The sequence below is a fragment of the Rattus norvegicus genome, chromosome 6 (genome assembly GCF_036323735.1).
Source record: "Rattus norvegicus strain BN/NHsdMcwi chromosome 6, GRCr8, whole genome shotgun sequence".
In the NCBI taxonomy this organism is placed as follows: Eukaryota; Metazoa; Chordata; class Mammalia; order Rodentia; family Muridae; genus Rattus; species Rattus norvegicus.
Window position 1 is genome coordinate 136,272,935 of NC_086024.1, and position 69,562 is coordinate 136,342,496.

Sequence of the window (69,562 nt, forward strand, 5' to 3'; positions counted from 1 at the left end):
GGAGGAGGAGGAGGAAGAAGAGGAGGAAGAGGAAGAAGAGGAGGAGGAGGAAGAAGAGGAAGAGGAAGAAGAAGAGGAGGAGGAGGAGGAAGAAGAGGAGGAGGAGGAAGAAAAAGAAGAGGAGGAGGAAGAGGAGGAGGAAGGTAGGCTCAGAAGAATCAAGACCTTAACCCTCAGGTTCCCCAAACCGAGAGAGTATGCCCTGTGTGGTGCTGTGCTCTCACAGCCCAGTACAGAGTACTGTAACTGGAGCATCCAATCCATATCCACCCAGAGCGCAGGGCGGGGACAGTGCTGAATGTGTCCTTGGATTTCCCCTGAGTTTACTTCCTAAGACGCTCTCTGTGGAATCCCCCTGAAACCAGGGAAGGTGACTCTTCTGAAGTCTCCACGGCCCTCCCCATGAAAATCCTCCCTGTGAAGGCAGAAGGCCTGAGCTCCGGACGGACGCCAACCCAACAGCCCCTCCTCCACGCTGTTCATGCTGCCTGGAAGGCTGCCTGTCATTCCTAAGTGTGAGCCCCTGGGTCCCTCGGGCCCTCTCCTTCCAGCCTTCAGGAATAGTGTGTGGCTCATACCTGGTCCTCCGGGCATTACAGAAAACTTCCTCAACAGGTCTTGGTATCTGTTCTCTGTTCCTCAGCTCTGGCAGGCACAGGGGGCACTGGAGTGAACGTCCTAGACTGACCTGGAGCTGCAGCCCTACCCTGGAGAGCAGGGTGTTCTGGGCTTGGGCACTAGTGGGGGTGAGTGCTTTAGTTTACCTTTGGTAGTAGTGAGGGTCAGCTATCCTCAGTGGTCCCCAACGGCTCCTGCCCCCACGGCTGCATCCTCCTCCCCTGACCCCACCCCCAACCTCTCCTCCACCAATCTCCACCTCCTCAGCTTCCCTTAAGGCCCTCCCTAGCCTTCCCTCCTCAGTCTCTCCCTGTCAGCTCCGGCAAGCTCCGATCGGACTCAGGCAAGGTCCTGGGCCGTGACTGATCAAAGGTTGGAGCATTGTCTCTGGAATGAAAGGGGTGGAACTTCCCTGAAAGCGAAAGTATGGGGTCCAAGTAGAGAGTGGGCCTGGGCGGTTCTGTGACTGGGAAGTCCCAGCTGTTGGTCAACCAATTAATTGGGCTGTGCTGGCAGCCTCTCTACTGGACCTGGTCTCAGGATCCTGCTTGGCTCGCTTCCCTACGACCTCTGCTACCTGGGTACAGTTGTCTGTGCTGATATCAGGTATGACCCTGCCAGGTGGGGGAAGAGGATAGGAGGGTGTTTGGGGGCAGTGGGTGGGGACCCAAGAGGCTGGGACTAGTCTGGCTCTGTTAGATGCTTTTGTGGTCAAGGGTCTGGGCTCTAAGCCCAGGCTGGCTGAGATAGAGTACGAGCTCAGCCCCAGGAGATACGCGCACATCGGAATATATAGACGGCCATACACACTTGCAGAAAGCAGAGACATCCAGGAGGCATACAGAAACAGACATAGAAGCAGAAGACGCCAAAGACGCACTCACAGGCAAGTGTGTGTGCGCACGCACACACACACGTACACACACACACACACACACACACACACGCAGAGGCAATCACATATTACATGACAATCACACACATGGAGAGGCACTAGGACCAGCATGAAGATCTGCAAAGCTGAAACACGCCCAAGTGGAGATGTACCAATGGTTCACAATCATGGCAGGGCCATACCATTTTCCTTGGGTACCTGACATTTATGGGCCCTTCACGGGTCTGAACCCGGCTCCTTTGCTGTTCCCTGGGGGCTCCTGGCCAAATGGCAGAGACATCTCGGATCATATAACTACTCTCTAGGGTTGGAGTTAGACCCAGGAAAGAAAGGGTCTGCTGTGTGCTAGGTCTTGGCCGGTCAGGGAAGGTTTCTCAGAAGAAGAGCTCCCGAGGAAGCTCGGGGCAGCTGGAAGAGCAGGGGCAACTCACGCAAAGACTTGAGGTGGGAGGATGAGCACGGGGCGGCAGAGGGGCGAGAGAGTAAAGCAAGACAAACTAAGGAAGAGCCTTGCATGCCACGTTAAGAAACCTGTACTTCCGTGAGCGATGGCTACCGAGGGGTTTATGTTTATGTTTTGGCAACTGTCAAGGGAGACTGTGTCTCTTTTAAAAATAGGCCTGACCGGCACATACAACAGCTACCGACTGTGTTTGCGAAATCAACATATGAAATTTCCTAAACTCTCGTTATGCCCATAATAACCAAGCGTGAACTGTTCGGCAGATTAAAACGTCCATCTGAACTGCTTCTCTCTGACATCTGCAGCTCTTGCTGAGGCAAGCTTTTCCTTGCCTTGTTGACTTAACTAGATCTCGGAGGCGAACACTGAGGAAGATTGAAACCATATTTTCTTGCCCCCGTTCCATATTTTCAGGAAAGGACTCAGCTTGCAGGGAAAGTTTCAAGGCACGAGCGAACGCCGTAGCGGGCTTTGAAGGACAGAGGATAGCCCAGTCCTGGAGTAGGTGGGGAGGAAGAATGTGGTTTGTCCCAGAGAGAAACAGAGAGTGGGAGTTGGTGCAAGAGGAAAGATCTAGAAGAAGGCAGAAACAAGGCCGGAGATAGGGAGGCCTGAGATGGAAGGGCCATGCTAACTTCCCTGTACCTGGCCTTGCAATTGGTAATGACCGGGAAAGAGTTGAGTCCAGACTGTCACGGATCTGCAGGATCTTGGCGCTTAATACCAAGTCAGTCAGGGAGTGATTTCCAGTAGTGGAAATAGGAGATAGGGAGCGGCTTTGTGGCCACAGAGGGAAGGCATGGAGTGGGGTCCACAGATCATCTCGGTGGGCACCAGAATGACACCTGACCAGGCCATCCTTGGGTGGGGCACCCACCCACACTGGAGAATCCATACTTCTGAACTGTACTCTCGGTGAAAGAGAGAGGAGACGGACAGACTCTCAAGCCTGGAGGAGGCTCTGTCACAGTAGAAACAGCCTGGAGGAGCCACTGAGCAGAGACGACACAGAGCTGAGGAGTCCTTGGACGAAGGGAATTCACTGGGTCCTAAAAGCCAGGCCCAACTTGGAGATTAAAGAGAGAGAGGATCGGGAGGGGACACAGCTTGAGAGGGGACCAAAGACTGCACAATCAGCAGGATGGAGGGGGTCCCATGAGCTAAAGTAACATGCATACTCGGGAACGAAGCAAAGAATTGTCAGTCTAGAAAGAGAGGAATTTGAAAACCAAGCTATAGGGCTTGGGGTGGCTTGAGGGCAATGGGGAGTCACAGAAGTCCCGGGAGGTCAAGAATGGTTGGAATAGCTGCTGAGAGCTGCAGAACCCCAAGTGGTACCGCTGCAGCCAGAGGGGCTGTTTGGTAACCATGATGGCTGCCCTTTAGTACAGGCCTGGTTTGGTAGGAAGGCAGGTGAGCACCGTGTGCCCAAAGACTCCTGTGTAGCCTGCCATGGCATTTCGTGTGTCCAGCTACCCCTCCTTATCCAGATTCTGGCCCCAGGCTCCCCTGCAAGGATTTCCTAGTCTGACTGTCTTGCAGTCCTCAAAGGGAAAAGAACTCTTTTGGGGTAGCATCTGATCCTCTAGTTAGGAGCACCCACCGACCACCCATTGTCCATAGCTTCTGAAGAGACATGTGAGCCAGGCTGAGTGGCTTGAGGCTGGATCCTGCCCCTTTCTGAGCAGATAACACTCCTCAGGGTTCCTTGTGGGGATCAGATCTGCGTCAGCACTGGGCTGGACACGTAGTCAGTGCTTAGTAAAATCAAGATGAACTCTTACCAACCAAGGCAGGGCCTGTCTTATACTTTCCCAACACCCCTGTGGTCAGAGAGTGCAGAGGATGCAACAGGGGCAGCTGCCCTCTCCCACCCTAGACACAGAAGGTCACCACAGAAGAAGGAGGCCAGCCAGAGAGTGCCATTTAAGTAAGATCAGACTGTGTGGGGCATGGTCCCTGAACCTGGGTGCCAGGCAGCATGATGACCTGTGGTCAGGGTGGGGCTGATAAGCCCTAACCAATCATCTGAGCTTCCCTCCCTCTCCTGGGCTTCCTTGAAGCAGCTGGTGGCCTCTGAAACTCCAGAAATGCAGGCCTCAGCTGACTCCATCAGATACCTTGCTGGAGGGCTAGACCCTAGGGGACGGCCTCTGTCCAGCATGCCTTAAGTCCCAGGAAGGGCAGTTTCTGACTCACCCAAGGGTCTGGTCTACTTGGATTTGTCCTGGTATGGTAGGAAACTCTGAAGAGGGCTGGGAACTATGCCTCTATTGGATCAAATCTTTTTTCCTCCTCTTCCTCTTCCTCCTCTTCCTCTTCTTCCTCTTCCTTCTCTTCTTTTTTTTTTTTAAAGATTAATTTGCTTTATGTTATGTGTGTGTCTCTGTGTGTGTGCGCATGTGTGTGTGTGTGTGGGCTTGGATGTATGTCTGTGTACCGTGTGTGTGTGTGTGTGTGTGTGTTGCTTGGATACATATCTATGTACCATGTGTGTGTGCACGAGTGTATGTGTGTGTGCTGCTTGGATGTATGTCTGTGTACTGTGTGCGTGCCTCGGAGATCAGAAGAGCATATTGGTTGCTATGGAACTAGAGTTACAGATGGCTATGAGCCACTGTGTGGGCGCTGGAAATTGAGCACGGGTCCTCTGTAAGAACAAGTAGCGCTCCTAACCACTGGACCATCTTTTCAGCCCCATCCAGCCCTTCTTTTGACTCGGTTTCTGGAAGGGCATACAGGGAGCTTGCTGGCCCAGCACCATCCCCCACTCATGTCTGGCTTGCACAACATGGTGGGCAGGAGGTTCCAGTGGCCAGGAAGTCTGTCTCTTCTCTTCCACCCATAGTTAAACATACGGTCAGAAGAGCAAACAGCCAGGCTCTGCTAGCTAAACGGAATGTGGTGGTGGTGGTGCCTGTCAGGGGCCTGAACAGTGGGTGTCTCCCATGCTCTTGAGACCCTCAAGGTTGGGGTTTGGCAAGGGGGGGAAGTACAGAAGGTAGGAAATACTTTGGGATCCTCGGCTCCAGGTTAAATATAGACCCGAAGCTCCTCCCACGGCCTTCCCTTCAGGCTGTGTGGTGAAGATAAGTAACTGGGTGCCTGAGGCTAGGGCCCTAGGGCACCATTGTACCCTCCTCCAGATCAGTCAGGAAGGGAATGCTTCTTAAGAGACTTCCTGTTTGAGCAGAAGGGATCCTGCCTTTTGTGCTGAAGGGGTGAGCCCACGTCTCTGGAGGGATTGAAGAGGGTCTGTGGGAGGAAAGGACGGGTGAGGTTTAGGCCTTAGAATCTAAAATCCTAGAAGTTTGGGTTGTGGGTACTGGGTCCTGCCCTTGTGGGTTGTGGGTTGGGCTGGTTCCCAGAGTAAGCAAGCTCAGCACTCCTTCAAATTCAAATGGGAATTACTAGGGCTCAGTGAAGGCGGACACCTGGGAGAGAGCCTTCTGGGAAGGCACTCTGCTAGCAAAAGTTGTCTGCATCCTAACACGGATTGCACTGGGCACTGGGCACACAGAAGGTTCTGGCTAGCCCCGGGGCTGGCATACATTTCTTTTCCCATAGAAAAGACAAATCCTTCCTGCACCATGTTCCAGGGTCCCACCGAACCCCAGAGAGTTTAGCCAGGGGTGTGTGTCTGCTTCCTGGACTGGGCTGGGCACCCTCTAGGCTTCCTTCAGCTGCTTTCTCACTGCCAGCTCTCTTGCTGCCAGGATGCTATCGCCACGGACAGGGGACCCTGGACCAGAGCTTAAAAGCCCCAGAGAGCCTAGGAAGTCACAGACCCTACCTGTAAGCACCTGGAAGTCCAACAGTATGAAGGAGCAAAGCACGCATCCCGGGGACGGCATGAAACCCAGCCTGGGCTCACTGAAGAGGACCCTTTTCCGGACCAGCCTGCGAGCTTCAACACACAAGCCCAAGGAGGACGAGGGCCTGCTCAGGCGGAGCTCCCGTTTTCTGTTCAGGTCCTTGAGACGGGCCCTAGATGAAGGCCTAACTGCTGGGCATCCCCAAGGCACTGCTGTACCAGAGAAGCCCTCCAGGGTCACAGATGGTGTCAGCCAGCAGGCAGCCACTGGGGTGGAGGCTGAGGATCTGGAACGCCAGGCAGGTAAGGCCGCACGTAACACTGTAAGAGAAAACGGAGGGCAGAGGGGGCAGGAGCTGAGCTGGGTATCTTGACTCTCCTTGAGGCCTAACTCACCCAGATCCTGCCTTCTGCACAGATTCTTTTAGTTTTTAGTAAGGGAAGCCCTTTATCCTCAACACAGCCACTGGACAAATGGGAAACATCAGGTTTAGCTAAGTGACTTGCTAACCAGTAGAGAGGTGGGATTTGAACCCAGAACCTCACGGCTGTAGAACTACAAACCATGCACCACCTTTCACAGCCTGGCTCCTTGAACGAACTCATCCTAGGCATTGGGCACTGAGCCCCTCTGCTCACAGGGTCACAGAGGTTCATGGAAGCCATGTTTACTTGGGGGAGCAGCTAAGGGATTGTTGGGGAGAACAAATGGAACTTGGACTCCAAAGAAGGGACCCAGCAGAAGCAGAGAACTTGAACACGGGGTGGGAAGAGAACGAATGGTACAGCAGAGAGGCTGGCTCTGGACTTAAAGGCAGGGCACACCCTGCCCGAGCTCTGACCCTATTAGACCTGTAATTACAGTCACATATGAGGTCACTAGGACCAGCTCAGCAGAGATGGTAGAGAGGATTGGGGGTGGTGGGTGCAAGGTGGAAGGTACTGGTTACTATATGGCCTGCCACGCAGTCAGGAAGAACCCAAATTGCTGTTTTCAGCCAGGTTCGGGGCCTCGGCACTGTTCCTTCTAACGTGACTATTAGCAGGGACTTCTGTCAGGTAGAGCAATTCAGTTGTGCACAGGACATCTGGGTAGTGGCCAGGCGGTCCAGCCCAAAGCTCCCGTGCAACCTAGATGTCTGGATTGGTACCAGGACTCTGGGTTGATCCCTCACGTTGCTCCCTTTCTAAATTGGGATTGCAGAAAGTAAATCCGTGGCTGACCTCATCACTGAGCGGCAGCTAGTGAAGGCCTTTGAGCAGTTGCGGTATCTGGAGACGCAGCTAGTAGCGGACAAAACCTCACGCACCTTTACACAGGACCCCACCGCCTATGCGCGGCGCGCTATGGACCTTTGTCTACATTACGACGGAATGGCTGCGGAGATAGGAGCCATTGTACGCGAGGCGCTGAATTCCGAGGGCGTGGATCGAGACGCTCTGGCGGAACTGGCCCAAGTGGTGCACTTGGAAGAGGAGGCCCATCAGACCGCCCAAGCCGAGGGTGATTTCTTGAGTACACCCCGCCACTGGCGTCAGCACTGGGAGGACGCGGTGCGGCTCAGCGCTCAGGAGCGCGTGCAGCAGGCAGGCGCCAAAGTCATCCCGGGGGCTGCAGAGGGCGCATCCGACCTGGCCCAGCTTCTGGCTGAGCTCGGCGGCGTGGTTCGCCGCGACCTGCAGAAGGTGCGATCAGAGATGCAGCCCGCTTACGAAGCCACCGACTTCCCAGTGTGGGAGACCTACTTGCGTGCCTTCCACAGCGCAGTGGCCCAGCGCCTGCAGGAGCTGGCGCGAGACGCCCGCGGCTGTGAGCAGCTCTACGTGCTGTTAGACTGGGCCGCTAATGTTTATGGCAGGTGAGGCCTGAGCTAGGGTATTTTAGGCACTCGACTTAAAATACCGGGTTTTTAAAATAGCAGATACCACTAAGCACCAAGAGACCCAGGAAACCCGCTGCAAGAACATAGGGCACCTTCCTTCCCCGTCGCTGGCAAAGGCGATGGGGCACGGAGAAGAAGACTTAGCTATCCTTTGTGCTAGGCTGTGTGCTCCCATCCCAGGGTTTCCTAAGAGACTACCCACCTACAGGTTCACAAAGCTAGAAAGTCTCTCTTGTGCCTTTCCCGTCTGTGCCCAGGAGCCCCATAGAGCAAGGCTAATCCATCAAGGAAAAGGGCGGCTTTCCAGGCAGAGCGCGCATTCACATGCAGAGTACAGCCTGCAGGGGGTCTTCCAGTCGTGGCACCTGCTGTGTAACAAGAGTGTTTTAAGTCCCCAGATGAATGGGCCCCAGCAAGAATACATAAGGGTATACATAAAGGCTGCCAGAGTCCTGGCGTCTTTAACATTGCCGTGTGATCTCAAGCTATTATCAGCCCCTGTCTGGGACTCCATAACTTGGGTTGAATGGTGACGGTGCCGGAGGATGTCGCTTACAACTCAGTCCTTGAACGTATGCTAATTGTGAGGGCAGAGGACATGTTTAGGCCTCTGGCAGAGGCCCATGTGAACAGCTCCTTAAGCGGTCTGAGCAGGACCAGCTGGATGCTTGAGTGTCAAGAAGTCCACCCCTTCCAGAGGTTTCTGGGAAAGGGAGTGATGGCATAGCCCTCTGGAGGGTAGGGAAATGGGAAGTGTCAACAGAAGCTGAGTTCAAGACTCTCATGATGGCTGTAGACTTTGAGCAGGTTAGGGAGAGGAGGCGACCGGTGGAACATTGGAGTCCTGCCTGGGTCCTAACAACCCTCACTCCATCCTACTTTTCAGCCCTGACTTCCTGGGCGCCCCAGACTTGGCGCTGCCCACCGAACCGCTGCCCCCACTCCTAGAGCCTGCCCTGTGGGCTCGACTGGAAAGTGACTACACTAGCTTCCTAGAGGTGAGGCTGGGGAGGCTCCGGGCTCCAGAGGCTGGGTGCTCCAAGAGACTTGATGTGGAGGATTGGGGTTGTGCTGCCAGTACCGTGACACTAGTCCCTGCAGGCGCGAAATGGAGTTCCGAAGACAGGGGGCGCCCTTACCTTCCTCCTGGAAAGCTTCTCACCACAGGCCACTCCTAACCCAACAGACCAAGATCACCAGCTGTTTTGACAGCATCTTGCAGCTGGAGCAGAGTCGCTGGGAAGCCGGCGAGGACCTGGAAGTGCTGCAGGGCCTCTACCACGCGCCCTTGTCCATCGATGTGCACATGGTGCGTGCGGGAGGGGGCTGAAGGAAGGGCTTGTGTTCGGGACTCGGGCCCCTGATAGAGATCCCTCAGAGCTAAGTTTTACTTAGAGAGGAACCTGTGGGGTGACCTAGACTCCTGGGGCACATGGCCAGACTAAGTCACAGAACCTCGCGGGGAGGGAGGTGATTCTCACATTGGGCCACTGAAAACCTGCAGTGAGGGGTGGGCTGGGTTCAGGACTCAACTGCTCTCAGCATGCGGCATCCCTGACAGCTGGTAGCTGAGCACGTGAAGGCGGCTGGCGCAATCTCCGCGGAGCTAGAGGCCACCACCCTGCAGATCTGTGCGCGTGCGCTCTGCCTCTTTGTGCCCAGGTGCGAGTAGCATTCTCTTCCCGGGACGGGTGCCCAGGAATGGGTGGGGTCCCTGGTGTGAGGCCCTCATCACTGGTGACGACCTAACGAGGGTGCCGACCTGAACTTAGAGGAATAATTGTTTCCGACCCCCAGGTTCGAAAAGGCTTTTCTGGCGTCGAAGGCCGTGAGCGAATGGTACCTGGGTGCTTACATTAACGCCTGCGTAGAGCTGAGGTAGGTCGCCCTAGCTCCAGGACATTGCCAGCCACTGCCAGCAGGAGGCGCGCGAGCCCAGGAAAAGAGATCAGAAGCAGCGGTGGCTGGGGACTGGAATAGGGAAAGAAACTTAGTGGCTTCTTGTGGGTTCCCCAAGGTTTTCCGGGATTGTCCCCTGTTCACCTTGGCCTTAACAGGCTCAGCAGAGTTAGGACCCTGGAACAAATGAGGGGCTTCAAGGCTGACCAGAGGCTGAGGAGGCCGAAGAGATAGGGTCGCCTGGCTCCTTGTTTATTCCCTCCATCCCATTCCTTTTTCCTAAGTTTACCTTCTCCTCCGAAAACCCCCCTTCCTGAGTCCCATCCTGGACCACCTTAAGCACCTCTACCCTCAGAAGACAAGGTCCCCTCTACTTGGCAGAGACTGCAACCAGCACTCCAGACCACACCAAGTGCCCTCTTCCCCACAGATATGCTAGTCTGGGGAATACAGCCATTTGGGTCACCTTGTGGGTTGGGATCCAGAGTTGCCCATTGTTGGCTGTGTGCCCTGGGACATCACCTTGGTGCCTCTTTCCTCTTCTAACAAAGCCAGAGCCTGCTTCTTCAGGCCATGGGTACTGAGTCCATATATGAGCTCTCTCTCTCTCTCTCTTTTTTTAAAAAGATTTATTTATTATGTATACAGCATTCCACCTGCATGTATGCCTGCAGGCCAGAAGAGGGCACCAGATCTCATTATAGATGGTTGTGAGCCACCATGTGGTTGCTGGGACTCGAACTCAGGACCTCTGGAAGAGCAGCCAATGCTCTTAACTTCTGAGCCATCTCTCCAGCCCCATATGAACTTTTAGTGAGCACTGTGATACACCAGGCACTATGTGCCTGCTCCATTCACTCAAGGTGACTTCCCAAGGCCAGGGTACCCACGTACAGGTAGGCAAGCAGATGCTGTACATCCAGTAACCCATGCAGTGAGGAGTTGACCCAGGCCTGCCTGTGCCCAAAGGAAGATCACAGGGACGCTCAGTTCCCCATCATGATCTTCCCTAACCGGGCCAGGCTAGTCTTCAGCTCTGGAGGGACTTAGCTCCAGGAAGCAGCCTCCCCGTCTTGATAGGCAGCACTCTCTATTGGGTATAGCCTGGTCCTCAGTTTTCTCAGCAGTGAAGTGGGACATTGTCATCCTCGGAGACAGGGATGAAGCTCGTTGGAGCGTTTGTGTCAGGCATGGCTATGCCACAATGTCCCATCACCAAGAGGCATGGAGGGCTGTCTCGAAGCTGCCAGGTGGGATCTATGTCATGGGGCTGAGGTGCCACCAGGCTGCTAGAGTTAATGATTGGCTCTCGGGGCTTTAATGTTGTCCTTTTATTCAGTTCTGCTCCCTTGGGCACTACTTGGCACAACCCCAGGGACAGTGCAGTCTAAATCAGTGATTCTCAACCTGTGGGTCGAGCTCCTTTTCACGAGGGTCATGTATCAAATATTCTGCATGTCAGATGTTTGCATCATGCCTCATTACACTATGAAGAAGCAACTAGAATCATTGTATGGCTGGGCCACCACACCCTGAGGAGCTGTATTAAAGGGTCGCAGCGTTAGGAAGGTAGAGAACCATGAATGAGGGAGCAGAGGCAGGGCAGTGCTGTGGCTGGGCTGCAGGGCTGTGTGGGTCTTGCTTCTCTGCCTATTTACCAAGCTCATTCCTTGTCTTGGCTCCTCCCCAGAACCAGTCTTCTGGCCAGGTTCCCGGGAACCATAAAGGAACTGGAGAGACCCCTGGTGGCTGCCACCAATAACTTCCAGAAGCATTTGCTCCAGATTGCACAGCAAGACATTCAGGTGAACTGGCTGAGTTCTGTGCCTGGCAGATACCCGTCTACACCCTAACGTCCCAGGCCCAGGTCACGGCATTCTTTTGCCTTACGTGGGTTCGTGAGTTCTCAGCTGAACAAGGGCAGTTGGGAAGCACCCACCATCCCACTGTAACTCCTTCTGCTCGGTGATCAACACCCAAGCTCTGGGATGGTGGGCCAAGAAATAAGGCCTTAGAGCCCCTTGACCAGACACTCAAGGTGCACCCAGCACACACCCTAAGCAGGGCCTGACAAGACTCTCAGACCCAAACCGTGCCCATTGGAGGAGACACTATGGAAAGCTGAGTGATAAAATCTGAGCCTGGCAGTGAAGGGGGTGAGGGATGGTGAACAGAGCTCACTCCTATCCCCTTCTGTCCCCAGCCACTATTCAAGGTGCTATATACCAGGAACTGGCTCACACAGGACACACTGCATCCACTCATGGACAAGGTGGTGGACTTTGCACATCACCTTGAGCATGTGACCCCACCACTGGCACAGGTACCAGGAAGCGGGTGGCTGGCTCGGGTGTGCAGGGACCATGGCTTTGATCCTGACCCTACCCTCATTCTCCCAGGACACTCTGCAGGAGGTGCACCGTTTTGTGGTCCGAGAATACCTGGGGCAGGTGCTGAGGCCCCACGAGAGGTTCAGTGGCTTGGATCGAGTGAAGGGCTCCCACAAGATGAGCCTGGATGCCCAGGCCATTAGCAACACTTTCCGGGGCTTGGTAGGAGCATCGTCTGAATGTCAAGCAGGGCAACCCCTATTCTATTGTTTTCATCCGGTAAAGAGCCCTTACAGCGGGTGCAGGAGCCGGTACTGAGAAGAGAGCTTCCACTAGTCCTTCAGACTCCACAGGGAAGATGGCAGTGGGGCTGGACTCTAGAAAGGGGGGTGGGTATCCCTTAACATTGTATACATTTGTGAATGCAGGCAAAGAAGGGGTGAAGGTTATGGTGGGCAAGGTCTGTGAGAGATCTTTCCCCTCTCAGGACGGGCGCACTTTGAGCCCAAACCCCTTATCTGGCCTTCTGGTCTCCTACTGGTGACACCTTCCTGGTCAGGGCTCGGATTTCCTGTCTGTGCAGACAGGAAGACAACTCTCCAGCATCACTGCAGATGTCCACTCTGTGGAATCTCATGGGCGAGCTACCGGCGGGCAGACACATGGGAGGAGTGTTGCAGGGCATTACAGGCAGGGACTCCTTGGGGAGGTGGGCCACACACATTCACACACACACACACACACACACACACACACACACACACACACACACACACACACACACTTCAGAGCCCTGTCTCCTTAGGGTTCTGAAGCCAAGTGGCTGGACCAAGCCATCCCGTCGGTGGCTGAGATCCTGGGCGAGACATACAAAGACGACATCCGGCGGCACCTGGAAACACTTATACGGAGCTACCCGGACATCAGGTTAGCAGACTCCTCCCCCACTAGCTTCTGACCGAGAGTCAGGGGTCAATGGAACCTGGCACTCGCACCTTCCAGCAAAGTCCTATTGACTGTGGGTGCAGGCGTGGGACGGAGGGAAGAGCGAGCTTGTCAGGGCGGAGAGAACTGTGGCTTAGCGGGGAAGCGAACCGCGACGGACCCGTGTGTGCGCATGCCCGCGAGGAAAGGGGACCCGGGAGCGAAGGCAAACGGGCCACCCCCTCTCTCGTGTTCTCCACCATCTGTGGACAACGTGGCCCCTTTCTCGGGCTCAAACCCTCTCGGGAAGTCCTCAAAGTCCTCGACAGCCGCGAACAGGCTCGGATCCCGGGTCGTGTGGGGCATTGAGTCATCGGAGCCCGTGGAAATCCCGGCTCTCCCCAGTGCTCTCGGAGATTCCAAGATGGAAAAGTCACTGAAAACCCCTGCTCTGGCCCCTTCCCTGGCTCCCTGCTGCTCGCAGCCTGTTCGTTCTAGTAGATTTGGATATGGGTGATGGCTCGTTAGCCCCCTTTAAGTTTGCAATTTCCCTACCGCTCCTGGGGATTCCCCAACTAGGGTTTGGCTCTCCCTCTCTGGTTCCGAGGGTGATCCTGGATGGTTGTGAGGAACCAGTGGGGAGGCAGTGACTCAGAGTGCCCCTTTGTACCTGCCCACCCTCCATGTCCCCTCCGCTCTCCCTACACCCACACACCTCTGCCCTGTCTTGCACACTGTGAGGACGTTCCCCAGCCGGCCACCTGGCCTGGCCACTACCTCCCTAGCAGCCTCCCTAGGAGCCTTCCCTAGATCAGATTTCTTGCGTTGCCTCTGCGAGGAGTTTCTTCCCACTGTGCATATGCCACCTCCCCTGTCTCATGCCTGTGTGTTCTAGGCCCACTTACTGTGTACCCCAGGCCCACACTCCCGCCTCCTTTTAGAGCCCCCTCCTCTCCCAGCCAGGGATAGTACCCGCCTTTCAGCCTCTCTGACACAGCTCCAGGAATGCTGGGTGAATCATACTTCCTCCCAAGCCTGGGTTCCTCCCTTCCCTGGGGCTGGGGCGAGGGCTGGAGGGTGCCAAGGGGCACGGCTCTGCAGTGAGGACCCTGTGTCTCTACAGGCGAGACCACATTCTGGCCATTCTGGCACTACGCAGACTCGGTCGCCGTCGGAACCAGAATCTCTTGCAGCACACCCAAGACCTGCTGAGGGCAGCCCACGAGAACAGGCCCTCCTCACACCACGTGCTCTTTGAGGAGATTGAAGTGCCCACCTCTGTGGATGTGCTCATCACCTGCATCTAGGGCTGAATGTCGAGCAGGAGCCTCCTAGGCAGAGGATCTGTCACCCTCCCTTTGACTGACCCCAAGTTGGGAGCCTAGTGAGTCATTCTGGCCCTTTTCCCAGCTCCGAAGCCTGGAGCCTTGGAATTTTTGGTCTTAGTTGCCTGGATGCTCAGCCAGGGGGAACCAAGAGATGAGGCATCCCAGGCATTTGTGGGGGAGTCTTTTGGGGTTGCGGCACCTCCTTACAGGACTTCAGGCCAGGGGAGGCTTCCCTTTCTGACTGCTCAGCACATCCACCCTATAGTGCGAAGCTGAGGATTCCAAAAATAAATGTGAATTAAAATAGCACCTAAGGTTGGGCACGCTGAGATGGTTGGGAGAGGTGATGCTGGACTGAATGAATGGCATGCCAGAGCCAGTCCTGAGCTGGAAAGCCCCTGCCCGAAGAGCCTTCGCTCCTCCTTCAGAGATTGTGTCCCCAACACCCACATGGCAGCAAGCAACCACGTTCAACTCCAACTCCAGAGGCTCAAACGCCCTCTCTGGCCTCTGTGAGTGTGTGCTTGTGCTGTACACAGACATGCATGCTGGCAAGGCGCCTGTGCAGGAAGTAAAAATAAATATATTTAAAAGGCAACAACAAAACAAAGCCAGAGACCCTCACCCTGGGTCCCTAGCCACAGATACCACATTGGTCTTGCCCAGAGGGGGTAGACAGAACTCAGCCTCTTGCCAGGCACCTGAGCCCTTGTGAGCACCAGTCCTGCGGCTTGTGCTAGTCTAGTTTCCTGTAGCAAAGACTTTCAAACAATAAAAGTTGTCAGGTCACTGTGTGGTGGTGTACGGGTGGGAAAGTAACCATGCTGGCTTCAGCCTTGGATACATTTCCAGGAGACTATGCACCTGCACTCTAGAGAACTGGAAATTTGTCTCTAGCCTCCTGGGAAAGGCTGGAGACCTATTTGCATTGTCTCCAATTCCCAGGGAGGATGTGAGCCAACCAGGATTAATGGAGTGGGGGTCTATGATGGTTTTCTCATTCTACTGTTTCCCAGCAGACTGCCATTGTAACTTTGGGCTTGACCCTGACAATAGCTGGCGTGGGGTTGGGTAACTGCAGGTGGTCTGGGGTTCCAAAAGTCCATGAAGCTTCCCTCCTCGAGTGTAAGACAGGGTTCTAAAAAATGCTACAGTGCGAGGGAGGCAGGCAAAGCATCTTTCCCTGCTCTCCCGGACCCCTCTGTGCTAAGACGGGGTTACAGAGCCATGTCTGAGTCTGCTGGGAGCCCAGGGGTAATTGTCCGGAATTCTTAGTTCCCTTCTAGGAGCAGGGGTCAGGGGTGGTATGACCAGACACACACACCCCACCCACCCCACCCCACCCGTGTGTGTATCAGGGCTGGGTGCCAGCGGCAGGTCCAGACTTGGGGAGGGCTGGAAGGGGAAGTGGTGAGGGCAGGGAGTGCAAGAATGAGGAAGTGAATTGCTGAAGTTCCCAGGCTCCAAAGCCAGAGGTGAAAGCCAGGAACTTTTACCTGTTGACACTTGATAAAGCAGCTCATCCTGCCAGTGGGGAAATCGAGGCCTGTAGAGAGCGAGTGGCCTGAAAAGCTCATAACCTGGAGTTCAGGGTGTGAGAGGCACTTCTATCACAGAGGGGGAGATGTAGGTCCTATAGGTGCCCTTCAGTAGGCATCAGAGTCCTGGCAGCTCAGATGGGGTCCTGAGAGGTAACAGAAAACCTGATCCTAGCCAGCCTCTCCCCAGAGAACCCTCTGCCTCCCTCCACCCTACACTTGAGTCTCACTCCTCACCAGGGCAGCAAGGCTCCATCCCGGCTGTGCTGTGCCACCTGAGCCTCGGGGCTGAGTGAGCTTCCTGGCCAAACTGAAGAGAGAAGAGAGTTTAGTCCCAGCTCTGCAACTGTCTAGATGGGTCTGTAGGTGAGTCTTTGTGCCTGTCCGTGCCTCACTATTTCCAGCTATGAAATGGTCATGCCGTCAGTGCCTCTCAGCCAGAGGAGTTGGCAGAGAGCTGGCTGAGGAGCGTGGGACAGGAGCTAGCCATAAAGTCAGACCCCTGACCTCTCTATGATCCTATGACCCAGCAAAGGGGTCTGCAAAACAATGTTGAAAGTTGATCCTGAGTGCAGTCATGAGGCCAGGGGCCAGGGGGAACGGAATGGGACCTTGAGTGTTCAGGAGAGCACAAGGTGCGTGGGTATCACTGGTTTGGAGAGATTTGGAGGACGTGCCATGAAGAGCACCATACTGAATGGAGGAGGACTTAGGCCTAGTCCCTCTCACAGCCTTGGACAAAGAGCCTTCCTTAGGATTTCTAGACCTGGAAACAGGAAATCTGGGTTTCCTGGCCGGAAGTGCACATTTAGAATACTGGTACCTTGTGTAAGGAATGGCCGCATTGCTTCTCTGTGTGTGTTCCTCTGAGCCCTGCAGGGACTGAGCACTGGGCCCACCTCCCCAAGGCTCAGTCACAGGGAGACAGAGGCCAAGGGAGCAGTCAGAAAAACTGGCTGGGGACAAGATGTCAGGCTTGAATGAAGGACTCTGGCTGGGGACAAGATGTCAGGCTTGAATGAAGGACTCTGGCTGCTCAATATCTGGTTCTGAGAGCAGTGTGGTTTGGGAGCCTCCTATCCCCCACCTATACCCACTACCCAGAGAGACTCCTTAGGGTCTCTGCTGTCTGTGCCAAGCTTGAGGGTAAGCTGTGTGTGTGCATGTGCACGTGTTCCTGTGTGTGTGTGTGTGTGTGTGTGTGTGTGTGTGTGCTAATCCTTGTCAACATTGTTAACCTGTCCCACAGGATAGAGCCTGGGTTCAGCTTCTACTCCTCCCACAAGCGAAGGGGCCTGGAACTATCTTCTTTGCCTCTCAACCTCTAAGCATAGCTGTCTCTTGGTCCCCAGCCTCTGCCTGCCCCCTCCCACAAGGCCTCTGTGATGATCTCTGTCCCCTTGTCCTCTGGGCTCTGACCCATCCCGGTTCAGTGTGCCATGCTGACACAGCCACATGACTGGGGACATGGGTCAGCTGTCCCAGCCCTATCCTCTGGAGCTTGTTACCTGAGTCCCTTTCCTCGCTGAGGTCCAGTCCCATAGAATGGAATGGCAAGTAGGGAGGGAGCTTAGGGACAAGTCAGGCTGTCACAGATCCTGATGTAAGGAGGGAGCTTAGGGACAAGTCAGGCTGTCACAGATCCTGGTGTAAGGAGGGAGCTTAGGGACAAGTCAGGCTGTCACAGATCCTGGTGTAAGGAGGGAGCTTAGGGACAAGTCAGGCTGTCACAGATCCTGGTGTAAGGAGGGAGCTTAGGGACAAGTCAGGCTGTCACAGATGCTGGTGTAAAGGTACTTTAGGTGGCAGTCATCCTGTCATCCTCGAACCTTTCCAGCCTCTCCCTCTTCCTTCCTTGGCCGCTGATCCTGGCTCCTTCCTTCCTGGCCCCAGACCTCCGCAAGCCACCCTCAGTGACTTTGAGGTGTTTCCTGCACAGCCTCTCATCATTGACCAGGCTTCAGGGGGCAGGGGCAGGAGGTAGCACCACACTCTATTCCCAATCTTCCTTCCTTTGCTATCACACACACACACACACACACACACACACACACACACACACACACACGTGTGCGCGCACACACACACAGAGAAAAGAAAAACCACAAAAGCCCCTTGGGAACTACAGCAGCTCGCCAGTTTCCCTCCATCCATCATGAGTCCCGAGGGAGGAGCAAGGCTGGCTGCCTTGAGACATTGTTTCTTTAGTCAATCTGAGCAGGAGGTTGGGTGGGATCTGCACTGGTCACTGAGATAAGGTGAGGGAGCTGCAAGTGCTGATAGTGAGTTCCACAGTAACAGGAAGCAGCAGCTACTGTGTCTGGGGCAGGAGGCAAGCACCCTGTAGTAAGAACGGCCAAGAGGCTTATCCCAGCCTTGAGTGTCCCAACTCACAAAGGGAACTGAAGGGTGGATATCGTCCCTGCCCCCCAGTCCACTCCACCTCAAGACCTGTGAAGCCAGATCACTCATGGCAAAGTGCTTTGTCCGTGTGGAGACAGACCCACTGGCTATTCACCGCACAGAGCATTCGTTAGGTCTACTTTGCTATTGTTTTTGGGTTTTTTTTTTCTTTTCTATTTTTCGGAGCTGGGGACCGAACCCAGGGCCTTGCGCTTGCTAGGCAAGCGCTCTACCACTGAGCTAAATCCCCAACCCCTTGTTTTTTTTTTTTTTTTTAAATCAGGTCTCACTATATAGCCTCAGATGACCTGGAACTCTCTGTAGGGAAGGCTGACCTTAAACTCACAGAGATCTGCCTGCCTCTAATTCCCAAGCGCTGGGAATGAAGGAGTGCATCACCAGGCCCACACGTGTTCTCATTTCTAGCTTTACCAACTTTATGGGTCGGTACTGGCCTGGGATCTGTATCCCTCTAGGTCAAAATTTAAAACTTAGGTAAAAGACACAAACTTAAAAGTTTAATACCAGGGCTCGGAGTGTAGCCCAATTGGCAGAGCACTTGGCTAGCACCCACAAAGCCTTGGATTCGATCCTCAACACCCCAAAAGCCAGGCATGATAGCATGTGCCTGTAATTTGAGCTCTTGAGAAAGAGGGTCCAGAGAATCAGGCAGGAATTCAAGGTCATCTTTGGCAGAAAGTTCCAGGCCACCCTGGGATTAGAGATCCTGCAGTAAAAGTAGTCTCTGTCCTGGGGGCTTCCCAAATGGATGCTTAGTTAAGGAATGTACACAAGGAATGAGATCACATTTCTGTTATCATCGAGGAGCTTGGTTCTGTTTGGGGAGGTTAGGATGATCCAAAAATCAAGCATTGAAGAACTCCAGGCTTTCTGAGGGATAGAAGTTGCCAGAAAATGAGCCTGGAATGTTGGGAAGAAAAAAGATTAAAGGGGAGGTCTGCTTTGGGAGTGCTCCCTTGTACCACGACACAACTTACTCGCTTCCCATGAAGTCACTGTGGTTAAATCCAACCTCTGGATGCAGACAGTGTGGGCTGGAATCCCACTTATGAGCTGCATAGCTACGTGACTCTAGGCTCTGTCTTTCTGGGTAAAACTGAGAGAGAGAGAGAGAGAGAGAGAGAGAGAGAGAGCACTGCTGAGGTGGGCTTGGCCCCTGAGGAGCAATTTCCAGGCAGCATCAGTTATTTCCCTGCAGTGTCTCCTTTAGAGACACTGACAACCCCCTGGGATCCCCAGGATGCTCACGGGTCACTAAAAGTCACAGATGCAACTGAGGAAGCTCCCTAAGGCCCAGATGGTCTCCAAGCCTGAGCCTGCAATGATGACCTCTCTTGAGGGCTTCTGGCTATCAGGCAGTGGTGGGTGGGACACCCATAGACTTGCAAGCACCCTTAGCTATCTTTGACAGGCCCGAGATTGCCAGGAGAGCTCTTGCCATGTGGCTGGCCAGCCTGTGTTATTGGGAGAAATTTGAGTGGACCAGGCTCCCCCAGCTGATTCCTGTAAGTCACGCTGTTTCAGAGAAGGTCCATGGGAGGGAGGGCTTGAAGGGATGGAAACTATGTTTGTGTCACTGCCGGCGAGTTATTGAGAAAGGCTGGCCACTCTTCAGCAGAACAGCTGGGCCCTGGGAGGACAGCCCTTGCTGGCAGGCAGGCTGGCACTCCCATGCTGCAGCCCTGCGATGTGCTCCTCCGGAGACCTCCTAACCACAGTGCCGCTTTCTCTTAAGAAGCCCCCACCACCACCCCTGACTAGGCCAGGCGAGACAGTGCAAACCTCTAATCCCAACACTCAAGAGGTGGTGGCAGGCAGAACTCTGTGAGTTCAGTGCCAGCCTGCTCTACAGGTCAAGTTCCAGGACACCTAGAGCTGCATGGTGAGACCCTCTCTTGAAAACAAAACACAAACAGACAGACAGACAGACACACAACTTAGGCAAGGGAGATGGGCCAGGCTCAATTTCCCCCTTTGGCAAGCAGAGCGTGAGTTCCTGACTTATGTCCACTGTGGGAAGGAGAGGGGTGCCTCAACCACAACCGTGAGCAGTTTCCTACAGAATGGGGGTGGGGCACTGCTTGCTGGTGAAGAGCCTCTGCTCCCAACTTCTGTAATTGGGCATGTCATTAAGGCTTGGCTAGCTCGTCCTGGTCACCCTGTGATCCCAAGGATGTCAGCAGACCCCAGTCCCTTGCAGCTGATGTCCTGAGCAAGTCACTTCCTCTCCTGGGAAGGCAGGGCAGAGATAACGGCCCTCAGTCCCCACTTCTCTGAGTCTAGGCTTCCTCATCTGTTACAAGGAATACAGTGGCTCTGTTGAGTGCCATGAATACCTGGCGTGTCCCTAGGAAGCAGGAGAGTCTGATCAAGGTCCCTAGGTCTGGTAATGGCCCGAGAAGTGAAAGGGAGAGGCGTTGTCCTGGCAACTGAGGTCAGGCCAGTGGGAAATGCAAGTCATCACAGAAAGAGAAGTGAGTCTAGTGACCAGGCAGGGGTAGCAGAAGACAGCCTGAAAGGCCTTAGTCTTCCTTCTCAGAAGGTCCACTCCATAGCCAACCATGGCCCTTGTGACCAAGGTGACCAGCCATGCCAGCTGCTACAGCCAAGTTTTCCAAACCTGCCTGATCCCCCATCTGGCATTTGGGTCTGCTGAGCTCTGCCCCACAATGCTATTTCTTCTGCTTTTAGCTTCTCCTTCTAAGAACTTCCTCTAGCTACTCTCTCAGTCAGCCAGAAAGTGAACAGAGTCAGTAATACACCACCTTGTGTTCTCTGACCAGACAAGGCAACGAAAAATATCGATTTGTGCTCCCTTATCCCCATGACATGAATGAAGGACAGCGCCTCCTGCTTCTCCAGGGAGACTCTTGTCTTTCCTGTGTCTATCTTACATATGTCAAGTTGTATTTGGAACATAAAGTAACCCTGAGGAGGAACAGTAGACAAGGGTGCAGCTCCATACTGACTGGCAGATGGTAGGGGAGGGGGCGTCTGTGACTCAGTTTCTTCATCTGTGAAAAGGGATGGTGAGGCAGTACCTAATTCACATGGCTTTAAATAAATATATTAATGAACACAGACCCCTAGCCTGGCAGCTCTAGAGGTCAGAGAAAGTCAATTGTCTACTCACACAAACTGGAAGGTGGACCCGGATGGAGCTTTGAGTTCAGCGTCCCCAGCATCGCTATTCAGAGCAGCCAGTGTGCCCATCGAGGACAACAAAATACAGTCATCTATAAGACACAGTATAATTGGGGTTGGGGATTTAGCTCAGTGGTTACAGCTCTTGCCTAGGAAGCGCAAGGCCCTGGGTTCGGTCCCCAGCTCCAGGGGGGTAAAAAAAAAGACACAGTATAATTAGAACCCACCTATAACCACCTTAGTGCTGTGCTTTGAGATCGTTTATAACAATGTATCCTTCTGCAGTCAACCTGTTCAGAATTAGCCGACCTCTAAGAAAAATATTACAATCTTACTATACTTTGGACCACAAACATAATAAATTCTTGGTAGCTCAGTTGAATGCCGGCTTTGATTAGACTATCTTTCCTACTTCTCCTTTGTAACTATCAAGAGTCACTATCTAGGGGCAATGGGATCGCTTGTCCATTCACCCTAATGGGGAGCACACCAAAGTACAGATACGAAGTTCAGCTTGGTGACCCAATGAGTTTTATTGGGGTTATGTCCAGGTGTGTGAGTGAGGGGGTCACTCTCCAGAGCAGAAACCACTCAAGACAGCTGTTATCACCAGAAGCTATCACCAGCATGGTGTCAGTTCATAGCTGAAGCTCATAGGGAACAACCTGTAGGAAGCTCAATAGGCTGGAGTGTGGATAGGTCAGGTGGTCTGAGGCTCTTCCAGGAAGTCTGACTGACTTGTTATTCCCAGGCAAATTTGGTTGATCTGTTTTTCCCAGGAAGTTCAGCTGTTGAAGGGTTTTCTAGGCAGCCTAGCTTATCTGAGAATATTTCTTAGCCGTTCATACAGCTTACATGCATGCTTGAAGGAGAAGCATAGTGAGTCTTGTCAGTTTCAGGAACTTCCTGAAGCACTTCTGAGTTGTTTTAAGTGTTTCTCTTAACCAGCTTCCCTGCCAGTTGGAACGTTCCACCTCCATAGAACATCCTGCACATGTACTGCATCCTTGGGAGCCTCCCTCCCAAACAAAGCTTTTAATCTTGAGTAAACCGCTGCACAGCAAACCCCTTCAAAACAGTGTTTGCGCGTGCACTCGTGCAACAACAGGTCTTGGAGTGCTGGAAGCAGTGAACCACACTGTAAACAATGTCACAACCCTCCCCCAACCCACAAAATGCCCACCCTCCCCCCTCTACTAAACGTGTTGCAAGCAACTTGTGATTACAGCTTGATAAAACCAGAATGTGACTTTGTGTGCTCTTCTGAGTCAGTAGGATGAGGGAAAACATTATTTTTCCCCCTTCTGAGACTCCTGTAAAAGACACAAGAGCAGAGCTGTTTGCTTCTTTTTGTTACATTTGCTGTGCTGTTCAGCATGGGGAGAAAGGCCTGGATTCGAAGCTCTCGTTTTTAGATTAGGACTCTCAAATTAGAATTTGTTTAGATTAGACCTATTCTAGATTAGACTATTAGAATGGAAAAGCCCCAAACTCTTTTGGATAAATCAGGTCCACTCCTGGGTAAATGACCCCAAGAGTTAGTCTTTCTCCCTTTACGAAGCATCACCACAGCAGCGCAAAGGAAAGGGGCTACATCCACCCACTCACCGGATCCATGGAGCAGACACAGTCATGGATTGGGGAACCAGGGACACAGGGATACAAGGGAATGGGCAGTGGTTGTATAATGGAGACAACCATTATGTTTAGTTTTGCAGAGGGAAGAGTTCTGTGGAGCTGGAGAGACGGTTCAGTCGCTGAGGTTGCACTTGCAGAGCACCCATGTTGAGCAGCCTCACAACTGCCTGTAACTCCAGCTCCAGAGGAACCAACGCCCTCTTGTGGACTCCTGAGCACCTGCGCTCACATACAGATACACCCAGTGGGAAAAAAGTTCCATGGGGGGGGGTTGCCGCTGCACCTCAGTGTCAATGCACTTAATGCTAACAGCTAGAATGCCCAGCACTGTTAGAATGGTGACTCTGTGTTATGCATATATTATAATTAAAAATATAAATAGAGAGTCTGCAAGGGCGCGTGCTTGTCTTTCCCAGCACCCAGGATGTAGAATAGGATTCTGGGTTCCAGGCCTTGGCTCTCAGCCAGGTGCTAGCCAGCAGGGCTTTGTGCTGGACTAAGAACCGTTGCCAGAATACTCCTGGCTGCTGCACCAACTCTCAGGCGCTGGAGTTGGGGCTGGGATAGCAGCTTGCTAGGTAAGCTGGTCCAGATGCTTCCGTCCCATGGGATCCATTTCTCGGCTGCCTTTGGGGGTGGGGGTGGGCTATGAAAAGGAGTTAAACTATCTCTGACCCTGAGAATCAACCGATCTTTGGCCCTCAGCTATCCAAATAGCCCGGTTTTCAAATTTCCTTTGTTGGGAAACTCACATGGGACCTTTGTCCCTCATCCTAAACTCTGACAGGGAAGTGCGTGGTGTGCCCATGTAAAATGGAGAGCATTGGCTTCTACTGACTGTGCTCTGAACAAGCGACTGTGGGCATCATGGGGCAAGAATGGAAGTCCAACATCTGTCCCACAGACGCCACAGCCTCTGAACAGGTGTGGGTTCTTGAAAGCCCGACTCCTCTCTCTTAGTCAGACCTGTGGAGTTTACCAACTATTTCCTAATCTGTTTGAAATTCAGAGTTGGATCAATAGAGCAGAGACTGGATAGACTCTGGGGAGGTCATACAATGTGTCAAGAGGCAGCTAGGAGGTGGTAGGCTGGGACCCTGGGTTCGCATTCTCCTTCTGCATTTGGATGTGATTGTGAGCACAATCCTAGGGTCTTGGTCTTCCCTGGGTGCCCTGTGGAGCAGAGGCAACCCCCCAGCTTAGGCCCTGGAGGCTCAATAGAAATGTCACCCATTAGGACCTCAGGGGAAAGAAGTGGCATGTGGTTTGTGGCTTGCGTTTTGAGACAGGCTCTCACTGTGTTGCCCTGGCTACCTGGAATTTGCTCTGTAGGGCAGGCTGGCCTCGAACTTATGTCTACTCTGCCTCCCAAGTGCTGGGATTGAAGGTGTGCATCGCTCCTGCCAGGCATCCTTCTGGACTTGCCTTCTACAACCTACCAAGGTATAGGATGGAGAAGAGTCATCTTAAGCCTGGCACTCGGCCACTGCTCTCCAGGAGGAAGAGGAAGTTCTGGGTTTCCAGGGACAACCCCTAAACATAACCCACCCACTCAGCTGCCCTTCCCTCTCTCCTCAAAGTCCAGTGTTTAGGCTACCAGGGAAAGAAGAGAAGGCCCAAACAAAAGATGGGGAGGAGCCAAGCTTCAAGTATAGGCAAAAAAGAAGCTGGTGTCTAGCAGGGAAATTCCTGAGTGAGCCCATCTTTCAGGGGGCAGAAATTCCTAGGGGGTGAAACGTCCCCTTTCTGCACTAGCCTACAACCCTACCTTCCCCAAGGCAGACCCAGAGAAAAGACCAGCAGAAGGGAATCCTGGGACTCATGCCCAGCCCCAGTCTGGAAAATCTTGTCACTAGGAACCCCGGAGAAAGAGGCTCAGGTGAGGGCTGTCTGTTATTTCTGTTTGTGTGACATCTGGGTAAAGATGAAGGCGGGCCCCATCGCTGAAGGCTTGGTGATGGGAAGTCTTGAGAGGTTCCAGTACCAGTCGTGTGCCCACCCGCCTTAGGACACCTCCTCCAGGAAGCTTGCCTTACAGGTTTCCAAGGACACAGGGTTTGTCAGCACGTGGCAGAGGCGTTGAAGTGGGAGAGGGCACTCCCTATACCTATACCTAAGTAGGTACTGATTGTGTGACGCGAGACAGAGGCTCTGTGCGTGCGCCCCTGCTAAGTAGCCAATCAGAGACCGTGGTGGAACAACGGCTCGCCGCTCCTCTGATGCCCTTTCCCTAAGCACTGCACCCGGCCCACTCTTTCCAGGCCTTTGGGAACAGCAAATTGACTCCGCCCCTCTCCTACAGGCCCGGCCCCGCCCCCAGCACTGGAATCGGCCGGGCCTAGGCGTCCGCCAGCGGATTTTCCGCGGTTGCGGCTGTTGGAGCAGGCGGAGCCTGGGCGGAGCCTGCGACTATTTTAGGCGGGTCCCTGCAGGGCCGGGACTAAGGCGTCCTGTCCTGGACACAGTAAGTGACTTCTGCCGCTGTGCTTCTGTCCCTACGGCTCTGCATAGCTTTCCCTCCAGTCTTGACACAGAGTTTCGGACAGGATTCCGGGAGGGAATGGCCCTGAGTGGCCAAGGGAACACGGGCGGGATATTTCGAGGTCCCTTGACCTCCAGCATACCCACTGTTAGGGACATACAGTCTTTACTCTGAGCCTCTCGCGCCAGAGTCCGGGGTCCCCGCGCGTAGCAAAGGGTTCTTACTGGATAAATATGGGTGTAGAGACAAAAGCTAGGGAGTCTCAGGTTTACAAAACGAAGGTCCCAGCACCCGCGGGACTCCCGGTCCGGATGATCTCTTGTGGGGCAAGAGTCAGTAGATTGCAAGGCCAGTGAGATTCTCTGTGGATTCTCTCTGTGGTGCTCAGAATTGAGGGAGGTGACAGCATCCAGCCACCAGATGCAGCCATCCGTGTGCGTTTAGACTCCTCCCTGCCTCAGAGGGCCCAGTTTGGTGATGCTTTAAACAGCATCTCATCACTCCTGCCGCCTTCCCCCTCGGCATTCAGGATACAGGAGACTCACTCTATAAGGCCCATCCAGTGCCAAGCTCCTGGTTTGTAATTTGGCTGCATCCTCTGAATAGCACTGTGAGTAGGAATGAGTTAGGAGGGCTCATCATTTTACAAACGGGGAAAGTGAGACTTACTGAGGAAGGGTGTTGTTTAGCTCCAGTGCTGGTGAGAGGTTTGGTGAGCCTACAACCCGGTCCTCCCTCTTGTTCCAATAGCCTCTGACACTGCGGGGCAATGGACGGGGGGGCCAGACAATCAAGTCAGTAGTTCCATCAGCCAGACCAGCCTTTATGGGTGTTTGCCATGCCAGTGGGATAGGTTGGCATGGACCCTAAAAACTGCTTGGTCCTGAGTGGTTAAAGAGAGAGGGTTCTCTCTGTTTGGGGCACCTGGTGAGGGTGGCAAGAGCTGGGGTAGAGGAGTCCCGGTTTCCTGTCTAATCACGGTGCTCTACCCATGCCCCGGTTATGGGATAAGCCCCTCAGGAAATGGACTTGGGTAGCTGAGCCGGTGGAAGCAGAGGAGATGTGGGAAGGAGCCCTTAGAGTGGGCAGTGCCTGGGGCGAGCACCTCCCCTCTGCAGTTTCCGGGTTTTCCTTTGGGATGGTGGGTCTTGCCACTTGCCTTGCCGAGCAGTTCCTGGATCACTCCGGGTCATTTTGATGAACAGAAGCTACAGCTTGGGTTTTTATTCTTGAGGGAAGGGGCAGGGAGGCCACCTCCTGGTAATGGGTCACACCATTTACCAGTAAGGCCCTGGTCCTGTCCCCCCCCCCACTCCCCTCCACTTCCCCCAACCCCCTCCGAGTGCTAGCCATGTTTCCTCTGGTGATCTTCCTCACTCTGACAATCCACATACAGGAGGGGATGTGGAGGCCTGAGAAAAGCTGGTCCTTTGAGGGAGATGCTCTGACCTCCAAGCTCAAGCTACTGACCACAAGATTATTTTGAGCTAAATAACATACTGGCTGGGGAGACAGGAGATGGGATGGGCACCCAGGAAGGGAGGGGAAACAGAAGGCTTTGTGAAATTGCATCACCCCGCTTGGAAACAAGCAGGGTAAGCTGCAAACCAGACGGCCCGCGTTTGTTCCATACTCAAGTGGCTGTGTGACCGCAGGAAGACCTATGCTTTTGCTCACATGTAAAAAGGTTTCCTGGGGTCATTTGGTCAGGGTCTGGTCTGACCCCCTAATCCTAAAGCAGCATAACACAAGGGACAGGCTCTAGTCCTCTTGTGGTCCCAGGACAACAGCTGTATCTTTGCCTGTGGTATATTCCTGTGACCCCAAAGCTAATAAGACCCGTGAAAGGAGGCAGAGGGAGGAGGCAGAGGCTGGTCTCGGCGGGTAGGCTCTGTAACCACTGCATGGCTGTGAAACCTTTAGACCTGTTCTTGCTGTCCCAAGGACTAGCAACCTGTGTCCTGTCTCCTTCCCAGAGTCTGGTGGGGTCAGAGAGGCTCTCACTTCTCATGGCCCTTTTCCTCCAGGAGGCTGCACTGTCAAGGGAGGGTTTACCCAGGTGCAGAGGCTGCCCCCTCAGTCTGGAAGCTCTGGAGCTTCCAGTCTCTTCCTTGCCTAGGGACACTAGCTGTGTCCCTACAGTTCCTGTGGCCAAGGAGGGAGAAGGGTTGGGGACCAGGAGTCAAGGGGTTCTGGTGGTTTTACAGGAGAAAAGAGACGGACATTGTGAGGCTGTGAGTTGCTACGCACTCAGGTCCATACACTGTGACCTCTGGCGTCTTCCTTTTCCACCTCCAACCTGCAGGCCTGAGCCAGGGTGATGCTGAAGATGGTGACTTTCTTCCAAGGGCTTCCTGGCCAGCAGTCTGTGCCAGGGACCCTGGACCTCCCTGGAAGCCCCCAAAAGCCACGTTCCACATCCGAGGCAGAATCAGAGACCTCCATGTCTGAGGCTTCCTCTGAGGACCTGATGCCATCTCAGGAGGCTCCTGAAGGGGAGGAGGAGTCTGCGAAGAAGAAGGAGAAGAAATCCAAAGGACTGGCCAATATGTTCAGTGTCTTCACCAAAGGGAAGAAGAAAAAAAAGGACCAGCCCAGATTATCGGATCCGGAGGTGCAGTCCAAGTCCAGGCCGGAGGAAGATGGTCCACTGCCCACAGGTAGGCTGTGGCCGCAGCTGGGGCTGGAGTGGAACAAATGAGTTGCTCCAGGTTTGGGCAGTGTTGGGAGGCCTCCTAGCCACTCAGCCAGGACAGTGGGCAGGTGAGATAGCTAAGCCAGTCACCAGTCTGGGGAGAGGGGGTCCTCTGCATCAGCCCTGTCTGGGAAATTGGCCTGACTTCCCTGGGATCACAGCCTCTTCCATGTCCCCGGGGTGTTTGTCGGCCTAATGCAGATTTCTGCGTTTTAGTGGAGGAGCTCAAAGAGGCCCTGGAGCTCGGGCGGCTGGAGGTGGCGTGGCAGGTGCTGGCTTTGGAGCGGCAGCTCGAGGCTGCTGCGGCGGCAGGTGGCACGAGCGACGAGGAGCTGGTGTGGCGGCAGAGCAAGGTGGAGGCGCTGTATGTACTGCTGCGCGACCAGGTGCTCCGGGTGCTGCGGCGGCCGCTGGAGGCGGCACCGGAGCGGCTGAGCCAGGCGCTGGCAGTGGTGTCGCAGGAGGAGTTGGAAGACCGCCGGGCGTCCCGGGGACCTTTGGCAACGGCACTAGCAATCACACGCCCGCGGCGATGGCTGCAGCTGTGGAGGGGCGTCGTGGCGGAGGTAGCAGCCGAGCGTCTGGACGCGCAGCCCGCCTTTGTGCCCGAGGGCCGCTCCGAGGCCGAGAACAGGTTCCTGCACATGGGCCGCACCATGAGGGAGGACATGGAGGTGGTGGTGGAGCGGCTGAAACCGCTGTTCCCCGAAGAGTTCAACGTTGTGCACACTTACGCAGAGAGCTACCACGAACACTTCGCCACCCACCTGTGCACCTTGGCGCAGTTCGAGCTATGTGAAAGGGACACCTACTTGCTGCTCCTCTGGGTGCAGAACTTCTACCCCAAGTGAGCAGTGCTCGTGGGTGGGTTGTGCTCCCTCTTCAGGGAGGGGTGCCAAGACACCAGAGCCAGAAGACAGGAGCTGAAAGCCAGCGTTGGGGTGAAGGGAGAGAGTTGGGAATTGTACCCAACAGGTTGGCTTTGCTCTTCTGTTTCCTGAACCTTTCCCATTCTGTGGCTGGGCAAAGGGAGGCACAGAAGACGATTCTGTTATTCATTCTCTAGGGGGCCTTCTCCTCTCAGCAAAGCAGGGATGAAATCAAGCAGGAGGGGCTGTGACAGAGACACAGGGGAGTCCAGAGCATGGGGCTCTGGGGGAGTCAGGCAATCTGATGTATTGAGTCAGTTCACATTTTAATGGGTGAACAGTCAGGCCAGGAGGGGACAGAACATTCAAGAAGGAGTGGGGAGGTTGGCATTCCAGCGGGGGGGGGGGGGTGACATGCAGGCAGCTGAGCAAGCGAGAGAGGTAGCAACAGTGGAGTAGCCTCAGGTGTCCCTCTCAAGGAACCTGTCAGATAGAATCGCCCTGGGAGCCCACTGAGGTTTGAGCACCTCAGGTGGGAAGGAGGCGGGCTATGCCAAAGGTGAGCACAAAGTTGGCAGTCAGCTGGGTCAAGCCTCCAGCATCCTTAGACTGGCCCAGATTCCATGGATCCCAGAGTGTGCCCATCATCCACACTACCTGGGAGAGAGTGACTTGTGGAAATGTCACAGCACTAGAACCAGGGATTCTTACTGATTCCTCAGACCCGAGTGTAAAGGCTGCAGGAGGAAAGGCTGGGATTATCAGCGGAGTAGGCATTGTGTGCACAGTTTGGCGCTGAGCCAGCCTGGGGATGGGGGCAGGGCAGAGCAGGCAGAGAAAGGACACGAGAGGTGGTAGGTGACTAGCCAGCAGGACACAGGGAAAACCCGGCAGGGACTTCCAAAGATAGCTGGGCTCTGATGTAGTTCCTGCTGGTTTGTCCTGACTCACCAGGGGTGCCAGGCAATCATGCCCCTGCCTGGTCACCTTCCTGCCTCTGTGACATTCTGGGGTCTCCTGACTTGGGGTGTAGCTGCAAAGCAGGAAGCTGAGGCTAGCCCAAACCTAGAGTCCAAGGGAGGCATGCTGAGGCCCAGGAGGACCGAAGTGTGACTCAATGCATCCAGGCCGCTGAAGGGCACAGGGAGGGTCCTTCTTAAGGTTCTAGGCAAACAAAAGGCCTTTAGGAAGTGCCAAGGCGGGGCAGGTCCCCTGAGAACTCTGGGCCCCTTGAGGCACCAAGAGAGCTCCACGGGGTTGTTCTCATTCACCTCCTGAGGCTGGTGTGGTAGGAGTGGCTTGCAGGGCCAGTGGGGTCAGAAGCTGTGCTGAATCTGTGTAAAAGGGGAGGCCCAGTTGACAGAGATCAGATGTGAAAGCCAGCTATGGGGTGAAGGCATTGGGGAGGAGGAAGCTCCTTCAGAAATCTGGGCAAGGAAGGATGGAGGGCTGGTGGGGGTGCAGAGCAATCTCCAGGCTGAGAGGTCAGGGGGAGGAGCTAGTTTAAAACAGGAGAAAGTAGATGAAGAGGCGGGGAAGAAGAGGCGGGATGACTTCAGCCTGAACTAAATGAGTCTGGTCTTACATGAAGAGCCCCCCCACTCCGCCCCCACCCAGGGATTAGAAGCTGAGAGGCATCCGCCAAGGCAGTGGGCTAAGCCACAGGGATGCTGCTGGGGTGTGTTCCCACGCCAGTGTCTCTCTCTGCCCGCAGTGATATTCTGAACAGCCCTAAGTTGGCACAGGAGCTCCAGGGTATCAGGCTTGGGAGCCTCCTGCCCCCAAAGCAGATCCGACTGCTGGAGGCCGTGTTCCTGTCCAATGAGGTGGTGAGTCCAAATGGTCAGGGCCAGGGAGGGCCTGGTGGAGAGAGAAGGGAAGAGCAGAGGGACATAGGGACCCCAGAGTGACAGAGACTCTGAATGGGCTTGGCGACAGGCTTAGTGCTACTGTGACCTGCGTCTTTTCCCCTAGACCAATGTGAAGCAGCTCATGACCCGGGCTTTGGAGCTAGAGTCTCAGCGCTGGGCCCAGGATGTGGCTCCCCAGAGCCTGGATGGCCGCCGTCACAGTGAACTGGCCATCGACATTCTCCAGGTACCCTCAGGCCCATGGTGCACAGGGACAGCCACAGCTTTAGTGGGGGGAGGGGGAACCTCAGAGCTCCAGCCCCATGCTCCCGCATGCACTCCTCCCATGGTCTGCCCCTGCCCAGTCCAGAGCAGGGTGGGCAGCCATGCTCACCCACTGCTCCTTGCAGATCATTTCACAAGGCCAGACCAAGGCTGAGAACATCACTTCCGATGTGGGGATGCAGATTAAGCAGTTGCTACTGGTGGAGCTGGCTGCGCTACTGAGGAGGTAGGTGTGTCTACAGCACACCCGGTCCCCAGCACCAATGAGCTCTCCTTGTGCTTAGAGTGGGGGATCCAGGCTAAGTCAGTCCTTCCCCACCCTCATCAAGTGCAGCGCAGGGTCCTCTGCCCGTCCCGAATCCAGGGCACCTGGCAGAGCAGTTTGTAGTTTCAAAGAAGACACCGTGAGGAATTGAGGCTCCTGCCACCCCTTCCCACGTGAGGAATTGAGGCTCCTGCCACCCCTTCCCACGATACCCTCAGAATTCACTTGTTTTCCTCTGCACTTCTGAGAACACCATCAGCCCAGGCCTTCCAGTTCTAGAGAGGGACTGGGGAAGAGGAGGGATCTGGAGATAGAGTGCAGACCCCAGAGTCAGGCAGCCTTTTCTCATATGCCTCCCCACAGGGCCCTGGCTCCTCTGGCCTCAGGTTCTGCAACTTGTAATATGATGTTTAGGAGCTTACGGCCCTTCCCAGCAACCCGCAGACCGAGGGAGTGGCTCGTGCCGTCTTGGTGCTTGAACTGCTCCTGAAGGTGCCCCTTCTGGTTTTGTCAGCTACCAGCGTGTCTTTGATGAGTTTCTAGAGAAAAGCAAACTGCTGAGAAATTATAGAGTCAACATCATCGCCAACATCAACAACTGCCTGTCCTTCCGGTGAGAGTGCTGGGCAGATTTGCCTTCACGGAAAGGCAGGACAGATGGGAGGTGGGGCAGAGAGGGGGAATGAAGGGTCAGGAGGCTGTGAGGCCATGACTATGCCAGGAGCAGCCACAGCTGAGGGGTGGTATGCTGAAGGAGTCGCCAGGATGCCACTGACTTATATATGAGTTTAGCCTTATGATAGAACGGTGAGGCAGAAGACAAAGGGTGGAGAGCTGGAGATCTGCCAAGGGAAGGGCAGAAGGGGACAGGAAACTGCTAAGCCTCCGAGAGCAAAGAATGAAGTAGGAGGACTGGTCCAAGGACCAGTGTGAGCAATGCTGCAGGCTGAGCGGACTGACCTCCTTCCGTTGCTCTCTCCAGGACTTCTGTGGAACAGAGGTGGCAGATACCTCAGGATTCTCTGAATCGTCTGGTGGAGCCTTTGAAAGACCTCAAGGCTCACGGCTTCGACACCCTGCTCCAGAGCCTATTTTCAGACCTGAAGGTATCAGGAACTCCATTCTTCCCTGCCTTCCCCCTTGAAGCCTGGCACAGGAGGGGAGATGGGGAAGGGGGTGGTGGAAGCTTCCCCCCCACCCCCCCAGACCTGTGGGAGGCACAGCTGTGGAGATGCAGTGTTGCTGGGGATGTCCCAGTGATGGCCCCCTGAAGTGCTCTCTGGCTGGTGCACCTCACATCCTGACTCTGCCTTGGCCTGAAAGGGCCACAGGGCTGGGGGCATCTGGGGAAGACTGAGTCCCCTCTCCGCCCCATTCCTGGCTCCCAGCTCCTGGAGCTCAGGACCTCTGATAGCTAGCTTCTATCTTGGGGGTGGGACGGGGAGATACTCAGAAAGCATAGGAGAGGTTCCCTGCTCAGGCTCAGGCCTGAGGGGTAAAGGGCAGCCAATGGGTAAGGAAAACCCGTAGGGTGACCCTGGATGCCCTGGCACAGGGTTCAGCCCAGCCAAGCACAAGGCCTTGATTATGCTGGAATTTATTTATTTAAGAGGGAGACAGTGGAAGAGACCTCAGGGCTGCAGACAGCCTCATTCTGGCTCTCCTGAGCCACAGCTGGGTGACCTTGGCAAAAGGGTACACACAGACTGCCTCTGCTTCCGATCTGAGAGCAGGGACCTGACAGGCAGCCAGCTCCTGGAAAGCCCTTGGGACCCTGCTGGTCATGAGTGTCTATGTGAGGGTGTCTGCGCTTAGCCGCCCTTCCTTTCTGGGTGTGACCAGACATCCTGCCTCTCGCCTGTCACAGCCACTGTTTAAGAAGTTCACACAGACCCGCTGGGCAAAGCCAGTTGAGACCCTGGAGGAAATCATCACTACTGTGAGCGTCAGCCTGCCCGAATTCTCAGAGCTGCAGGACTGTTTCCGGGAGGTGAGGACCTGGGCTTGGGGGAAGTCTGGACCCCCACGCCAACTAGCGGTGTCCATACCCTATACCCACGCATGTTCACACAAGCACACAGAAATGCAGGCACCCAAGCTCACCCTTTGGCCTGTATGTACCCCTGGGTTTTTGCCTTGGAAGCTTCAATTCGGGGCAGGAGATGGGCCCCTAGGGGTAGGTGTTAGCGGATGGCTCACTCCCTCTGGCATCTGCCTGCCCAGGAGCTCATGGAGGCAGTGCACCTGCACCTGGTAAAGGAATACATCATCCGGCTCAGCAAACGGCGCCTGGTCCTCAAGACCGCAGAGCAGCAGCAGCAGCTGGCAAAGCACATCCTCGCCAATGCGGACACCATTCAGCACTTCTGCACTGAGAATGTGAGCACCCCCACCAACCCCAAGAGCCCCGGACAACCCCATGGAACCTCTCTGAGCCCGGGCACCTACTGCTCTAAGTATCTCCTAGTGTCCCTTGGGGAAAGGGGGAATCACCCTCCAACCGGCCCTCTCCCTTCAGGGCTCCACTGCAACCTGGCTGCACGCTGCCCTCCCTACGATCTCTGAGATTATTCGCCTGCAAGATCCCAGTGCCATCAAGATCGAGGTGGCCACATATGCCACTTGGTACCCCGACTTCAGGTGAGCCCTTAGAAGCTCTCAGGAAATGGTTTGCCAGGTCCCACAGTGATCTGAGCATGCTGGGACTAGAGGCTCTTCATGACCCACTCAACTGTTAAGGCGCCAACAAGGTGGGGCTATGATGTCTGACCTATACTAGGTGCTGCCTTCGTGCCAGACACCGTGCTAGGAACCCAAGCATTTGACATTATCGGAGCCCATAAAGGCGTGCACTGCTTATCACTTGCTTGCACCTGAGGACTAGGGAGCTGAGGGAACGTGACCAGATAGCATAACTCATCGTGACAAGGTCATCACTCATGTGCTGAGCCTTGTGTGATAGTGCAATTCAACAAGGAAAGTGAGTCCAGGATCCTCCTGCTCAGCCTCCAGGTAACTGTGTCTTGCACCCTCATGTTCCTGCCAAGGTCCTGCCTGAGGACCTGGTGAACCATGGACAGTGATCCTTCTTAGACCAGGTCCTCTGATACGAAAGTTTGAATTGGTCTTGACTTCGGTTGACCTAGCTTAGCCTAGTCCAGCTGTGGCTGACCCACTCCACCTGTTTATTCACCTATCCCAGCTGACCCACTCCATCTGTTCATTCATCTATCCCAGCTGACCACTCCACCTGTTCATTCATCTATCCCAGTTGACCACTCCACCTGTTATCTATCCCAGCTGACCCACATCACCTGTTCATTCATCTATCCCAGTTGACCCACTCTACCTGTTCATCTATCCCAGTTGACCCACTCCACCTGTTATCTATCCCAGCTGACCCACATCACCTGTTCATTCATCTATCCCAGCTGACCACTCCACCTGTTCATTCATCTATCCCAGCTGACCACTCCACCTGTTCATTCATCTATTCCAGCTGACCACTCCACCTGTTATCTATCCCAGTTGACCCACTCCACCTGTTCATTCATCTATCCCAGTTGACCCACTCCACCTGTTATCTATCCCAGCTGACCCACATCACCGGTTCATTCATCTATCCCAGCTGACCACTCCACCTTTTCATTCATCTATCCCAGCTGACCACTCCACCTTTTCATTCATCTATCCCAGCTGACCACTCCACCTGTTCATTCATCTATCCCAGCTGACCACTCCACCTGTTCATTCATCTATCCCAGCTGACCACTCCACCTGTTCATTCATCTATTCCAGCTGACCACTCCACCTGTTATCTATCCCAGTTGACCCACTCCACCTGTTCATTCATCTATCCCAGTTGACCCACTCCACCTGTTATCTATCCCAGCTGACCCACATCACCGGTTCATTCATCTATCCCAGCTGACCACTCCACCTGTTCATTCATCTATCCCAGCTGACCACTCCACCTTTTCATTCATCTATCCCAGCTGACCACTCCACCTGTTCATTCATCTATCCCAGCTGACCACTCCACCTGTTCATTCATCTATCCCAGCTGACCACTCCACCTGTTCATTCATCTATCCCAGCTGACCACTCCACCTGTTCATTCATCTATCCCAGCTGACCCATTCCACCTTTTCATCTATCCCAGCTGACCTACTCCACCTGTTATCTATCCCAGCTGACATACTCCACCTGTTTATTCATCTGTCTACATATATTGACCTATACCCACAAAGCCCCTGTCCACCTATCTACTGGTCCATCCACTAATCTATGTGCTTACCCACTCTCCTTTAATCCATATATCTGTCTACCTGTCTGCCCAGTTCCCTCTGTAGTTATCTATCTGTCCTCTGCTTATCCATCTATCCACTCTTCTGTTGTTCTGTCCATTCTTCTAGTTACCTATCCATCTTCTACTCACTTACTCCCAACCTGTCCATCCATCCATCCATCCATTGTCCTTCCATCCATTGTCCATCTATCCACCCTTCCATGCATTTACTCATCCTTCCACCCACCTTTCCATGCAATTACCCCTCTGTCCATCCATCCACCCACCCTTCTATGCAATTACCCATTCATCCATCTGTCCATACATCCATACATCCATCTGTTCATCTATCCATCTGTCCATTCATCTATCCATCTGTCCACACATCCATCTGTCCATCCATCCACCCACCCACCCATCCGCTCTTCCATGCAGTTACCCATCCATCATTGTACTCTCTCCCCTGATCCCACTGACAGCCATTGGCCAGTACCAGACTCACTGCTACTCTCTGCTGCAGGATGCAGTGAGGCACTGGGCAAGATGGGTCCCAGTCCTCTCCCTGTAGCTTAACAGCCTGCTTGAAGGCTAACCGTGATGAGACAATCAGATGGAAAGAAAATTCCAAGTTCTAGAGTTGAATCATCTTGAGTTACAGGGGCTGCTGACCAGAGAGTGCAAAGCCACTTAGACACATGACATCTAGCTGAAACTTAGATTGGGAAGGAGTTGGCCACCTCAAGGGTGTGAGGAGAAACATTCTGGGGTAACAGCCAGTGCAAATTAGGGTCTGGTGGGCTGGAGAAGGGAAGAGCCAAGGAGGGCAAGGTTGCTTTCTGGGCAGAGCAGCTGGCTGCAGGCTCTGTGCAGGGTCTGGAGTCAGGACAACCAACAAGGGCTGTGAACACGGGTGTTTGTGACCGTCAGGCTAACCAGGTGCACTCTCTCCTTGCCAGCAAAGGCCACCTGAACGCCATCCTGGCCATCAAGGGCAATCTACCAAGCAGTGAAGTCAGGAGCATCCGGAACATACTGGACATCAACACAGGAGTGCAGGAGCTATCCAGGCCCCTGTTCTCACTTATAAAAGTTGCTTAGCTTTTCCAAAGGTCTGATAATGCTAATGAGACCCAGGGAACATCAGGCACCACTCCAGCTGGGGATGCTTAATGGCCCCAGCTCCGTGACCCATCACCAGGCTCCCACATTCTGCTGCTGCTTCTGCCCAGCCCTGGCTCTGGAACAAGATCTGGCAGCCATGATTGGACAGATGTTGGTCCAGTGGGGTCCAGACCCCACTAAAGGGAGTTGACGTGTGAGCATGTGAGAGATTTCTTGCCAGTGATTATTTGTCTTGGGTAGAGCGACCTTTGCCTTCCTACACTGTAGTCTGCCTTTTAACGGCCTGAGTAGCCCCATCCAGCTCCCTAGGGCCAGGGGCAAAGCCTCACTTATCCCATTCCCTTCAGCCCAGGGCTGCCATGGGAGAGAACTGAGATCAAGGGAAGACGGAAGAGATGGTATCCTGGAAGGAGGCTTGTGAAGTGACAATGACAGAGCTAGACCCTGCCAAGTGGCTCCTGGTACCACTCAGCTAGGACGACTCTCCTATTCACTTCCCATGGGCTGCCCCTCTGTGTGTATGTGTGTGGGGAGTGACCCCGGAAGCCTTGGCAGAGCAGGGACCTCCTGGGTTCTCTCAGATTAAATCTTCTCCCATCTAGGAATAAGCCAAAGGGCTGCCTTTGTGGGGCCCACCGTCTGAAGTCTGGTGGGGATGCAGGGATCTGGCCAGGGCTTTATTAGCTTCCCGTTGGTACTGCACTACGTTCCCGCACCAAGTGGGTTTGAACTACAACTTTTCCTTCAGTTCTGCAAATCAGAAGTCTGATATAGGACTGAAATCTAAATGTGGTCAGGGCCCACTGTTTCTCGAAGCCCCAGGGAGAGTCATTTCCTGGTCTTTCCCAGTCTTGAGAGGTCGCCCACTTTTGTTTTTGGTCTGAGGTCCTTCTGCCTTCAGAGCCAGGGACAGGCTACATATGTCCCTCGTGCCACCAGTCTCCACTGGTTCGGATCCCACTGTGACTGCAGTGAATCTGCCTGGAGATTCAGCAGCAGCCTCGATTTGGGCCGTTAACTCCTGTCACCCAGTAGTCATTGGCCATAGGGACCAGAGTATCCCGAGGGGTCTATCCTGGAAAACAGGAACACGGTTTGCCAGCAAGGCACCTGCTACACCACAGACCCTGCTCCCGTCCAGCCATGAAAGCCCTGCTCAGCCCTGACCCAGGCTTGCTTCCTCATGGTTCGAGGCTGGGATCTGAAGTCTCTCCTCTGTCCCCTTTCCCAGGTACTTGCTTTACCGAGCTGGCCAGGGCAAGCAATGCACACAGCCTTTGTATGCTTGTAGATGTTAACTTGTCGATGACATTAATATTGTGAATTATTTTTATAGTGTTGATTTTGTATGCATGTACTCAGGACAGAATCCAGATATATATATATATAGCTTGATATAAAACATTTCATAAGTGGCTGTAGAGTGGTTTATTTGGGGAATTACAAAGTTAGGGGAGGGACTGAACTGTCTTCTAGCAGCTTCTTCAACTTCCTATGTCTGCAAACCCTCTCTCCTCTAGTTCTGGTTCATGGTCACAGTCCTGGCTTCCCAGCTCCTGGGGTCTAGCCTATAGTATGTTTGTCCCCTTTCAGATTTAGACTTACTAGAAGTTGGCAACTGGTCGTCCTGAGGCTGTGGGGCAGAGCTGGTAGGAAAGTGAGGTGTGGGCTGCTGTCTGTTAACTCCATGTTTGGACTCATTGAACAAGAAGTTGCTGGTTTATGTGCAGTGGGAAGGACAGGATGGCCTCCTCCGCTGCCTCCCAGTCTGGACCTAGGATTTGAGGCAGAGCAGAGTCTCTAGGGAGTAAGGGAACATAACAAACCCTTTCCACAAAGTTCAAGAATTCAGGGGTGTGGTGAGGAATTGGTGTGCCCTTCCCCATGTCCTAATGAAGGACATGTGGTGTTTGTGTGTGTGTGTGTGTGTGTGTGTGTGTGTGTGTGTGTGTGTGTGTCTGTGTCTGTGTCTGTGTCTGTGTCTGTCTGTCTTGCTGAAGAATTCCATGGGATGGGGATGGGATGAATCCCACCGTGAAGAGGGAAGACAGGTTCTCTGGAGAGCAAACGGGTGGCTGGGCCAGATCCCTCGGTGCCATGCCACCAGCTGCAGACCTGTGCCGGTTGAGTCTCCCTCACAGAGCCCAGGGAATTGGAGTCAGACATTCCTACCTTACCTGGAACCTCCCACTAGGATCAGAGGAGATCTTTTGGCTGAAGACCGAGAGGAAACTAAGCTTCTGGGTCAGATGATCACACAGCACACTGAGCCCCAAAGGTGCCGGGGTGTAAAAGTGGAGGATGGCAGTGCCAGGGTGTCTCCAGTGGTTCCTGGCTCTCTGTGACCATAAGGCTCAGCCCTGGTCACTAGCTTAGCTGCCCTGCATTCTCCACCAGTCATTTCTCCAGGAAAATCCCATGAGAAGCAGAAAGGGGAAGTGAGTCATCAGGCTTGGGGGCAGAGGCTCTTTCCATCAGGCCTGCCGGCTCCCGAATGCTGAGCCGGGGGAGAGGTCGCCTTGTATGATCTCATTACTGCACATCCACGAGGGCCCACACTGAAGGGCTAATTCCTCAATGCCCACTGTTTTCAGAGGCCCACACAGACACCAAGAAAGAAAATAGTTCAGGAGAGCTAACGTAGCAGGGTGCCAGTTGAGGTGACTTGGGAGAGATCGATCAGGTAGCATCTGACTCTAGCAAGCAGGGCCTGGTTAAAAGAGAAGATGGTTGGCTGGAACCCCAGACTTGAGGAGACCCTAGCACAGATGTGGACTGAGAGCCGCCTGGGACAGCGAGGCTGCAGAGGAAAGGTGGTGGAATTGTAGGGTAAAAGCAAGTCCCGGGAGGGGACCCTGTCAGGAAGACAGGCTCAAAAGCAGTGAGTTATGCTGGCCAGGTTCATTCTGGCTGTAAAGGGAGGATTTAGAGAGTTTGAAGAGAGGATTTAGTGATGTGACCTGGAGGAACCCCCTTAGGCTGTTGTCTTGAGAATGGGAGGGAGAGAAGAGCCCCCCCTGGAGATGTCGGAAGGAGCACTGATGTTTCCAAGGGAGAGAGGAGGGTTAGGGAGGACTCTGTGGACAGAGATGGCTCACTGATGTTTCCAAGGGAAAGAGGAGGGCTAGGGAGGACTCTGTGGACAGAGATGGCTCACTGATGTTTCCAAGGGAAAGAGGAGGGTTAGGGAGGACTCTGTGGATGGAGATGGCTCGTGTTGAAAGCAGTTATTCAGCCTGTGGTCAGAAGGCCTTGGGGGGCTGGGAGCATGGAGAGGGACTAAGTCAAACCCAGCCTAAGAAGTTTGCAGAAAGGGATCATGGCTCCTCACAAGACTTGAATAATAATAGTGCTCTCAGTGGGGTTGTTGGGTGCCAGGGCTCCACTCTCACTGCTCTGAGCTCATTGCTGCACAACCCTGTAGGGTGGGGTTTGAGACTAGTAGCCAGATCTCCAACTGGAAGCCAGCTAGGCTGTTTCTAGACTTTATCTGGTCTGAAGGCCAGCAATTGTGCAAAACAACAGGATAGTCATTTCTACTGTCGAAGCAAAATACTGGAAACTCCCAAAGTACCCATCAGAGGGCAATTGGGATGATCTCAGCACAGTAAAGTCCTGTGCAGCTGTGAAGAGAGGGAGGAAACTCCCTCTGCGATGACTAGAAAACTCAGATCGAACAATGTTAAGGGGAGAGCACGGTACACAAAGATGGGCCATCTCCTGCCTTCAAATAAGTGAAATCAGAAGATAAATACACATCAAATTTGTTGGTGTGCTGCTGGAGTGATTTCATGATCGAGCCATGTGTAGATGTTGGCATTTTATACTGAAAGGGTTAATTGGGGGAGGGAACGTTGTTGGGGACTCAGGAATGGAAAAAGGCAATGCCATCAGGTGTAGGGTGGTCCAGCCACTGTTAGTGTTTGGTTGGGGCAGGTAAGTCAGACCCTGAGGTCTCTCCAGTCATGTTCAGTGGCTCAAATGCAGACAGGAGTGATGGAGTTGGGTTCAACTGTTTCAGAGATCCTACCAGAGAGTGAGCTAAGTTGAGGCATGTGGGGCTTGCTGGGCAGACGTCCTTATGGAGGAACCGCAGAGTTCCAGCAGGCAGGGAGAATGGGTCATAAGGGGGTCAGGAGTCCTGGCACATGCGTCCTTTAAAGGATGGGCCTCCCAGCAGTTAGAGGGGTCGGCCACGGGAGTGAGTAATGGCAGAGACAGGATCCGTGTGTCACAGAGGAGGACTCCGGTGATGGAGACCATGAGGCTGCTACAGTTGCTGATCAGGACAAGGCTGGGTGTTCCCTGAGAGAGTGGCTGACATCACTGGGAGCTGAGAGCTCAAGAACTGGTCAGCATCACATGGATCCCGGTGGGAGGAACAGCAGCTGCTGTTCTTTGAGAATTCAGGGGAGTGAACATTGTTGGGGACTCAGGAATGGAAAAAGGCAATGCCATCAGGTGTAGGGTGGATGACAACAGGCTGAGGAAAGGAGAGGCTTCTCAGAGAGAGAACCCCTCTGACAGGGTGACAGGCACTGACCTCGGCAGGGCTCAGCCCTCACTGTACTGAGGCAAGGGGTTAGCTCTCCATTTATTGGTGGGATTAGCCTTGATCTACCCTGGAGTCCCTCCCCCCACCCCCTAAAGGATGAATCTATGGGGTTCCAGTTCCCTGACTCTGAGCTTGGGAGGTGTGCAGACTAAACCTATGTTAAGGACTGGGTGAATCAAGGCAGCCGTCCTGTATCGACAGCAGCTTTTATTGTAAAGTCTAGTATCCAGAGGAGGCAGGGGCATGGGCAGTCAGTGGCTGCACTAGAGGGACATGCTTTAGGTGGGTGAAGCAGAGTTGGTTCCTGTGTAGGACGGCTTGCACTTAGAGGTTGGAGCCACAGCCTCCTGCAGCCAGGCGCCTCAGAGGATCCTGGAGCTGATGGGATGTCTCATCTCTGGGAGACTGGCCTGGACAGGACATGTGATGATGCCAGGACGGTCTCATCCACGGTCAGAGAGAGCGTCTTAGTCAGGGTTTCCATAGCTGTGAACAGACACCATGACCAAGGCAGCTCTTATAAAGGACAACATTGAATTGGGGCTGGCTTACAGGTTCTGAGGTTCAGTCCATTATCATCAAGGGGTAAGCCTGGCAGCATCCAGACAGGCATGGTGCAGGAGGAGCTGAGAGTTCTACATCTTCATCTGACTGCATCCAAGAGAAGACTGACTACCACATGACTAGGAGGAGGGCCTCAAAGCTCATCTCCACAGTGACACACTTCCTCCAAAAAGGCCACACCTCCTAATAGTACCACTCCCTTGGCACTCTTCTGGTTTCTGCACCAGTCACATTTGTTGGTGTCACATGGCTACATGATCAAGTCCATAAACAAGAGTTAGAAAAATAGGTTGTATTGTGAGGGCAGTGCTCTGCGGCCTTCCCTCCTGACGTGTCACCACAATCAGTCCTGACCACAGCTGTGTACATTCCTTTCATGAAAAAGACCCATTCCTACGTCCCCAAAGCCCATGCAATTGGGGACCACGGCTGCCCCATCAACCATCTTGGGATCTCCTCAGGACTTAGTGCTGGTGCTGTAAGCATGGCTCTGTGAGTGAAGCCACACTTCCTTTTCTGCAGTGCCGGATGGAGCCCGCAGTCCTCTGCAGTGCTCTGCTATGGAGCTGTATCCCCAGAGCCTTTCAGAAACAGAACGTTGACACTGGGACTCACTGACTTCCCTGGCTGGCCTGGAACTTACGGTTCTCCTCTGCACCACCTCTCTTTACCCAGGGACTTGCGAGCTAAAAGGCCAGGCTGGGTGACTAGACACACTTGAGAGCTCAGAGAGGGACAGAAAGGATAGCTAGCTGCTTTGGGTAATGCCACAAAGAACGGCCATGATGAAGACCAACAGGCTCATGGCCATGCCTTGTTTCCCAGCCCAGGAGAGGACAAGTCTCTCCGAGTCTCCGTTCCCTAGGGCCTCTTCAGGCATACTCCTAATGCCTCTCTGCCCAAGGGCTCTCCCTCAACAAATGGTACCAGTCTGTGGCTTCCCTGGTCTATGTGTCATCCAGGGCCAACAAAAAGGTTCCAGGACAGTGATCTGACAGGGGACACCTAACATAAGGCTCGGTTGACTGACAGGGGGTTGAAAATAGCAAGGAATTGGTGACCGAGGAGTAAAAGAATCTGCACTGTGGCACATACCTTTAACAGGGACACTCAGGACTCGGGAACAGGTCATCTCTGAATTCAAGGTCAACCTCGTCTACAGAAGGGTTTCCAGGTCACCCAGGGCTACTAAGTGAGACACTGTCTTTCCCTCTCTCTCTCTCTCTCTCTCTCTTTCTCTCTCTCTCTCTCTCTCTCTCTCTCTCTCTATATATATATATATATATATATATATATATATAATTTTATATTAATTAGTTAGTTTAATTAAATAAATTTAAGAGAGATATCTAATGACAACAACAACAACAAGCAAACAAACCCTCTAACCCCAGGAATAGCAGAATATGGCTGCCAACCCGGGGAAGGCCGACCTGCAGCCCCAAGGAAGGAATCAATCCGGAAAGTTCTTACCCCCAAACCAGAACACAGGCCTAGGGAAGAATGCCACCTCAAAGAAGGGTGCTACCCCTGCTTTGCCTGCAGAGCTTACTTGGAATGGCTGTCTGGGTTGCCAGGGTCCTGCACAGGCAGTGACTGGGCCCTGAGAACTCGTCACAAAGCTATAGAGCTCTGAGGAAAGCCAGGGGAAGCTGAACCCTCCATAGTCAGCATCCCAGTTAAAAAGAAAAGCTCTGGGATTGGGGATTTAGCTCAGTGGTAGAGCGCTTGCCTAGCAAGCGCAAGGCCCTGGGTTCGGTCCCCAGCTCTGAAAAATAGAAAAAAAGAAAAAAAAGAAAAAAAAGAAAAGCTCTTTCCTGCTTCGTTGTCCTGCCAGCGCCCTCTGCTGCCGAGGCTACTAAATATCACCAATTAGCAAGGGTCCCAGCACCCATTCACTTACATTTAACATTTCATTCTTTTCTTATGGTTTCTTACCGTAGCCCAGGATGGCCTTGAACTCCCCATCTTCTGGTCTATTCTCTAAGACCTGGGATTCCAGGCTTGCACACCCTCCCAGCTTGTGTGGTGCTGAGGAATCAATCGAGGGGCCTTGTGAGTGCTAAGCAAACACTCTACCAACCCAGCAGGCTTAACCTTTCTTAATATCTCCACACAGGAGGTGTCCATCTTCCCTGCAAAAGAAGCCAAAGGACAAGTGGCACCTAAGCTTCCCCTTAGTGATGTCTCACGCCTGGCTCCCCAAAATCAGTTGATGGAGCAAGATACAAAGAAGTCTAAGTTGAAATAAAGTATCGTTTAAGAACTGCAACTTTGTGAGCCATAGTAAACTATACATGTTTTCAAAAGACTGAAGCAGAGAGACTGGTTTTTGGGGGGGCTATTTTACAAAATATTTTATTTTTGTGTATCTGTGTGGTGGGGAGGGGATATGTGTGTGTGCCACAGTGTAAATGGAGATCCAAGACAAACTAGGGTGAATTTTCCTCTCCCTCCCTCCCTCTCCCTCCCTCCCTCTCCCTCCCCCCTCTCCTTTCTTTCCACAGCATGACCCATCCCCCTCTGTGTCCTACTCACTGAGATTAAGAGACTGCCCCACCATGCCTGACTTTTTTCTACATCTGCCATGTAGGTTCCAGAGATGAGTCTCAGATCACTTGGTGGCAAGCACCTTTACCCACTGAGCCATCTTGCTGGCCCCAAAGGGAAGTTTTAAAAGGCAAAGTAAGATATTTTGAAGTAATCATCTTTCGCACAGTGACTACAGTAAAGGTGACATCAGCCTGGGGTCGCTGAGCAGATGTTCTTGCGGAAGTCTTTCTGTCCAGGGCTTTGGTGACCTTTGTGTGAGACTTTGATGATCTTCCTCAGGTGGATGCTGGCCAGAAACTTTCATCTATTAACCTCTTGGGTTTAGTTTTGTTAGGGTTGATAGCAGCAAATTCATCTTGACTTTGGCAATTTTTACAGCAATGTTTCCAACAAGGCGAGTGATCTCATTCGAGATCTTTGGGTTCGGTGGCACCGTGAGCCCTCAGCGGCACCGTGAGACATGGCGGTGTCATCCTCCAACTTAGTGGCACTGTCCTTGTGCCTGCCCATAGTTGAAGTGCCTTCCTTGATGAGTTAACACCTTTCACGGTGGCAGAACTCAAGACATCCGGGACAAAAAGTCAGCATCCTGCCAATAGGTGTTGGAGTATGACACACCCTGTTCCTGGTCTACTGCGTTTTGGCTGTGCAGAGACAGCCACGGTGATCTCTGCTCCAAAGCACCCGTGGAGTCCTATAGAGCAGGGCCCTGCCCTTTCCGGTGTGCTGCCCGAGTGGTCCCCACCTCACATCTCAGAGTCACTCGGCCGTGCAGTATGACCACGCGTGCTTCCGGGCGATGGGGCAGGAGTAAGGCCGTGTGTCAGAAGCCCACAGCCACACTTACTTGGTAGTGGAATGAATTCCTTAGTTGAAAGCAATGGTGCATGGAATACCAAGATGGCGGACGAGACAGCTGGTGAATCCGCAGACTTAGGTGCCCACATATGGGCAGGGAAGGCGAGGCCATTCCCAGCAAGTCTGCTTAAGGAAGATAGTGTTACATCAGAAATATTCTGTCATATGCAACTAGCTGCCTTCTCCTGGGAATGGAGCCAACAAGGGCCATGTCCCTGCTAAAAACCATATCAGTCTGGGTTACTCATCCCATGCCACTGAGTCAATGCGTAGCCAATGCATAGACTGTATCCCAATCACCACAGCACGGTTGATTCTGGTCCTTTGAACAAATGCTGGACTATCCAGGGGAATTGTGTGTCCTCATACTCACACTGATGCTGTGACCCTCAGTCCTTCGGAATGTGACCTTATTTGGACAAAGTAATTACCTTCGTAGGTGCTCAGGAGGGTGACCTCTCAGCCAATAACCAGTGTTCTTTCAAAGGAGAAATGTGGACGGAGGCGGGGGGCTCTCATCACCTGTAAAAACCAACGTTCCCAGGAGAGGATGTTTTTTATTCAGGACACTAGAGACCCAGAAAGGAGACAGATTAAAGCCTCATACCCACTGATCCCGAGGCTTAGTAAGAAGTATCCCTGAGAGGCTCAGGTCAGGGCTGTGTGCAGAAGGCAGTTTCCCCTGGAGTCTGAGCCAAGACCTCTGGTGTTTGGACACTGACCGGAAGCAATGCTTGCCTGGTGACCGTCTATCCTTATCTTGACAGTAAGACACCAGGAATGTGGACCAAAGCCACATCCTGGGAAGGAAAAAGGAACAGGCATAAAGCGAGATGGAGTCACGGATGGCAACGGCCTGTCACAACACTTCTGGCTAGTCAGATCCAACCAGGAAGCTGCAGCAATGTGGTGAACTCCTGCGGTGTTTGTGGAATGTTCAGATAAGATCAGCTCTTAGAGGCAAAGGTAGTGCACGTAGTGGGCAAGGAGTCGATTAATCCTAACCAGCTGATCAATGCACGGTGAGTCTGGGATTACAGGATGAAAATGGTTCTGGAAATAGATGGTGGCTTTGGTCTATAAAGCACTGTGAGTGGACCAAATTCCCTTGTCCTGTACACATTAAGGCCAGGATGGGTTAGAGAGAAGGTTCAGTGCTTAAGGGCTTTTGCAGAGGATCCCAGGTTGGTACCCAGTACCCACAACTCAGTTCACAACCATCGGTAACTCTAGTCTTAGGGAATCTGCCTTCTTCCGGCCTCCTCTAGCACCAGGCATACATGTGGTACACAGACATATGTGCAGGCAAAACACTGAGAGAAGTAAACATAGGAAGGCCTATGTGTATTCTATCGTAAATTTAGAAAATAAATGCAAAGACCTAGGTGTGGCTTGCACACCTTTAATTCCATTACTCAGGAGGCAGAGGGAGCTGATCTCTGTTGAGTTCCAGGCCAGCTGGGGCTACACAGTGTAACTGTGTCTCAGAAAAGGAAGGAAGCGAAAGATCTGGTGTGAACTTTTACATCTGTATTCCCATCATTCCAGGAAGCTGAGGCAGGAGGATTGTTGTGACTTCGAGGTCAACTTTGGCTATGGAGCAAGACTTTGTCTCAAATAAAAAAAAAGGAGGGGGTGGTTTGGAGAGATGGTTCAGGACTAGAATCACACCAAAAAGACAAAAGCAAAGGAAGATCGAGGGGGCGGGTTTGGGAAGAGTTAGGGCAAGAGGGGGATGGGTGTGTTAAAAATACACTCCATAGATCTATGAAATCTCAGAAAATTAAAACTATTATTTTTTTTTATTCTTTTTTTTTTTTTCGGAGCTGGGGACTGAACCCAGGGCCTTGCGCTTGCTAGGCAAGTGCTCTACCACTGAGCTAAATCCCCAACCCCATATTTTTTTAAAAAAGAAAACATTTAAAATTGCCCGAATCAAAACAGAGACACTTGCACTCTGACTCTGTAGTGGAGTCCATTAACAGAGATCCTTTGGGATTAACTCCAAATGTAGCCTCCGTGTCTCTGCCAAGAATGTCTTAGAAGATGGTGCTGAAGTAAGTCTGGTGGTTACGGCCCTTCCACAAGGACAGGTCCCCAGTGCCAGCCACCTCTGACTGCAAACATGCAAGGAGCCTTTGAGCCACTACCTTGCATTCAAGGGTTGGTTACTGAAAATCTCCTAACAGCAGCAAGCATACATCACTGCCCGTGACAAATCACTGTGACCAATGAACTCTACTGTCTCAAAACAACTTCACTACCTCTAAAAATCTCCCTTCACCTCAGCCTTCCCAGATATCCCGATGATCTGTCACAGTGCACGTGTGAGCATACACACACACACACACACACACACACACACACACACACACTGCAATTCTCTGCACACCCGGAGTCCACCTCTCCCCCTACTGCTACTTGGGTTAACAACAAAATTATAGAAAAGGTAACTCTTCCCAGCAAGTGATTGCTCACTCCTGCAACTGTAGCTTGTGGGAAGCAACAGTGTTGCTACAAGTAAGACCTGACCGGGACCTGGAGAGCGGCTCAGTGGTGAGGAGCACTGGCTGCTCTTCTAGTGACCCAGGATTGATTTCCAGTCCCCGCAGCAGGCTGCTCACAGCTTCCTGAAACTTCAGTCCCAAATGATCCTGACACCCTCTTCTGGGCTCTGTGGAAAGCAGGCACACACATAACACACGGACAGATATACAAGCAAAGACTCATGCACACAAAAAGAAATTTAAATTTTAATTTTTTTAAAGATTTATTCATTTATTATATATAAGTCCACTGTAACTGTCTTCAGATACACACGAGGTACAGACAAGGGCATCAGATCTCTTTACAGATGGTTATGAGCCACCATGTGGTTGCTGGGAATTGAACTCAGGACCTCTGGAAGAGCAGACAGTGCTCTTAACCACTGAGCCATCTCTCCAGCCCATAAATTTTAATTTTTTAAAGATTTATTTATTTATTATAAGTACACTGTAGCTGCCTTCAGACACATCAGAAAAGGGCATCAGGGCTGGAGAGATGGCTCAGTGGTTAAGAGCACCGACTGCTCTTCCCAAGGTCCTGAGTTCAAATCCCAGCAACCACATGGTGGCTCACAACCATCTGAAATGAGATCTGATGCCCTCTTCTGGTGTGTCTGAAGATAGTGACAATGTAATCATAATATATAATAAATAAATAAAATATTAAAAAAAAACAGAAAAGGGCATCAGATCTATTACAGATGGCTGTGAGCCACCATGTGGTTGCTGGGATTTGAACTCAGGACCTCTGGAAAAGCAGTCTGTTCTTTTTTTTTTTTTTTTTTTTTTAAGATTTATTTATTTATTATATATAAGTACACTGTAGCTGTCTTCAGATACACCAGAAGAGGGCATCAGATCTCTTTACAGATGGTTGTGAGCCACCATGTGGTTGCTGGGAATTGAACTCATGACCTCTGGAAGAGCAGTCGGGTGCTCTTAACCGCTGAGCCATCTCTCCAGCCCCCAGCAGTCTGTTCTTAACCACTGAGCCATCTCTCCAGTCCAGAAGTTTAGTTTCTAAAAGGAATAGTCAAGCACTGATTTTAAAGGTGGGACGGAGATGACTGCTGTAGACAGTTTTAGACAAACAGATACCAACCTTACACCACAAGACCAGGACCTTTACTTAACCCCTAGATGCTTCATAAAAACTGTATATTTTTATCACCTTCGGGGGGAAAAAAGAAACCTAAGCTATAAAGAATGAAGTTACTGGGCTGGAAAGGTGGCTCAGCAGTTAAGAGCACTGGCAGTTCTTGGTCCTGAGTTCAATTCCCAGCAACCACATGGTGGCTCACAACCATCTGTAATGGGATCTGATGCCCTCTTCTGGTGTGTCTGAAGACAGTGACGGTGTATTCACATACATAAAATAAAAACAAATCTTAAGAAAAAAACTGAATTATTTTAAAAAATGAAGTTACTAAAGCAAAAGGGAAAGAGATTTCTGTAAATTGTAGCAGGGATCAGGGGGGTTGACATGGCCAAGAGGCACCATGGGAAGATGCACTATTGTCCCGTTTGTTACAAGCAAATAGAACCTTTAAACGAATACAGAGAAACAGATAGGTTAGGCCATAGCTGTAAACCAAGGGCGAGATTAATTTCTCCAGCAAACAACTATCCCAGGACAGTGGCTATGGGGGCCTCTTCATGACCACAATTCTTATGCTTCTTTTTCTCCAAGGTCTGTCCAAATCCTGCAACATGGTCTGATGAGTCTATGTTTGGAAATGGTAGATGTCCCCACTCCTGCTCCCAAGGCTGGACATTGAACGTGCTGGACAAGGGCTTCTACACTTTGCTACCCTCAGCCCCCTTCTCTGTTCCAGTATTGTTTGTTGTGGGAAAATCAATTTCTAATGATCCAGCAATGTGGTCAGGGTCAGGACCGAAAAAGAGGCAAGTTAGATACCAGGCACAAAGTTCAGAGACGCACTCGCAGGACCATCGGAGTTAAACAGTTAAACCTACATCTGACTTTTATCACTCTTGGAGACCTCATTCTTAACCAGCCCCTCATTTCCCGGGGCTGTGATGGCTGATTGCAGGGTCATCTTGAGGCAATTAGGCTGGGAGACTCCTCCTCCTCCTCCTCCTCCTCCTCCTCCTCCTCCTCCTCCTCCTCCTCTTCCTAGCAGGCACAGGCAGTGTCTGGAGACCTCCAGGCCAGCTAGAAGGTCTGGCACTATAAAAACTGGCAGCTGACCATCTGTGGGGCATGACATCCTTCAAGTCTTGCGAAGAGTTGAGTCATTCTTCTCTTCGTATCTTTGTCCCTGGAGGGAAAGATGGCCAGCTTAAAATGAGCTTTCATTAAAAGACGGACATGCCTAGGGACTGAAATGAAGAGGCGTCTGGCCACAGTCATAAGCAGAGCCAAGCTGAGCAGGAGTCTGACCCACAGCGGAGAAAGATGTGAAATGAAGGCAGAGATGCCAAGCTTTGACTATGAGAATCAGGCATCGTCGGGCCCAAGTCAAGAGTCTGACTTTTAGTAAAACCAAACTTTTAAGTCCCTGTTCTGGGACAGAAGACAGGGGCGAGAATGGAAGGCACTGGCTAGGGAGAGGGAGTACCAAGGTAGAGGACACACAGTGATCATGGCTTCCCAAGAAAGCCCCTCTTGAAGAAGAGCAGAGGTAAAGACTGATCTGCACACAAGAGAAGTCTCCATCTGCCCTGGCCTCCGAGTTCAATACACCCACCCATGGCAACAGCAGCCTCCATGTTCCATACCTCCATCCATGGCAATGGGGCTCACTTTGGATAAGATGTGTGCACCAGGGCTGGAGAGACTGCTCTTCCAGAGGTCCTGAGTTCAAATCCCAGCAACCACATGGTGGCTCACAACCATCTGTAATAAGATCTGGTGCCTTCTTCTGGTGTGTCTGAAGACAGTTACAGTGTACTCATAAAAATAAAAATTAATTTAAAAATGAGAAAAATCACACCCTTACTAAAAGAGTAAAGAGAAAGGCTCAGTATCTTCACCAGTGGCCAATCAAGGGGGCCTCTCGGCCTAGACTGGCTGTCGGACCATGAAAGATGAAGGTTGAGGTCACATCCTTGTGATGTTCCTACCCAGGGAGAAGGACCTTCCTTCCTCTCTTACAACTTCACAAGCCTCCATTGTTGGGCACACTACGATTGTTCTCCTGCTGCCCACTGAGGGCACTCAGGGAGTTTCCTGAGTTTCTCTGCAACAATGGAAGTGACTGATCTGGTGCCTGCGTCATTTTGCATAATTGCTACAGTATGGATCAGAAGTCATCCTAGAAAGGACAGCGCTGTCCCCTGGGTACAGATCTGTAGCTAAATCTCTGTCTTCAGGGCTCTGGAATGATGTCCTCAAAGCAGTGAGCAAGAAAGCCTGGCACCCCACCGTTTCATCACTTTTAAAACATAAAGAATCTTTTAAGAAAGAGGGGTGATCGACACCTGGGGTTGGGGAGCAGGGGGAGATGAAAGGGACAAATCAAACAAGGCCATGAGGAAACTTTTGGGGACAAGGACTGTGTGTCCTTCTGTCTTCTGTCATGATGGTTGCATGTGAATACATTCATGAACGCTCACTAAGTGGTATATGTCATGTCTGCTAAGGGCATAGTGTTTACATTGTGTCTCAACAAAACTGTTTCAAGACAAATAGGCTAGTTTTTGTTCCATCAAGTTAAAAAAAGTAAACACAGTGAAAGCAGAGAACTGACCCTACATGCTGTCATCTGCCCTTCATCTGTGTGCAGTGCATTCCTGTGCAGTGCTGCAGTGCATCTGTGTGCAGTGCATCTGTGTGCGGTGCTGCAATGCATCCATATGCAGTGCATCTGTGTGCAGTGCATCTGTGTGCAGTGCTGCAGTGCATCTGTGTGTGGTGCATCTGTGTGCGGTGCTGCAGTGCATCTGTGTGCAGTATTGCAGTGGCATGTACACATGACCACCACCTTACACAAGCTGTGTCTGCCCTGCATCTGTGGGCAGTGGCATGTGCACATGACCACCACTTCACACGTACATGCAAAGTAAACAAATGAATGAATGGGACTTAAAAGAAAACAGGTCAAGCAGTGGTGGTGCATGCCTTTAATCCCAGCACTCTGGAGGCAGAGTCAGGAGGATCTCTGACTTTGAGGTCAGCCTGGGCTACATAATAGAACTCTAACTTGATGAGTTTGTATTGATTTTGAAGAAGACCCAAATTTGGTTCCCAGCACCCATGTCAGACAGTTCCCACCTGTACAGAGCCATACACAGACACACACAGGACTCAGCAATTAAGGACACTGGCTGCTCTTCCAAGGGTCCTGAGTTCAAATCCCCATACCACATGGCAGTTCACAACTACCTATACTGGGATCTCTTCTGGAGTGCAGGTTTAGATTCAGGCGTAACACCCATGTACACAAATAAGAAAAAAATTCAATTCTTTTTTTAAGTACCCTTAGGCCATCAAGATGGCTTAATGTAAAAACACTCCTCAAACAAATTTGAAGACCTGAGCTTGATTCCTGATATTCACAGAGGAAGGAAAGAATTGACTCCCGTAGGTAGCCATCTGATCTTCACATGAACCTCATGGCTCAACTGTAATCACACACACACACACACACACACACACACACACACACACACACACACACTTAATTTTTGAAGTGTTTCGACTTTTTGTGGGATTAAAAGAAAATCAATTTTAAACACTGTTTATTTAGCTGTTACTAAGACTTGATTTATCTCTTTTACCTCAGTAAAATTGAGCCCCACTGTGCTTTCTGTTACTTTGAAAGTAAATTATTGATTCTCCAGAATCTGGCCCTGAAAACTATAATACACATCCTTAATCCCAGCACTGGAGAGGCAATGGCAAGAAGAGTTCTGTGAGTTCAAGGCCATCCTTGTTTGCAGAGTGAGTTCCTGACCAGCCAGGCCTACACAGAGAGGAAGTCAAAAGAGGAAAAGAAGGAAGAAGGGGGAATGGGAAAGGGAGAGGGAAGGGGAGGGGGAGGGGGAAGAGGAAGAGGAAGAAGAAGAAAGAAGAGGAAGAAGAAAGAAGAGGAAGAGGTCCAAACCCCAGCGAAAGTGCCTGGGTGAACTTCTCAAACACAACCATTTACAAGAGCACAAATTTTGTCTCCCTGTGAAAACTTGAAGTTGTGTGAAAATTCCTAACTGTTCTGAATTTGCTAATTTCTTGGCAATGCAGCTACTAATTTGAGAGACTTAAGAATCCATTAGTACGATTTCCAAAATGACTAAGAAAGACTTGAGAAATCTGCCAGGCGGTCTTTCTTAAGGTGTGCTGCTGTTGGGGGTGTGGGGACTTCTGGGATCCTAATTGGTTCACTGAAGATAGGAGATTCTCAAACAAGAAGCACCCCACCCCCACTCAGGGGCTGGAGAGATGGTTCAGTGATTAAGAGCACCAACTGCTTTTCCTGCAGAGGTCCTAAGTTCAATTTCCAGCAACCACATGGTGGCTCACAACCATCTTTAATGGGATGCGATGCCCTCACCTGGTGTGTCTAAAGACAGCTGCGGTGTATTGGTACAAATAAATAAACCAATTAAAAAAAAAGAAGAAGGCTTTCCTCTCAGGCAAATGCCTCACATAATAAGGGGCAGAGCAGCTGGTCTTGCCTTGAACAGGCTTTTGTTACAGAAAATAATAATAGTATATATCTTCACCCACATAAAGGTTCTCATTGTAGGGAGAACTGGAAACTCCCAAAACACCCAGGAGAAGGAAGAGCCTGACGATGAGGACAGAGGACAATGGCTCACCCATAATCAGTCCATAAATCAAGTCTTAGTAACAGCTAAATAAACAGTGTTTAAAATTGATTTTCTTTTAATCCCACAAAAAGTCGAAACACTTCAAAAATTAAGTGTGTGTGTGTGTGTGTGTGTGTGTGTGTGTGTGTGTGTGTGTGTGTGTGCATGTGTGTGATTACAGTTGAGCCATGAGGTTCATGTGAAGATCAGATGGCTACCTACGGGAGTCAATTCTTTCCTTCCTCTGTGAATATCAGGAATCAGTCTGTAGACAGAGCACACCCACAAGGGCCCCGGGCTGCGCAGACCTGGAGCCCTTGCCCCAGGTCCTCAGGATCTAACTCTCCTTCCCACGTCTCCATCTGCCAGGAAAATCCCACTGTCGCTCTGGGGGAGCCTACAGCTTGCAGAGCAGCCTGAAGGAAGGACTCCAGGGGCAGGATGGTCGGCAGAGAGTGAGGCCCAAGGGCAGTCAACTCTCAGGCTTAGTCAGAGTCCAGGACTTCAAGCCAAAGGCTTCAGGACTGGCTTGTGTATCCTCCTTGCCCCCTGGTGTCTATGACTCTGACTCCACTCCCTGGCAAGCTCTGCTCCAGAGCCTCAAGGTGTGTGGAAGCCCCTGGGGCCTTCACAGGGCCAGGTTTTAGGAGCCAAGGGTTCTGCCTCCCCCACCAACCTACGAGGCTGGAGAGGAGGGAGCCACTGGACAGGGGCCTGTGGCCCTTGAGTCTGGAGGAAGGGCTGTGAGCTTCCCTTCAGCCATTCCACACAGGGGTGTAAGAGCAGGCTGTAAGGATGGCTCTAGAGTCCGTAGGTAAGGACTATGCTGTCCTGTGGATTTCTAGTGACTTAACAATAAAAACAATAAAACAAGGACCAGTGGTGTGCTCAGTGTGTCAGACCACTTCCTGCCCAAACTGACCCTAGGGACACACATGGTGGAAGGAGAGAATCCTCAGACCTCAACGGGTGGGTGAACACACACACACACACACACACACACACACCTAAATAAATAAACAAACTTTTCGTCGTGGTTACCGGTTTTAAACCAATGCTCTGATCCCAGAAGAAATGGGACATCAAGCAGAAGGGAAAACCCTAACCGGAGGAGAGGGGCCACATCTCGCCCAGGATAGCCCACAGTGAGGTGGTCAGTTCAGGGCCATCCCCTCCCACTTTGCTCTGGGAAAATGGGACGGAGCCCAGGCAGAGCAGAAGCTGGTCACACATGGACAAGACAGCACAATCAGGTTTTCTTTGCTGCCATTAGAAGGAAATCTGTAAGGTGACCCAGCAGAGTCCTTGATGGCCAATAGCAGATCCATCAACCCCCCTGCTATTAAACTCTGGGCTCCTTCTGGATGTTGTTCTGACAACATGTGCCTAGGTCCCTTCTGTTTAAGACGCTGTGCCTCAGATTGCTGGCCCCAGACAGGTTTCTGGGATACAATTCTCTCTGAGGCAATAGAGTCCGGGACTGCACCGGGCCCACTCAGTGTCTTACAGAGGAAGTGCCTTACACTCAGTGCCTCGGGAATGGCCCTGGATACTGTGAGCTGCTGAAACTCATCTAGAGGCTCGGAAAGTCCCGGGATCCTTGAGGAGAAGGAAGCTAAGCCTTGATCGCAAAGCAGTCTCCCCGATTGCAGCCCCTGGAAACCAACTCCCCGATGAGGAAAGCACTTGTAGGCTCAACTATTCGTTCACTGTGCTGGTTTCGCCCCCTAGTGGTTGACTCAGGTACTCTCCTAGGTATGTCCCTTCCAGGTTCTGGGTACCTGTCTGGTCAGCAAGTGCTGAGGGGTAGGTTAAGGTTTGGGTGTGTGTAAAGGCCAGACCTCACCCACATTTGCTAATGAACTCTCCTGAGTGCTTGAATTATGAGAATGAGTATCAGATCTAACTCTATCTCTGCCTCCCAAGAGCTGGATCTCTGAATTAGGGGCTAGACTGGTCTATACAGTGAGTTCCAAGACATCAGGCTGCACAGAGAAACTCTTGCTGTGCGTGCCCTCCACCCGTGACTGGTACCTTTCTTGCCTTGCTCTTTCAGTTGACCTGGGGCACATCCTGGAGTCTGGTCTCCTGCCATCCTTCCAGATTCTCACATGGCTGCTGTACTCTATACACTCTCTCCATCTGTGCACATCTGAACATTTCTGTACCTGGCTTTGGGCAAAGCTGCTTCTCTCTATTTTCCCACACTTGGGTTTCATTTTACATCTTACATTTCTTTCTTTTTAAAAAAAAGATTTATTTATTTTATTTATACATGTACACTGTAGCTGTCTTCAGATACACCAGAAGAGGACATCGGATCCCATTACAGATGGTTGTGAGCCACCATGTGGTTGCTGGGATTTGAACTCAGGACCTCTGGAAGAGCAGTCAGTGCTCTAACCACTGAGCCATCTCTCCAGCCCGCATCTTACATTTCTTAACAGTTTTCATCATTATTTTTAAATCCGGGGGCCGACTCAGCCATTATGCTTGTAATGTTTTACCCATTCTCTCTCCTTTCTTCCGCAGAGACTCCGTGTAGGTGTAGAGAAGGCTAGATGAAGTTACCTTATGGCCCTCTAATGTTCTGTTTCTGCTTTTTAAATTTGCTTTTATTTATGTGTTGGCAAAGCGTATGTGGATGTGGGTGCTCAAAGAGGCCAGAAGAGGGGAGTGTTCCACAAAGCTGGAGTTATGGGTTACGGGGGTCTTTAGCCATCTGACATGGTTCTGAGAATTGAACTCAGGTCCTCTGCAAAAGCAATTAACTACTCCTAACTGCTGAGCTCTCTCTTCACCCCCCTGTGGTTCTGTTTTTAAAATCTTAAAATCACCTTTTCTTTGTGTTTAATTGGGGATAGTTGGTGTGCGTGCATGTGTGTGTGTGTGTGTGTGTGTGTGTGTGTGTGTGTGTGTGTGTGTGTTTTTGAGACAAGAGTCTCACTACGTAGAACCAGGCTGGCCCGAAACACAGAAATGTGCTTGAATCTGCCTCCAGCATGCTGGGATAAAAGGTGTGATGACTGGGTAGTTCCTGCTTGGGATGACTAATTGCAGTTGACAGTTTGGCTACATCTGTGTGTCAACTAAATGGAATCAAGTAGAACCCAACCAGGGCTTGCCTGTGAGGGGATTTTCTTGACTGGGTCATCTGAGGTGAAAACCCCCACCTAAATCTGGTGGCAGCTCACATAAGCGGACATGGGGCAAGAAGCCTTCCCTTTTTGCCTGCTTGCCCTCACTCCAGCTGGCAAGTTCATCTACTCTGCTGCTGAGGCACTCCCTCAGTGGAACTAGAACCTATGGGGGTTCCAACAATTGAAGACAAGCTGAGACACCCAGCCCCATTAACTGAACAACAGCAGGATTTTTCACCTTTCCACGCAGAGACAGCCATTGTTGTTCTGGCTGAGCCACCGACTGTAGGTCACACTAACACATCATTCCTTCATTGTCATTTCTGTTCCTCCAGATAACCCTGACAGCACACTTCTGCTGCGTCTTCAAGGTCAGCTCTTTTCTTCTGCTGTGTTTACTTGGCTGTTAATGCTGACAGCTTGTCAGAATTAAAAAGAGTCATTTGTGTCAAGCACTGCTGTGAGGTAACCCCACCGGAGAACACATGACTCTCTCAAAGCCATCGAGAAAGTCTAGACTGCCAGCCAGCAGCCACATAATGGACTCGCCCAAACCATGCAGCCTCAAGCTCCCCTGTTCTTTATCTTTTATACATGAAAAACACATTCTGGCTGACACACTTCAGTTAGCAAGAACATTTAGCGAGAAGAGAAATTACAGAAGCCAAAAGGCAGGTTTTGTTCATTTCGGGACTTTCCTGGGTCCTGGAACTGTGGACTAGGTTTTTGATGGATTAGGTCTTTGTTCCCATTTTGACACTCACGGGGGCCTATACGCTGGGTTCTAAGGTCAGAATGGTGTCTCAAACATGGCTTCAGTAGTGCTAAGATCTCAGAGCCTGTTTTGATATGACCCTTGCGGTAAGAGTGTTGTAAACCCACACACTAAGAGACACTAAGATGTTGACACGGACTAATGATTAAGGCGTCTCCTACGATTAGTACAGGTTATATATACAGCATAGATAGCCTGGACCAAAGGTTTATGAACCAGGTGGAATGGAGGAAAGAGGGTGGAAGATTTCATCGTGCAATCGCAGCATCAGAGCAGCTCAAAACACGTGGGTTGTTTGCATTTGGAATTTTCCATTATTACTTTTGAAAGCTGGCCATGAGCAACTCAGTCTGAACATGGGATAAGTGGGGATAAAGGCAACTGTTTTTATGCGGGTAACTGAGGTGGGAACCGAGAGCCTGGCTCAGCCGCCTCCTGGTACTTATGTCTGAGCAGATAGGATGTGGGTATCAAAGCACATGTGGGTTCAGAGAACAGTCTGTACTGGGTATTCTGTGGGATAATGGGACCAGGCTGATGGTTTGCATGCATAACACAGTGGGTCCAACAAGGCCTGGAGCCAAGAGCTATCGTGCGAGCCAAGATCCATCATGCGGAACAAGAATGCGTAAAGATCCAGGTCACTGTTAAAGGGACAGAACAAGGAAGAAATGAAGGGAAAAGGGGGAACTGCTTAAAATAACCCGATTTTGAAAGCCAAACCATTGAATTAAAACAATGGTTTGGAATAGTGCGGCTCAATTTTCCTGGTGAGTCAAACCTTCCAGTAAGGGCATCAAAGGTAGAGACTGACATGGTGTTTTACAAACTCCACCTGGGCCCCAAATCTGAACGTACCCTCTGACACCAAAGGAAAATGGTTAAGGGACAAAGTGGCATTGTGACAAATGAAATAGAAGTGCCGGTTATCACCATGCACCTCTAAACATGTGTAACTACCAAAGGGGGGGGGTCCTAATGTATGATCTCAATGATCTGAGAAACAAGGCGGGGTTCTCCTGAGCCGTCCATCAGCGTGTGGCATGGCTGGCCCTGCGAGGTGCGGTCAAGACGGAAGATTCCCGTGTCACAAGTTCTTTAGACATAAACATCAAAGCCCTGGCATGTTGACTTCTCGTTTCCCAGAGACAAAAGAGCCCAGCCTCTGCCTGCCTGATAGTGAAAGCCAGGCCAAATGGGCGATCACAGAAAGTCTGCTTAGGCTATCCTTGCATCCGATGGGCAAGCTAAGAAAGTTCAGAAGTACAGACCCAGCCCGCTCTGCAGTGCGATGGCGTGCATGCAAGGCCATTGCTCTGGGCATGTTTGTCACAGACAGACCTCAGCGAGAATCCACATGCCGGTGGAGAGATCTAGTAGGATCTCGGCAGATCCAGAGAGGTGCAGTCATCGTTGTGGAGTGAGTCAGCTTTACAGAGGATGAGTAGGACTCTGAGGCCCGGTAAAGTGATCAAATTATGAAACCGTGGGGGTTTGTAAATGCACAGGCTACCTAGAAGGTTGGAGCTGGGAGGCCTATGGGGACAGAGCTTGGGGACATAGTGGTAACTCTGTCATTTCCCATGCTCCTCTGTCCTTGTGTCTCACCACAGAATCACAGCACAGCTAAAGATATGGTCAAATGCCTGTCCAGGTCTCACCCATCAAACACAGGGTTTTCTGCCTGTTTGCCACCTGTCAGTTAAAAACCAGACTTTTGGGGCTGGGGATTTAGCTCAGTGGTAGAGCGCTTACCTAGGAAGCGCAAGGCCCTGGGTTCGGTCCCCAGCTCCGAAAAAAAAAGAACCAAAAACAAAAAAACAAAAAAAAAAACAGACTTTTTCAGGAAAAATCTCTGCCTGTGCACCTTGCCCCGGGATGTGCAGGCAGGACAAGAGAAAACTACACTCTCTGAGTTCAAAATCAGGAGAGCCAGCAGTGCAGTTTGGCAGTGGGCCTGAACTCTAATTTCCTGCAGCAGAGCCAGGATGAAAACCCTACAGCAGAAAGGACCCTATGTTTGTGTGATGACAAGGACAGTGACCCCTGGACTCCTCTCCTTCCAGAAACTGCCCACAAACCCTGTCTTCCCTTGGTGGGAGTAGCCTCCAGACACACACACACACACACACACACACACACACACACACACACACACACCTCATGCATGCACATATGCACACATACATACAAATATGCATGCGCACATGCATACATACACACAAATAAGTACACACACGCATGCATGCATGCATGCACACATGATGCACACACACCACATGCATGCACACATGCACACACACCACATGCATGCACATATGCACACATACACACATACACGCAAATATGCACACACATGCATGTACACATGCACTCATACATGCACACACATACACACACACACACACACTCTCGAATCCGCACATGTACATGCATACATGCACGCCACTGCGGCAGTGGACTTCACATCGTTCCTTGGTGTAAGTTACAGAAAGCATGCTCCACTACCTTCGTTCTTGTTCCTCCAGGGCGCTCTCAGCAATTCTCATCCTCATGAGAGCGTATTAACTTGTCCTCTTTTGTAAATGGACAAAGACTCAAAGAAGAAACAGAAATGGGTGCTGGACGTTACCCAGGTGACTAAGGGACACAGATCAATGACAGCCCCTGTCTGATTCGTGGGAACAGCCAGCCTCATGGGTTCACAGAGGGGGCTGAGGGAAGCCACCTGTGAGAGTGTGTGTGTGTGTGTGTGTAAGTGTGTGTGAGTGTGTGTGAGTGTGTGTGAGTTAGTGTGAGTGTGTGAGTGTGTGTGAGTGAGTGTGTGAGAGTGTGTGTGAGTGTGTGTGAGTGTGTGTGAGTTAGTGAGTTAGTGTGAGTGTGTGTGAGTGTGTATGAGTGTGTGAGTGTGTGTGAGTGTGTATGAGTGTGTGAGTGTGTGAGTGTGTGTGAGTGTGTGAGTGTGTGTGAGTGTGTGTGTGAGTGTGTGTGTGTGAGTGTGTGTGTGAGTGTGTGCGTGTGTGTGCTGCCTGACAACTCGTGTGCTCGGCAGGTGTTGTTGGACTCTGTTGAAGTGCTCTGTAGATTTAATTGGTAACAGGAATGGCAAAGAGTCCTGGGTGGGGGTGGGGTGTGCTGCAGTCTGGTACGATGGCTTATGGCTGTAAAGCAAGGACTTGGGAGGCTTGCCACTTGGGAGGACAGCCAGGAACTTACTCTTGGCCTGTACAACCGGAGCGTAACCCGAGAAGAATAAAAATGGGGTTGGGAGACGGCTAGCTAAAAGGGTGAGGCCAGGTTCAGTGACGAGAGCGGGGTGGAGGGTTAGAGAGAGGCCTCAGCTGTTAGCAACACCAGCCTCTCTTCCAGAGTCTAGTTCCTGGCACCCACTCCTGATGGCCCCCCATCACCTGTAACTCCGGCCCCAGGGGCTCTGATGCCCTCTAGTGGCCTTCACAGGCACCGGCACAAATATGAGAAGTGGTTTTTCCCCTTAGGGTAGTCCAGCAAGGGCCCCAGTTCCTGCGCTTCCCTCTAGCCATTCTCTCTGATTAGCCAACCGATTATGAAGTATAGCTCCCAGCATAGCAACGAGACACAGTTATCCTCGATGCTGGGGTAGGGGACAGAGGCCATGCCGGCCATGTGTGCTGCTAGTCCGGTTTGGGTTCTGGCCCAGGCACCCTTTTTATAAAAGGAAATTGCCTTGCCAAGTTACTTTTGCATTGTTCATGCGTTCCTTTGTATGGCCTGAAATTGTTCTTTTCCGACACCACCCACCCATCCACCCCCACCCACCCCAAGTGTGTGCGAAGATTTACAAACGGACCAAGAAGAATGTAAACAAATGGTCCCTAAGGTTACCCTGAGAACGTTCACATCCAGGGCAGGACTCAAACAATGGCACCCTGGGATCAAGTGTAGCCCCTGTATGCGGTGTAAATAAAGCGGTGGGAACACAGCCTGGCTCATCCGTTTATGCGGAGAGTGGCTCTCACACTCTAAGAACTAAGCGGAGTGCTTGTGACAGATTGACAGCTCTTCAAGTATCTGCTTCCTGTCCCTAGACCGCAAGTTAGCTAATGACTGGGGTTTAAATATGGAGAAGCAAGGTTTCATGTCCTGGAACAAAGTTAAGTAAGGTCATCTAGGCGTTGGTGAAGGCAGGAGCGACCAAGGGGAAAGAACACTGGGAGAGGGAAGTGGGCCAGAGGTTCGGTGGTCACCTGCTGAAAAAACGATGACCTTTTATGAGTCATTTGCTCTGCCTGGTGACAGGCAGCCCCTGTGGGGGCAGCAGTGGTCCAGTCTTTCTGTCAACTGTTTCTCCCATATGCTAATCCCAATGTCCCCAAGACTCCTTTTGCATCCTACTCTCTGGCTTCACAGGCGTATATATGAATGACCACGGTTCTCCCCAAATGGTTCTTTTTTTTTTTTTTTTTTTGGTTCTTTTTTTCGGAGCTGGGGACCGAACCCAGGGCCTTGCGCTTCCTAGGTAAGCGCTCTACCACTGAGCTAAATCCCCAGCCCCGGTTCTCCCCAAATGAAACCAACAAGAACCCTTGGAACAGACACCCAAAGAGCCAGGATCCAGTACACACAGGGCTGACCTTGGGTCTCCATGACCTATCCACAGCAGAGACTTTAAACAGAACCAAGAAGTTCTCCATGGGCCCCTAGAGGAGCCAGCCTTTCACATAGGAGACCTCTCCAAGGGAGGGGCGGGGCATACCTGCATGCACAGTCACTTTGACCCATCCCCTCTTGGGACTCAGCAAACCTGGAGTTTTGGGGGTGGGGCAGGGAGGCTCTATGACCTCCTGGCAGCAGAGGGAGGCAGAGACCCCAGACATCTCTAAGATCAGGGCTAGAAAAGACAAAAGGCATAGGCTTGGCCCCCACCCTTTGAGGCAGTCTCTGCTCAGCTGGTGCAGTCACACTCCTGACTGAGTCAGTCTGCTCTCCTGACCTCTTACTGGGAAGGCATGACTTCTCTCACCCATCTCCCTCTTCCCAGCAGCCTCTGAGAGCCCCAGCTTGTCTGTCCACACCTCTTCCCTTTTTTCTTCTCAAACTCCAGGGAGTCTGCCCTAGGGTCTCCTTCAGAGCATGTTTTAAAATTCTCTCATCTGGGAGAAACTAAGAATCTATGAAAGGGACCGTGTATAAGGATTCTGTTTCCCAGTGACAAGATCATGACAGTGACTGTAATCATTCCATGATGTGTCTGGCACCATATACCAGTTTGAACCTGAATCCAGCAAGGTTTCTTCCCCTACCCTTGCCACCACCTCTCCACCGGATATAACCCTTCGATCAAATCAGGTGGTCGCTTGTTTGAAACTACCTTTTGCTAGTAGTCATTAAGAAGCTGGAAAGTGTAGTGGAGCATGCCTTTAACCTAGCACTGAAGGCAGAGGCAGGTGGATTTCAGTGAGTTCAAGGCCAGCCTAGTCTACAGAGTGAGTTCCAGAATAGCCAGGGCTACACAGAGAAACCCAATCTCACAAAAAAACAAATTATGTTTGATATTTTACTGATTTTATTTTATTAACCATACTCTATACCTATAACAATTAAGAATTTGCTTAAATATTAAGAATTGCCTATTTGCCGGTCAGTGGCAGCACATGTCTTTAATCCCAGCACTCAAGACAGAGGCAGTTAGATCTCACAGCTCGAAGCCAGTCTATAGAGTGAGTTCCACAATAGCCCATGCTGGAATTAAAGGCCTGTACCTCGACTGCCTGGCAAATAGACAGTTTTTTAAGACTTAAGCAATGTCTTAATTATATAGAACATGGCTAATAAAATCAGTAAAACGTCAAAAAAGACAGGGTTTCTCTGGATGTCCTGGAACTCACTCTGTAGTCCAGGCTGGCCTTGAACCTACAAAGATACACCTGCCTCTGCCTACCGAGTGCTGGGATTAAAGGCGTACAATGCCACCGCCTGGCTATTTAATGAGTCTTACCTGAGCCTGCAGCCCACAGTGACTTCTTTGCAGACTTTATGGTGTGCTCACACTTGGAGAGATTTGTTCTTCGGTGTCTATCACACTGGAAGAGTTTGATCTTCCAACATAGAAGGATATGACCCTGATCTTGTTCTGGTGGCTACATTATTAAATTAATTAATACGTAAATAAATACATTGTTTTACAGTCGTATTACAAGTATTATTACAAAGCTGTGTTATCTAGAGTTATTTTGGGTGAAAATGATTATTCTTTAACTTTTTACTTTCTTAGTATTCCAGGCTAGCCTCAAACTCACGAATTTACTACGTAGCTGGGGATAACCTTAATCTTTTCATTCTCCTGCTCCCAGCTCCCAGCATGCACCACCACACCTAGTTTATTTAGTGCTTGGCTCAAACCCGGGGCTATGAGCATTCTAGGTGAGCACTCTACCAGCTGAGCTACAACCCAGGCCTTGGAAGTCAGATCAGGGCTGGAGAGAAGGCTCAGCAGGTAAAGAACATTGGCTGCTCTTCCGGAGGACCTAGAGTTTCATTCCCAGCTCCTGCGTGATGGCTCCAACCACTCATAATTCCAGTTCCCAGGGAGGATGACATCACACAACTCGGGATGTTGGAGGACGCCTGTCTTGGTCTTCCCTGTGCTTTCCTGGTACCCAAATGTCTTCTCCACGGTGCTCTCAGACCCCTATGATCCCCTGTGTCTCAAGGGAATGCTCAGGCAGGCTAGTGCCTGAGGGTCATTATGGATCTCGTCTAGAAGAGGGGCATAGGGAGGCCGCCACTGTGCGTCGGCTCTTCTGTGGACTGGGCAGTTGTTCCTGTTTCATCTCTCTGCACACAGCATTGGAGGGGGACCCTGATCTTGTCTTGCTGTCAGTCCGAGTGGCGAGCTATGATCTCTGCGTTAACCAGAATACCAGGGTCTTTCTGAAGAAGCTAGGCCAGCTTGGGATGTCAAACAACTCTTCTGTCCCTGGCAGGCAAGCAGAGAGAGAAGTGCTACCGACTGTGGCCAAAAGCTGGGAAAGACTGTTCCTTAGTGCAGGGGACTGCAGCAGGTAGAGCCAGTTGACAATTATCTTGTTCATGCCTACTGTGACCTCTCCCCCCCCCCCCATAATCCAAACCTGTAAGCCCACAACCCTGAGCTGGACATCAGACACCTCACCCGTGTAACTTTAATTTTTTTTTAAAGATTTATTTATTTACTCTATGTATGAGTACAGTGTTGCTGTCTTCAGACACACCAGAAGAGGGCATCGGATCTCATTATAGATGGTTGTGAGCCACCATGTGGTTGCTGGGAACTGAACTCAGGACCTCTGGAAGAACAGTCAATGTTCTTAGCCACTGAGCCATCTCTCCAGCCCCCTTAATTTTTTTTAAATCTATTTTTAATGATGGTCTTTAAATATTTAAACCTCCCTTTTAACCCACCACCTACCAGAGGTAGTGGGAAAGAAAGGATATAGAGAAAGTGGACCTGTTTAGAAATGGTCCTTTGGAGCAAATCTTATCCTTGTTGTCCGGAAATTGACAGTTCAGTTCACAGGAATCAGCAGTGACAGTTCAATCCATCATAAACACTTTACTGAACAGTAGTCCAGTTCAGTAGAGTTGGGACAGTAAACATGAAATCAGCAGCAGTGAGTCGCATGACCTAGCAGAAACAGCCAGGCCTCAGCTTCAACATAAGTCAGTAAGAGGAGCAAGGGAGAAACATCAGGAGAAGTTCTCAGCTGTGCCTCTCAGGGAAAGGAAGATCAGCGAAGACTGGAGACCAACAACCACCGTAGATAGAACTGTAAGCAAAGGGTTGGGGATTTAGCTCAGTGGTAGAGCACTTGCCTAACAAGCGCAAGACCCTGGGTTCGGTCCCCAGCTCTGAAAAAAAAGAAAAAAGAAAAAAAAGAACTGTAAGCAAGGCTAGCTCAGCCTCCATCACTGTCGAGTCCTATTTATATCCCTCTAAACATCATGTGTCCTCCATGGGTCTTGCCTCCGATTTAGTAGAACGCTACATGAACCTGTCTCAGCTGACATCACTCTGCCAATCAGCCCGAGCCTGAGGAAGTGGCAGGAAACTACAGCACACCACCAGAAGATTTTTGATGCATTTCTCTCTATGGAGTCCTGACAACTGTAGTTCAACTATGTAGTGTTAGACAGACCAATACAGAGGTTGGGGATTTAGCTCAGTGGTAGAGCGCTTGCCTAGCAAGTGCAAGGCCCTGGGTTCGGTCCCCAGCTCCGAAAAAAAGAAAAAAAAGAAAGAAAGACCAATAGATGTGTGTCATTAGTAAAGAGTCCTTCATCATGTGTCTTCTTCTGTGTCTGTTTTAGCAGCACATCCTTTTGCCTGTGTCTATTTCAGTGAAACATTTCTTCATGAGTCTGTCTTAGTCTTTCACCTATATCCACTTCAAGAAAACGCTCCTTCATGTGTTTGTCCCAACCAAACACCATCCAACACAACTGACTTTTTAAAGAACCCTCAAGTTTCCGCTTCACAGTCAGGCTGAAAATACAGTAGGCCCGTACAGGGCTGTGATCATTGCTAAGACTTGAAACAAAATTGGAAGATTGATGAGGTACCCAGAGAAGAGGGAGGGAGGATGAAATTCAGGGTTGTAACAGCGACTATATTTGTCACATAACCACCCCAGGGGCATCCAGAAGAGGGAGCCAATAGCAGGGTGTGTGAGACAGGCCTTCCTGTGCAGTCAGCCTATGCCCAGTCATTGAGGGCCTGTGTGGAGGATCCAGCCAGCCAGGTGGTAGGTTTAGCCTGGGCTCTGCACACACGGCCTCACCAAACTGGTGTCTACACTGCTGAGTGTTCACTGCCAAAAGGGGTCAGCAATGCTGAGCCCTTATGTGGCTCAAGTAACAGCCAGGTCCTTAGTGGGAAGACGTCCCTTCACTGCTATGGTGCTTTCTCCAGCATCAGCATTCAAAGGCTCATCCCTGCCCCCCAGGCATCTTCATGGTGCTGTTCCAGCAGGTAAGGCATTGGGTAACTGGGAGGGAGGTGTCTTAGTTAGGGTTTTACTGCTGTGAACACACACCATGACCAAGGCAAGTCTTATAAGGACAGCATTTAATTGGGGCTAGCTCACAGGTTCAGAGGTTCAGTCCATGATTATCAAGGTGTGGGGGAGCATGGCAGCATCCAGGCAGGGATGGTGCAGGAGGAGCTGAGGCGTCTACATCTTCATCTGAAGGCCACTAACAGAATATAGGCTTCCAGGCAACTAGGATGAGAGTCTTAAAGCCCACACCCACAGTGATACGCCTACTCCAACAGGGTCACACCTTCTAATAGTGCCATTCCCTGGGCTGAGCATAAACAAACCATCACAAAAGATGTTGTCTATTAGTTTATTTCCCCATCATGGCAAAATTCGTGGCAGAGAGCAACTAAAGGTGGGAGGGTTTTGGCTTACAGGTGAAAAAGCCTGGGCTTGAGGATGCTTTCTCATGTCTCATTGATTAGGAAGCAGAGAGATGGGTTCTTGCACTCCTCCCATTTATTCTGTCTACTCCAGCACCCATTAAATGGCACCACTCGGGGCTGGGGATTTGGCTCAGTGGTAGAGCGCTTGCCTAGCAAGCACAAGGCCCTGGGTTCGGTCCCCAGCTCCGAGAAAAAGAAAAAGAAAAAAAAAAAAGGTACCACTCACTCCAGAGTTAACCTCACTTCCTTCCTCATTTAACCCTCTCTGGAAACACCTCTCAGGCATGCCCAAAGGTGTGCCTTACTGACACTCTAGGCATTTCTTATTCCAATCGAAATTAACTATTGCAGGCAGCTTAGTTCTTATGCACTAACTCTGAACAAGCAGCCTCACGCAATTGTTGCTGTACAACTAAATGGGCCAAGAGTGCAGCTTGGGCCCCTAAAGTGGTCATGGAACTAAAGGGTAAACCGATAACAGTAAATGTAGTCCGCTGTGCCTTCCTTGGCCACAAGTGAAATGATCAAGTTCATTCAGCTGTCATCCTGCCTCGACATCCATCCAGAGCCTGCAGCCACACGGGTCAGCCTTTACCTGACCGCACAGTTGAAGAACCATAATGGAACTCAGAATGAAGGGGACAAACACACTCATCTCTCGTGAGAGAGAAGAAGCAGGAATGAAGGCTGGACACGTGTGCGCTCATGCACGCGATAGACAAAATTGAACACCATCTCAAAAGAACTGCACTCAACAAACTGGGCTAGAAGGAAACTATTTCAACCTATATAAAGGCCATATATGGAGTTAATTGTGAACTTTATACTCAGTGGTAAAGACTGGAGGCTGGAGGTATATACCTTTAATCCCAGCACTTGGAGGCCACTCTAAATTTGAGGTCAACCTGGTTTAGGTAATGTCTTAAAAAAAAAATATGATGAGTCATCTGACAGCGTCTCTTCTTTCTTTTTTTGTTTTGTTTTGTTTTGGTTTTGGTTTTTTGTTTTGTTTTGTTTTGTTTTTTTGTTTTTCGGAGCTGAGGACTGAACCCAGGGCCTTGCACTTGCTAGGCAAGCACTCTACCACTGAGCTAAATCCCCAACCCCAACAGTGTCTTTTCTTGAGGACACATCTTTAGTCCCAGTACTAGAGAGGCAGAGGCAGGTGGATATGTCTAAGTTTGAGGCCAGCCTGAATTCCAGGATGTCAGGAGCAATACAGAGAAACCCTGTGGAGGGGGTTCAGCGGGAGGGGGACCACTGTGAAGACCAGGCCTCCCTCAGTTGGCCTGAGGAAGTGCAGCTCAGGTTTCATGCCGAGCTTCGAGCTTTGAGCTTCGTGTCACCCAGGACACAATGCACTTTTCATTCCACCTCAGTGAAAGACTCAATAGACAGACCCCCATGTGCTGGCTCGAGGTCCTTTTGTAGCTCTCCTGCCTGGCCTCCTCACAAAGCCTGAACTTCACTCTCATCTAAGCATAGCCTCCTCTTGGGGAAAGGGCTCTAGAGAAGGCAGGTCTAACCCCAGGCTTCTCCAGTTCTCTGGTGAGGAGTTAATTTCACAAAGAAATGAAGTCCCACCCTCATCCCCCACCCCACCCCCCAGCCAGATCCAATAGTTACACCTTTCATTCAATCCTCTGGGAGCGGTTGGTAAGCTTGGTAAGCTGGAGGGTTACTGCAAGAGAGAGAGAGAGCGCTTTCCACCCCTTGCCCAGCCAAGCTCCTGAGCCCATCCTTCTTCCCATCACTGAATGAGCAGTCTGCAACTATAAGATAATTTTTTCCCCTCAGTTGAACTTGCTCTGGTTTTCCTCCCCAGTGGAGAGTGGCACAAGGTCCCAGTGGTCGCTGCAGCCATACCTGATATCAATTTCCAGACTAAATTAGTGAGTCCATAAGGCCAAACCCAAGTCCAGTCCCTGGTACTCATGGTGGAAGGAGATACTCAGCTCCTTCAAGTTTCCCTCTGACCTCCATGTGTGCACTATGAAGAATTCACATGCATATGAATAATTCTTTCTCTCAAATGGGAGTGTGTTTGAAAAAGATGGTGGCGAGATGTGGCACAGTTAACAGCACCCACTCTTCTTGCGGAGGACCCAAGTTCAATTCCCAGTCTCCATAGGGTGTCTCTCAAACACGTTGCAACTCCCATCCTTGGTGATCTGATGCCCCCTTCTGGCCTCTGTGGGCACTGCACTCATTTAGTGCACAAAGAAAGGGGCAAACATTTTCAGACATAAAATACTCTTAAAGAATCTATGTTAGTGGATGTTTTTCAAACTCCGAAGGCCCTTTAGAAAGGTGGTATACCCAATCAGTAGGCCCCGTAGGAAGTTGGGGGTGCAGGTCCCCACCATACCAGCAGAAGCCTAGGTTAGAAAAGGGATAATCTCAAAGACTTTTAGGAGTGTCTTTTCTTTAATAGGTTGTCTTCACAGGAGTCAGGAAAGGCTCTGGACGAGTCATATCAGCACAAACATGGCCAGCGTAGACTAAAGAGAAAGGGCACACTAGAATGAAAGGCTGGTCCTCCAGAGACAAGCTAGAGGTGTGTGCCAACTCCCGGGGAAGTCAATGGGACAACTTAAGGAGCC

General features: G+C 51.5%; 2 protein-coding genes across 9 annotated transcripts; both read left to right on the forward strand.

The window, feature by feature from the left end:
• The first annotated feature begins 922 nt into the window (after positions 1-922).
• Exoc3l4 (exocyst complex component 3-like 4) lies at positions 923-14,943 on the forward strand. 4 transcript variants are annotated; one of them, NM_001106759.2, is made up of 12 exons: positions 939-1,224; positions 5,693-6,093; positions 6,995-7,649; positions 8,560-8,671; positions 8,860-8,982; positions 9,235-9,335; positions 9,471-9,551; positions 11,263-11,377; positions 11,776-11,895; positions 11,972-12,124; positions 12,708-12,829; positions 13,950-14,463. In NM_001106759.2, the coding sequence occupies exons 2-12, from the start codon at positions 5,694-5,696 to the stop codon at positions 14,131-14,133; spliced, it is 2,166 nt and encodes a 721-aa protein (NP_001100229.1). In that variant the 5' UTR covers positions 939-1,224; position 5,693; the 3' UTR covers positions 14,134-14,463. The 4 variants fall into 4 exon arrangements, with proteins under 4 accessions (XP_063117855.1, NP_001100229.1, XP_006240635.1 ...); XM_006240573.5 differs by lacking the exon at positions 939-1,224 and adding an exon at positions 5,044-5,197 and having other exon boundaries at positions 13,950-14,943; XM_006240576.3 differs by lacking the exon at positions 939-1,224 and adding an exon at positions 5,162-5,250 and having other exon boundaries at positions 13,950-14,943.
• A 9,510-nt stretch (positions 14,944-24,453) lies between these two features.
• Tnfaip2 (TNF alpha induced protein 2) lies at positions 24,454-38,172 on the forward strand. Of its 5 annotated transcripts, NM_001137633.1 has the most exons (13): positions 25,148-25,362; positions 27,019-27,067; positions 27,686-28,040; positions 28,292-28,922; positions 30,659-30,773; positions 30,919-31,041; positions 31,205-31,305; positions 31,859-31,957; positions 32,327-32,450; positions 33,212-33,334; positions 33,568-33,723; positions 33,863-33,984; positions 36,589-38,172. In NM_001137633.1, the coding sequence occupies exons 3-13, from the start codon at positions 27,701-27,703 to the stop codon at positions 36,728-36,730; spliced, it is 2,076 nt and encodes a 691-aa protein (NP_001131105.1). In that variant the 5' UTR covers positions 25,148-25,362; positions 27,019-27,067; positions 27,686-27,700; the 3' UTR covers positions 36,731-38,172. The 5 variants fall into 5 exon arrangements, with proteins under 5 accessions (XP_063117856.1, XP_038968029.1, XP_038968030.1 ...); XM_063261786.1 differs by lacking the exons at positions 25,148-25,362; positions 27,019-27,067 and adding an exon at positions 24,454-24,777 and having other exon boundaries at positions 36,589-38,169; XM_006240577.5 differs by lacking the exon at positions 27,019-27,067 and having other exon boundaries at positions 25,082-25,362; positions 36,589-38,169.
• The last annotated feature ends 31,390 nt before the right edge of the window (positions 38,173-69,562 follow it).

What these genes read in the sequence shown, in the direction of transcription:
- Exoc3l4 (NM_001106759.2), top strand. Translation starts at nt 5,694, where the DNA reads ATGCTATCGCCACGGACAGGGGACCCTGGACCAGAGCTTAAAAGCCCC. An exon ending in GCAACACTTTCCGGGGCTTG is followed by an intron (nt 12,125 to 12,707) that starts GTAGGAGCATCG and finishes CTGTCTCCTTAG; the next exon opens with GGTTCTGAAGCCAAGTGGCT. An exon ending in CGGAGCTACCCGGACATCAG is followed by an intron (nt 12,830 to 13,949) that starts GTTAGCAGACTC and finishes GTGTCTCTACAG; the next exon opens with GCGAGACCACATTCTGGCCA.
- Tnfaip2 (XM_063261786.1), top strand. Translation starts at nt 27,701, where the DNA reads ATGCTGAAGATGGTGACTTTCTTCCAAGGGCTTCCTGGCCAGCAGTCT. An exon ending in CTGGCTGCGCTACTGAGGAG is followed by an intron (nt 31,306 to 31,858) that starts GTAGGTGTGTCT and finishes TGGTTTTGTCAG; the next exon opens with CTACCAGCGTGTCTTTGATG. An exon ending in ACTTGGTACCCCGACTTCAG is followed by an intron (nt 33,985 to 36,588) that starts GTGAGCCCTTAG and finishes TCTCCTTGCCAG; the next exon opens with CAAAGGCCACCTGAACGCCA.